Source organism: Zalophus californianus, chromosome 10 (assembly GCF_009762305.2).
Source record: "Zalophus californianus isolate mZalCal1 chromosome 10, mZalCal1.pri.v2, whole genome shotgun sequence".
Classification (NCBI taxonomy): Eukaryota; Metazoa; Chordata; class Mammalia; order Carnivora; family Otariidae; genus Zalophus; species Zalophus californianus.
The window spans coordinates 107,461,671-107,533,759 of record NC_045604.1 but is presented as its reverse complement, the minus strand read 5'-3'; the positions used below and the strand labels follow the sequence as shown (position 1 = coordinate 107,533,759).

The following is a 72,089-nucleotide window of genomic DNA, read 5'->3' as shown; positions in this document are numbered from 1 at the left end:
TGTGAACATCTCATCACCCTGAATATAATTCTAGTGTTTAAGATAAATCTTTTCAAAAGCATTCATCTCTCATCTCTTCAACAAGACTGAATGCTCCCATAGGGGAAGGGGTATCCAACAACCTATAGCTTATAATTGTCACAGCAGAATGAGCATACCAGGATTTCGGTAACCAGCCCATCAAAATTTCCTATGTACCCCTGGTTGAGAACCCTGAATATGTAGGTCTCGTGATTTTTATGTTTCACTGACTTGTTTTCAACTTGTATGGTGGAGCCAGGTTCAGTAAGAAGAACAAGGACAACATAAATCCTTATACATACCTGCCTTTTGGAACTGGACCCCGAAGCTGCCTTGGGATGAGGTTTGCAATCATGAACATGAAACTTGCCCTGGTCAGAGTCCTGCAGAACTTCTCCTTCAAACCTTGTGAAGAAACACAGGTCAGAGAGAGAACTTTCTGCAAAAAGAATGTTTTATTGTTTTATTTTTAAACTAAGATATGGAAGAAGGGTGTGTGTGTGTGTGTGTGTGTGTGTGTGTGTGTGTGTGTGTGTGTGTGTGCATGGGCTCATTTATCCTTAGTGATTTGTTCTATCAGCCAGAGAATCTATCTGGAGTCATCTGTGACCTTGAAAGTTACTTCAGCTCTTGAGTGCCACATCTGTGGTTTATGACCCCCCAATCATAAGGGTCATGTAGTCAGTACAGTTCATGTGACATCATTATGCACAGACCTATGATCTTGAACACTATTTTAAATTTCTTTCAAGTCCACTGAAAGGAAGGGAACATATTGTGCATAGTCATGACGTGCAGTAATAACCATGACGTGACTTTTGAAGGATCCTCTTCTCCACCATAACTTACAGATACTCTGGTGACCGAGGTTCTCAAACCCTCATTGTACATGGGAATCAGTGGGTTTGTTAAAAATCCAGATGCCCAGGTCATCTCAGAAACTCTAATGTAATACTCCCAGAGTGTGGCTTTAAAAGTGCCCCCATGATTCTCAAGGGCAAGCAAGGTTGAGAATCAGTGGTGTGAAGCATGTCTGCCTGATGGGAAGGACTCCCAGGGTCCAGGCCATCCTGGCTACTTGGCTCCACCTTCTGCAAGCCTGGCTCCAGTCAGGCTGTGCTCCCATCCCATCCCAATCTGTCATCATGAATGGGTGTTTCCATGGCAGAGGTGACAGGATGTTTAGCAGTGTGGATGTCCACACAATAAAATGTGTAATGAACACTCAGTATTCAATGTATGAAAATTAACAAAATAAAATAAAATTTAAAAAGAAAGAAAATTAACTCTGGCACTTTTCAAAATTGTTTGACATAATGGCTAAGAATCTGTTTTAAATTTTAAACACTCATCCTTTTTCCTTAAAATTAAAATAAAAAAAATACCAGCCAATATGAGTGTGTCGCCAGTCTGGTACAGAGTAAGTATTCAATAGATATTCTGTTGCAAGCGTGATGGATGAATGCTTCCATGCTCCAGTCTTGACTGTATACAGAGTTATTTTATTTTATTTTTTAAAGATTTTATTTATTTATTTGACAGAGAGAGACACAGCGAGAGAGGGAACACAATCAGGGAACACAAGCAGGGGGAGTGGGAGAGGGAGAAGCAGGCTTCCTGCTGAGCAGGGAGCACGATGTGGGGCTCGATCCCAGGACCCTGGGATCATGACTTGAGCCGAAGGCAGACACTTAACAACTGAGCCACCCAGGCGCCCCCAGAGTAATTTTAAAGAATCAGAGATAGATGAATCTAAAAATAGTATTTATATGTTAGTAATGCATTATTGTCCTTCATGTATCTTGCTTGCTTTGCTTCTGTTGTTGGCAGGGTTTCATTTGTTGGTTCTCGTATGCTTAACTGTTGCAGATCCCTCTGAAATTAAATTCACAACGGTTACTTCGACCAGAAAAACCCATTGTTCTCAAGGTTGAGCCAAGAGATGGGAGTGTGAGTGGAGCCTGACTTTCTCTAAAGACTTACCCTTTGTTCTTCAAGAAGCTGTATCCCAGATTACCAGAGACCTCAATTTCCTTTGTGACTAAAACCCAGAAATGAAGATGGCCTACATGTACTGCCCGTGACGGATGACTAGGGATTCCGTACATTCTTTTAGCTTTTGTGGTGTCTGTGTGGAGCATTATATATTGTGGAGAGTAAAGGAGGTGATACTAATTGCCAGAGATGTAGACTCAGCCTGTCTCATTCACACAGACTACTCTCAGTTAGTACCAACTACTTCCCTGAGCACTGATCAAGAATAAAACTTTCTCAACAATTTTATCAACAAACGTTAATGAAAACAAGAATTAGTGTCATGACTGTGGTAGTGGCATTTATATCACATGTCTTATTTTGAATATTCTACATTAAATATCACACTGAGCCAGTCAATCAACACCTCTTTACAAAAGTATTAACTGATGGTTTCGAGCACATTAAGGGGGAATCCGTAGAACTGATGAGTGAGAGCCAGTGACTGAATGTTTTGACCATCACAGTTGCTGGGTGGATGGAGCTTGTTCAGAATTCTGATGTGATACGTTAAGATGGGTGAGAGTTAATCCGCTGTGACTTTGCCCATGGCTCAGAAAGTATATTCATAGTTTAATTCTACAGGTTTTGGAGCACATGTTTTTATAACTCGATCGAGGCACTTAGTATTATATGATTCGTTTTCACCTCATCTCCCCTGATATTCTGGCAGGCAGGGAACATACTTTCTTTCTGTGTTCCAGTCTCAGCTCCCAACTGGCCCAACACAGTGAACATGGAATCAGAGATGGTTGGTTGGCCAGTTGATTGGACAGAAAGGATAAAAGCATTTGTCCATTTCAGCTGGTATCAGAAGCTGCACAGGATTCTTCCTTTTCCTTCCCTCCCCTCTCCACCCCTTCTTTCTCTTCTCCTCTCTTCTCTTCCTTTGCCTTCCTTCCTGGATAATTCAGTCCTAAAGCCATAGATGGGGCACAGCCAGGTGGGCAGCCCCACACTGAGGGTCAGGGGCAGAGAAGGGAGTCACAGTGACTCCAAGTTAGAGACTGAGTAGAGTGGAGAGGGTGTCCACATGGAAGAGCAGCCTGGCATGGGTGTGGGAGCCCACGCTAGGTGAGAAGGGGGCCCACACAGAGAGGTGGTCTGGTGACAGCCCCCAGAGCCCAACTACAGTATGGAGAACCCAAGTAGCATGGTGGGGGCATACATGAGTGTTAAGGGATGGAGTGAGGGTTAGTTACATGAAGGGGGATTGATCAAATAAGTAAATATATTAAAGCTACATGGTTTCAGGAGTTTCTCAATGTTGGAAAAGTGTCAGGCTTTCCTATGGATACATGATAGATTGGTAGAGAGAGATAGAAATGTGTGTTTGTGTAAAAACACATATTCCCTACCTCTCTCCACAGACAGTTCTTAGAAACATGACATTGGGAGTAAAATGAACATACCTTGTGCCCATTTTTGGCTTATAAATGTCATTTTTGACTGAAAGGAACTAGGGCTTTGCAGAGAAATGGCTGATTGAAGGCTGGGAGAGCACGTGATGAGCCTGGAGCATCTTGTGCTACAGAGTGATGGGGACACGTCCACAGGACACAGAGCTACTGTGAGGGGTTTCACCCACCCATCAGGCACGATTTGGGATCACGGTCACTAACGCTAGGAAGAGATTATAACCCATTGAATAAAACTAGAAAATCGGGTACATACATGTGGAAATAAATACAGGGATAGATCACAATTGAAGAGGACAGTCACAGAGTTTTAAAGTACTACAGCTGAGACAGCCATGAGTTACTGAGTAAAGAGTAGCTCACAGAGCAGAGACCTGGCAGACCAGTGAGCCTCATCAGGAACAGGAGGAAGTGATGGAGCATCACCTGATAGGATGTGGTGAAAGGAACCCAGCGTCACCTCGGGGATATTCTTGCTGAGGAGGCAAACCTGAAAAGAAATCCCAAGAATTGTCAGACAAACCAAAATAAAATACTACCTACTCCTAATCTGTAATTGTGTGTAATCTACTACAAAGTCAGGGTCCTGAAATGATAAAAAAGAAAAAAGCCAGGATTGGAGTCTCTTGCCCCCCCATCTCCACCACACAGTAAACAATGCCTAATTACCTCGATCAAATATCCCAGGAAGATGACCATTTAAAGGTCATCTGAAATTTCCTGTTGGCACTAATGAATCATCTGCAGGATAGAAACGCTGCAAGTCCATCCCCCAGAATGAAGGTGTCCTGGCCTGAAGCAATGCTTTCTGTTCCCTCTGTGCCCTTCCTGCCCTAACCTCCTCCCTAGAAAACCCTGCATTTTGTACACCTCCTGGGAGCATCTGTCTACTTGGCAGGTGAGATGGTGCCGATTTATGAATCGCTTAATAAAACCAATTAGATGTTCAACTTGAGTTGCTGGAATTTTGTTTTTTAACAAAAGCCAGAGACAAACTAAGGAAGTGGTCCAACTGAAATAAAGAGACAAAGGAGGGGTGACATATAACCTCAATGTGTGAGCGGGGTCCTTCTACTATAAAGGACATTGTGGGGACAGTTTGGGGAATTGCGGACTCTGATTGTTACTTGAAGTAATGTGTCAGCGTCCACTTCCTGACTTTGCGGGAGAGTGTCTTTGTAGGAATTATAGGGGATTATGAAAAGCAGCAGGTCAGCATTTACTGTGGGATGTGTCAGTAACATAGTTCTTGGAAGAGACCTTTCTAGAAGGCTGTGATTGTTTTCGGGAGAAGTGGGTCACAAAAGCAGCTTGAGCCTACACAGATCTCCCCGACCCTTGCCTTAGTCTGACTTGTATTGTTTAATACAACGAGGCAGCACCACACAGTGATTGAGAGATGGGGTGCTCTGAAGCTGGAGCTCCTGTGGTTTGAATCCCAGCTCAGTCTAAGGCTGAGTCTAGTTCAATCAGTGGCTTTGGGTAAATGAGGAAAACGTGTCCCCTTTGCATAGCTGGACCCACAGAACTTGGGCCACATTTCAGCACCTGTATGCCCCGTAGCTGAATGCCACTGTGCACAAATTAGCTTGGGCTTTGTCGTTGTCTCAGGTCAGGTCCGTAAAAGTAGAGCCTGAGGTGGGGGCTCTGGAGCAAATGGTCTACTGCAAGAGTGCTCTCAGGAGAAAGGATTGGGGGGAGCTGGGTAGGGCAAGAGGACAAGCTGAGCAAAGCTGCGGTGGGGGTAGCCCGATGTCATGGGGAACTCTGGAGCCAGAATTGTATTACAGAGTGGATATCACTGTGAGGCAGGGGCTGGCATTTTGTACCCCATCAGTGGGTCATAGACCGCCCTCCCAACCCCAGGAGGCACAAACTCCTAGGTGAAGTGGACTCAGTTTGGACAAGAGTGATTCTCCAGAGAGTGGGGCAGCTGTGAGCTCATAAGAGTGACTACTACCAGCAACTGGGGGATGAGTGAGTATGCTGCCCAGTGACAGGAGTCTGATACCTTCCTCCTCTACGTGGGACCTTGAGCTAGTTAACACTTCCCGCCTTGGTACTTAGTGCCTCAGGTTGTGTAAAATAGGGGCATAATGCCAGTGCCGATCTGACATGACAATGAAACCGGATGATGTATGTGTGAGGTGTTTAGGACACAGACCTCGGAGCACGCAGCGAGGATGGAATCAATGTCAGCTATTACTTTCATAGCTGTATTATCCTCTGTCCTCAGGAGGCCATGTTCGTTTGGACATTTGGGTTCCATCCCTGTCGAGTCCGGCTTCAGTCTGCCATTTGAGAAAGTAATTGCAGACATCTTTCACAAAGGTTTAACTGTGAAGATGTTAATGTCTCAGCTGATGTTGTCCAGGAATTTTCCAAAGAACAATATAAACATCCCCCTTCTAGAAGTGCCTTTGTCAGATGATAATCAATATGTGAACCTCACTGAGACAGAGTGGGGAGGTTTCAGCAGCGGGCGCCCTCACGCCCTACCAGCCAGACCAACAGGAATTGATGGACTTGACCTCCCAGGTACTTGACCTTGCTCTACCTTATTATCCAGCTGGAGGAAGAAGTCACCACAATCCACCACCTCTTCTCCCCAAGAAGAGCTCTGCCAATGAGAAGCCACCACACTTTCTCACTCCTGGGTTCTCCAATGGACTCCAGTTTGTAACAGCCTTCCCAGCTTCCCCTTCTCTCCTGAAAAACATACCTCCCCTTTGTTCTTCAGACTTGGCTATGGTTGCGGCAGCCTGTTTGTTCCGGATTGCAATTCTCATTTATTCCTGATTAACTCCCTTTCAGCTGGTAAAACAACTGGCAGTTTTTAGTTTTATGGTTCATAGTCATCACAACTAGGAGCGGGCCGTCTTGGGGGCAGGGATGCACTGCCGTAAAGGCTCCACTGTGTTCAGATGGGCTCTCTCCAGCCCTGTCTTAGAATTGTTTTTCTGGTGCCAGAGTTCTGCTCAGGGTGTCTGGTCCTGTCCAGGCTGTGCAGTGTCCAGGATGCATGGAAAGCTCGGATGAGAGCTGCTTAAATCTTTGGGGGTCAAAGATAGGCAGGACCAGAGAAATGTCAAGTCACAATTAGCTAATTCAGGGGCTTGTTTCCTCTCCCGTGACAGACTGTTTGAGTGTCTTCAACCCAGACATATGAAGAGAGCTTTCAGGATGACCCCAGCCCCAGCCTGTCTGCAACCACATGAGACTCCAAGCAAGGGCTGGCCATCTGAGTCCAGTCCATTTTTTCATGGGTAAAATAAAAGATTGCCCAATCCTTTTGGGTGGTCTGTCATGCCACATTAAATCATTATGATACCCCTCTTTCACTTCAGTGGAGTCAAAAGAGAGGTAACAATTGGGGTGAACTGGAGGAAGCCATCAGATTTCCGTTCCAGTGAATCAAGGAGGCAACAGTGGGGTTGTGGTGAGCTCAGAGAAAGGAGTGTTGGTGTCTAAGAATTTGGTGTCCAAGCAGGTGTCTTGGAGTCCCATGGATCAGGACAAAATGGAAGAAGGGAGAGGACTGATTTTATTGAAACCTGTCACATGCCAGACCTCCTTGACACCACGGGTTTGTGCCCCTAGCATGCTGTGGCTGTAGGGGTAGCCAACTTTGAAGAGCACCCCAGTGTCTCTCCTCCTGGTGTGTAGTCTCTGCCCCATGAACAGGGCTGGCCTGGGAAGCTAGGAGGATATTGTGGACATGTCGGTGTGTGACTCTGTGGCCGAGTCATAAGAGAAAATGATGTTTCCACCTTGCCCCTCTTGGTCACTTGACTGGGGGAAGTCAGCTGTTATGTTGTGAGGACAATTAAGTGGCCACGTGGCATGCACCTGAGACGTCCTGCTACAGTTGGTGCTGACCTGCCAGGTCCACGAGTGAGCTACCTGATGTACCTTCCAGCTCAGTCCAGGGTGCAGATTATGACAGCCCCAGGCAATAGCTTGGCCACAGCCTCATGAGAGTAAGGTGAGAGCCACTCAGCCGAGTCACTTCTGAATTGCTCAGCCACAGATTCTGAGATAATAAAATTATTGTTTTATGCCACTGTGTTCTAGGGTAATTTGTTACAGAGTAATACCTAATCCAGAGACAGAGGAGCTGGGCTATCTTGGATGCCACAGCAGGGAACTCAGGAGACTGTCCAGGGGTTGACTGTCAGCTGGGCTTGCCAGGCAGGGACGAGGTGGTGGTGGTGGTAGTGGTGGTGGTGTGTCTGTGTCCAGCAGTGTGTGTGTCTAGGTGTGTGTGTGTGTGTGGCTGTTTCTGTACAAGGGTGTGTGTGTTTAGATATGTGTTTGAATGTACAGGGGAGTGTATGTGTCTAGAAGTTGTGTGTGTTTGTGTGTACAGGATGTGTGTACATGGGGGCATGTGTGTCTGTGTGTACAGGGGTTTGGGTCCAAGGGAGTGTGTGTGGGGGGTATGTATACACATATGTAGAGAGGTGGGGTCCCAGCAACTGCTCTGTTGGGAGGCTGAATATTACTGCCACCACTAGGCTGTGCTGGTTGAGGGGTGGACTCTGCCTGGATCCAAAACCACCTGTGCCAGAAAGAGATGGGGGATCTAGTTATTCAACCCTAAGGGCCTCAGTTTCCCCAACTGTGATGCAGGGATGATAATAGTGGGCCTGTACATGCCGGTCACAGGAGGGCTAGAGAACACACAGCGGTGACCATACACTCTCAGCAAAGTTGGGGGGATGGTGAGGCTGGGACCCAGGGACCAGTGAGAAAGGCCCAGGTCAGCAGGGGCAATTCCCGGTCCTTATAGAGCCTTGAACACAGTCACAAACCATCAGGGACCCTCTGTAGAACCAGGGCAGAGAGCAGGTGTCACTTGTAAGGTCCAGGGCAGAGAGAGGGTCTGAGGCCCACTTTCCCAGCCCAGAAGTCACATCCCCAGACAGCCTGAGCTCATTCTGGGAGGAGCAGGGAAAGGGAAATGGTGGGTGAGGATCAGAAAGACTGAACTCAGGGAAGTTCATTACCTAAGCGAGACCAAGAAGTTGTTGTACGATAATAAGAAATCCTCGTCGTACAAAAAATGGAAAAACGTTCCATGCTCATGGATTGGAAGAACAAATATTGTGAAGATGACCATGCTACCTAGAGCAATCTACACAATTAAAGCAATCCCTATCAAAATACCTTCAACTTTTTTCAGTGAAATGGAACAAATAATCCTAAAATTTGTATGGAACCAGAAAAGACCCCGAATAGCCAGGGGAATGTTGAAAAAGCAAAGCAAAGCTGGTGGCATCACAATTCTGGACTTCAAGCTCTATTACAAAGCTATAATCATCAAGACAGTATGGTACTGGCACAAAAACAGACACATAGATCAATGGAACAGAACAGAGAGCCCAGAAATGGACCCTCAACTCTATAGTCAACTAATCTTCTACAAAGCAGGAAAGAATGTCCAATGGAAAAAAGACAGTCTCTTCAACAAATAGTGTTGGGAAAATTGACAGCCACATGCAGAAGAATGAAACTGGACCATTTCCTTACCACAAACAAAAATAGACTCCAAATGGGTGAAAGACCTAAATGTGAAACAGGAATCCATCAAAATCCTTGAGGAGAACACAGGCAGCAAGCTCTTCGACCTCAGCTGCAGCAACTTCTTCCTAGACACCTCATCAAAGGCAAGGGGAGCAAGGGCAATAATGAACTATTGGGACTTCATCAAGATAAAAAGCTTTTGCACAACAAAAGAAACAGTCCACAAAAGCAAAAGACAATCGACAGAATGGGAGAAGATATTTACAAATGACATGTCCGATAAAGGCCAAAATCTATAAAGAACTTATCAAACTCAACACCCCAAAGAACAAATAATCCAATCAAGAAATGGGCAGAAGACATGAGCAGACATTTTTCCAAACAAGACATCCAAATGGCCAACAGACACATGAAAAAGTGCTCAACATCGCTTGGCATCAGGGAAATGCAAAATGTCAATGAGATACCAGCTCACGCCAGTCAGAATGGCTAAAATTAACAAGTCAGGAAATGACAGATGTTGGCGGGGATGCGGAGAAAGGGGAACCCTCCTACGCTGTTGGTGGGAATGCAAGCTGGTGCAGCCACTCTGGAAAACAGTATGGAGGTTCCTCAAAAAGTTGAAAATAGAGCTACCGTATGACCCAGGAATTGCACTACTGGGTATTTACACCAAAGATACAAATGTAGGGATCCGAAGGGGTACGTGCACCCCGATGTTTATAGCAGCAATGTTCACAATAGCCAAACTATGGAAAGAGCCAAGATGTCCATCAACAGATGAATGGATAAAGAAGATGTGGTATATATATACAATAGAATATTATGCGGCCATCAGAAAAATGAAATCTTGCCATTTGCAGTGACGTGGATGGAACTAGAGGGTCTTCTGCTGAGCGAAATAAGTCAATCAGAGAAAGACAAGTATCATATGATCTCACTGATATGAGGAATTTGAGAAACAAGGCAGAGGATCATAGGGGAAGGGAGGAATAAATGAAACAAGATGAAACCAGAGAGGGAGACAAACCATAAGAGACTCTTAATCTCAGGAAACAAACTGAGGGTTGCTGGGGTGGTGGCGGTGGGAGGGATCGGGTGGCTGGGTGATGGACATTGGGGAGGGTAGCTGCCATGGTGAGCGCTGTGAATTGTGTAAGACTGTTGAATCACAGACCTGTACCTCTGAAACAAATAATATATTGTATGTCAAAGAAGAAGAAGAAAGAGAAGGAGGAGAAGGAGAAGGAGAAGGAAAGGGAGAAGAAGATAGTAGGAAGGGAAAAATGAAGGGGGGGAAATCGGAGGGGGAGAAAAACCATGAGAGACTGTGGACTCTGAGAAACAAACTGAGGGTTTTAGAAGGGAGGGGAGTGGGGTGATGGATTAGCTTGGTGATGGGTATTAAGCAGGGCACATATTGCATGGAGTACTGGGTGTTATATGTAAAGAAGGAATCATGGAACACTACATCAAAAACTAATGATGTAGGGGTGCCTGGGTGGCTCAGTTGTTGGGTGTCTGCCTTCGGCTCAGGTCATGATCCCAGGGTCCAGGGATCGAGCCCCATGTCCAGCTCCCTGCTCAGTGGGAAGCCTGCTTCTCCCTCTCCGACTCCCCCTGCTTGTGTTCCCTCTCTCACTGTCTCTCTCTCTCTCTGTCAAATAAATAAATAAAATCATAAAAGAAAACTAATGGTGTAATGTATGGTGACTAACATAATAAAATAAAATTAAAAAAAAAAAAGAAATCCTCGTCGTGTTCCTGATCATTTCCTCATTCAGGATGATATTTGCTGTGGGCTTTTCATAGTTGCTTTTGTATGAATTTGAAGTATCATCCTTTTTTTTAACCCTACACTCTGAAGAGTTTTAATCGGGAAAGAATGCAGTATTTTGTCAAATGCTTTTTCTGCATCATTTGAGAGGATCGTATGATTCTTGCCTCTTCTTTCGTTAATATGTTCTATCACATTGATTGATTTGCAAATGTTGAACCACCCTTGCATCCCAGGAGTCGTGATAGATAATCCTTTTATTTAATGTACTGTTGGATCCTCTTGGCTAGGATCTTGTTGACTAGTTTGGCATCCATATTCATCAGGGATATTGGTCTGGAATTCTCCTTTTTGTTGGGGTCTTTGCCTGGTGCGGAGATCAAGGTAGTGCTGGCTTCATAGAAGGAGTTTGGAAGTTTCCCTTCTGTTGCTGTTTTTTGAAACAGCTTCAGAAGAAAAGGTATTATTTCTTCTTTGAATGTTTGGTAGAATTCCCCTGGGAATCTGTCAGGCCCTGGACTCTTGTTTTTTGGGAGGTTTTTGATCACTTCTTCACTCTTGTTCCTGGTTATTGGTCTATTCAGATTGTCAATTACTTCTTGTTTCAGTCTTGGAAGTTTATAGGTTTCCAGGAAGGCATCCATTTCTTCCAGGTTGTTTAATTTATTGGCCTATAGTTCTTGATAATAATTTCAAATAATTGTTTCTATTTCCTTGGTGTTGGTTATGATCTCTCCCCTTTCACTCATAATTTTTATTAATTTGGGCCCTTTCTCTTTTCTTTTGCCTAAGTCTGCCCAGTGGTTTATCGATCTTATTAATTCTTTCAAAGAACCAGCTTCTAGTTTCATCGATCTGCTCTACTGTATTTCTTGTTTCTAATTCACTGATCTCTGCTCTAATCTTTATGATTTCTCTTCTCCTGCTTGGCTTAGGCTTTATTTGTCACTCTTTCTCCAGTTCTTTAAGGTGTAAAGTTAGCTTGTGTTTTCCAGATTTTTCTATTGTTTTGAGTGAGGCTTGGATGGCTATATATTTCCCCCTTAGGACCGCCTTTGCAGTATCCCATAGGTTTTGGACCAATGTGTTTTCATTCTCATTGGTTTCCATGAATTGGTTAAGTTCTTTAGTTTCCTGGTTGACCCAAACATTTTGAAGCAGGATGGTCTTCAGCTTCCAAGTGTTTGAATTCCTTCCAAATTTTTCTTGTGATTGAGTTCTACTTTCAAAGCATTGTGGTCTGAGAATATTCAGGGGATAATCTCAATCTTTTGGTATCCGCTGAGACCTGCTTTGTAGCCCAGTATGTGGCCTATTTTGGAGAAAGTTCCAGGTACGTTCGAGAAGAATGAGTATTCTGTTGTTTTAGGGTGGAATGTTCTGTATACATCTTCGAAGTCCATCTGGTCCAGTGTGTGATTCAAAGCTCTTGTTTCTTTGTTGATCTTCGGCTTAGATGATCTGTGTATTGCTGAGAGTAGAGTGTTCAGGTCTCCTACTATTAAAGTATTATTAACAATATGTCTCATTATTTTGGTTAACAGTTGGCTTATGTAGTTGTCTGCTCCCATGTTGGGGGCATCGATATTTACAATTGTTAGATCTTCTTGTTGGATAGACCCTTTAAGAATGATACAGTGTCCCTCTGTACCTCTTACTACAGTCTTTAGTTGAAAATCTAATTTGTCTGATGTGATAATTGCTACTCCAGCTTTCCGGTGGCGTGAAAAATGGTTCTCCATCCCCTCACTTTCAGTCTGGATGTATCTTTAGGTTCTCTTGAGTGTGAGTCTCTTGTAGACAGCATATGGATGGGTCATGTCTTCCTCTCCAATCTGCAACCCTGTGTCATTTCATGGGAGCATTTAGGCCATTCATATTGAGAGTGACTATTGAAACATATGATTTTCGTGCCACCATGTTGCCTGTGAAGTCCCTCTTTCTATAGATTTGTCTCTGTAAATTTCTGGTCTATATTACTCTTGGGGTCTTTCTTCTTTTATGGAATCTCCCTCAATATTTCTTGAATGGCCAGCTTGGTGGTCACATATATTTTCAGTTTGCCAGTCCTGGAAGCTCCTTTTCTCTCTGTCAATCCTGAATGACAGGCTTGCTGGATAAAGTATCCTTGGCTTCATGTTCTTCTCATTTAGTACCCTGAATATGTCTTGCCAGTCCTTTCTGGCTTGCCAGGTCTCTGTGGACAGGTCTGACATTATTCTGATGTTCCTCCCTCCATATGGAAATCTCTTCCCCCAGCTGCTCTCAGGATAGCTTCCTTGGTTCTAAGATTTGCAAGTTTTACTATGCTCTGCTGGGGCATTGGCCTATTCTCATTGATCTTGGGATGGGTTCTCTCTGCCTCTTGGACACGAATGCTTGTTTCCTTCCCCAGATTCGTGTAGTTCTCAGCTATGATTTGCTCCAATGTACCTTCCAGTCCTCTCTCTCTCTCTCCACCCCCTTAGGGATCCCAGTAATTCTGACACTGGAATGTTTCATGGCATCTTTCATCTCTCTTCGTCTGATCTCATGGGCTTTTAGCTGTTTATCCCAGGTCTCCTCAACTTCCTTCTTTTCTCACATCTTATCTTCTAGCTCACTAATTCATTCTTCGGCCTCATTTACCCTGGCTGTCAGGGTATCCAGTTTAGACTGCATCTCATTCATAGCAGAAGTCAGCTGAGGGCAGAGCTTGACCCAGGGCTCAATCCTATGACCCTGAGATCATGATTGAGCTGAAACCAAGAGTCAGACACGCAACTGACGTGCCACCCAGGTGCCCGCAAGAGGCCTTTCTGCAGTGATGCAAATGTTCTGTATCTGTGTTGTGCAATGTGGTTGCCTCCAGCCACATGAGACTATTGCACACTTGAAATGTAGCTGGTGTGGCTGAGGAATTGCATTTCTAATTTTATCTATTTTTAATAAATGTGTATTTAAATATAACTTGCCACATGTGTGTCCAGGGGCTGTCTATTGGACAGTGCAGTGTATTGGCTTTTCACTCTGGAGACTGTTGTTCTTTAGTCCTGGGAAATTTTTTTGTATTTTTTCTCTCAGTTTTAATTTTTTGTTTGTTTGTTTCTTTTTTTCTTTTCTTTACTTTTTTTTTTTTTTGAGAGAGAGCACACATGCGAGTGGTGGGGGAGGGCCAGAGGGAGGGAGAGAGAGAATCCCAAGCAGGGTCCATGCCCAGTGTGGAGCCTGATGCAGGGCTCAATCTCAAAACCCTGAGATCATGACCTGAGCCAAAATCACGTGTGACAGTTAACCAACCAAGTCACCCAGGCACCCCATGTGTCTCATTTTTTTCTATTCTTTCTTTGGAGACCCTGTTGGTCAAATGATGGACCTCCTGGAATTATTCTCTAGTTTTCTCCTTCCCATTGTTTTTTGTAGCAAATTACCAATATATATTGATATATATATATATATCAAGATATATATATATATATATAGAGAGAGAGAGAGAGAGAGAGAGAGAGAGAGGTTGTAAATGGTCAGAGACTTCATGTCTCTATTTATTTATTTATTGGTTTATTTATTTAGTTTTTTTAATTATGTTTAGTTAGCCAGCATACAGTACATCATAAGTTTTTGATGTAGTGTTCAGTGATTGATTAGTTGCATATAACACCCACTGCTCATCATAACACATGCCCTCCTTAATACCCATCACCCGGTTATCCCATTCCCCATCCGCCTCCCTTCTGTAACCCTCATTTTTTTTCCTGCAGTCCAGAGTCTCTCATGGTTTGTCTTCCTCTCTGATTTCTTCCCATTCAGTTTTCCCTCCCTTCCCCTGTGGTCCTCCATGCTATTGCTAATGTTCCACATATGAATGAAACCAAATGATAAATGTATTTCTCTGCTTCACTTATTTCACTTAGCATAATCACCTCTAGTTCCATCCACATCAAAGGAAATGATGGGTATTCGTCCTTTCTGATGGCCGAGTAATATTCCATTGTATATATGGACCACATTTTCTGTATCCATTCATCTGTTGAAGGTCATCTTGGTTTCTTTCACAGTTTGGCTATTGTGGACATTGCTGCTATGAACATTGGGGTGCATGTGCCCCTTCTTTTCAGTACATCTGTATCTTTGGGGTAAAGTTCTAGTAGTGGAATTTCTGTGCTGTACGGTAGCTCTATTTTTAACATCTTGAGGAACCTCCATATGTTTTCCAGAGTGGCTGTACCAACTTGCATTCCCAGCAAAAGTGTAAGAGGGTTTTTTCTTTAAAATTTTGATATTTTATCCCTTATTGTTTTAATATTGACTTTTAAAAGTATTATATTCAAATAAAGTATATCGTTTATATGATTACTGAGATTTTGACAATTTTGCCCTCAAGTGAAATGCTTCACTCTCCTTTCTTATCGCGGCTCTGCCTAGAAATCCTAACTGAATTTTATAAAAACACTGTATTGGTAAAGAGAGAATGAGCTCTCCTTACTCCTGTGGTTGGTTCTTTTGGGTTTTAGCAATTATTGACCCACAAGGTACTCTACTTGGGGAACTGTTTAGAGACAAACTCTGCCCACTAGGTGGAGGAGGACAAGTGGATTCTCATCCTATGGGTGGTTTAAGTCCTAGGGGAGTGGGAAGAAGTGAGGTGTCATGGTCCTGCTCCCTGCCATTTACACAGCTGGACAGACATGGCAGGCTCCAATTAGAATCCATGATGAAGTCTCTGATCATGTACAACCTTAGTGGCTCCTCATAGAGCAGGAGGGAGAAAGAGCCATTTAAGCATAATAAATAAGAAGAAAAAAAGCAGGCAGTCCACATCCAGCAAACTCCAAACCTTTACCTATGTTTGAACTAAAGCTTGAACTTATGTCTCCTCCTCTTGCTAAAAGAAACTACATTGCATCATTTGGGGTTACTCTATAACTCTTGTCCTCTCTCAGCCGCCAGTTGAACTCTTTATGACTTCATATTGAGCGAACCTTTCTAAAGGGCTTGTGAGGGTCAGGTATCTGGCTGGGCAAAGTCACCAGATATACCAAAACCATTACTTTAGAGTAGATTTTTTAAAAAGATTTTATTTGAGAGAGAGAGAGAGAGCACAAGTGGGATGAGGGCAGAGGGAGAAGCAGACTCCCTGCTGAGCAGAGAGCCTGATGCAGGGCTCCATCCCGGGACTCAATCCCGGGATTCTGGAATCATGACCTGAGCCAAAGGCAGAGGCTTAGCCGACTGAGCCACCCAAGCGCCCCTATAGCAGGTCTTGATTTATAGCTCCATGCTTGTGTGGTTATTTGTTTAGTGTGTCTCATCCCTTTAGAGTGTCAGGTTCATAACATAAGGATTTTGACTTCTTAATATTTAGTGCTTGGCCCATGGACTGAATGCAGCAATATAGAGCCCAACCAATATCGAATGACAATGGGAGAGGGGCCCAACTCTTCCTATGGCAGGAATGTCACTTACCTCCTCACTGCCACACCAACCACAGGGCCCAGCCACCAACACTTAGATACCCCCTGGTTACCCAGAATTAGCAAGATCAAATTTGGCCTTACTGAGAGGAATGGGAGCTTGACAGCTTAGGAACAGACACATAATCTGGCTTTCATTTTTGCACACTTGAGATTGTGACCTGTGCAATTTGAATGTGAGTCAAAAATCATTCCAGAACAACACTGGGTCTCCTACTGTGAGCGGTTCTCTTGGCCAGTAGAAAGAAATCAGGCCCAGCTTCTGAGAAGAGAAGAGGCGCCATGTGGGCTCACGATACAAAGGGATGAGACTATTAGACAGCCAGGGCTCCTTGCATCGCTGAGTTTCTGACAACCTGTCCACCTACACTGATATCTGAGCCTCAGGCTTCCCTGAATGGTATTTGAGATTCAGTTTTGACCAATAGCTAAGGAGACTGAGAAAGCAGATAAATCCTTCATTGTTGAGGAGGAAACAGTTACTTTTCCTTGGCTGTGCTATAATTATCTGTTAGTTTCCTCTATCTTCAACCGGAATGATGTGTGGGTCTTAGTTATATTTTTACCCCACATATTTAGAGCAGAGTATGGAAAGTACATGATGAGCATGTTAGTACAGGAAGGAGTAGATGAGAGCCATGGGGTGTTTGGGATGTCCTTCTGGCACACAGTGTCCCCCTTCACACCTTCTGTACAACTCTGAGGATGCGAGTCTCCTCGTGTCAGGTGTTCCTTCTGGGGAAGGATGGGGAGCAGAGCTCAAGCCTCCATTACTTCCCCTTGCAGACAAGGCCATCTGTATTGGTCTGGCGCTAGCTGCATTTTAGTCCCCAGCAATGACTAGCCTGTCGCTGTTAGTGTAGATTCCAACCAGATGGAGCAGACCCTCAGGTGAATAGGGCAGGTGGATGCTCATATTAGACTTAGTTATGAAATCGTCATAGCTGAGCATGCATTTTGGAGAAGGATGAAACCACATTAGTTCCCACAGAGGCCTGATTTCCAAGTAAAATAAGAAAAGCTTTGTGTTTAGGTGAGAGAATAAAATTGTCCAGATTATCAGATGACAGGAGTCTTCCTTGTTTGTGTGTATTCTGTGTACTTCTCTGCTGGGGAACATAGGGAGGCAATCGCATACAACAGTACCCTTACTATCATCTTTTTAAGAAATTTTTTATTGTTATGTTACTCACCATACATTACATCATTAGTTTTTGATGTAGTGTTCCCCTTTACTATCATCTTGACTAGCATCTGTCTTCCCTGCTGAGATGAGGTGGAGTCTTTGTTCTGGAAGACGAACGAAGAAGCTGCTGGGCAGATCGCCATGGAGTTAGGGACAGAATTTTAACCAGTTTGCTGTTGCAGCCTGGGTCTCACTATTTCCCACAGGGACCCTTGTCAGGGAAGGGCAAGCACTGAATGCTGGTGTTGCAGAGCACAGACTTTTCAGTCTCTCTTCATGTTTGCTTATTTACAATTTGTTCTTGTGATCAGTGGCTGTTGGAAACACAAGGCAGTCAGTGAGTATCAGTTTCTACATCTGTAAACAGGGATAATAGCATGACCCCGCTGAACGGTCACCAGTGAAGGCACCAAAAGGGGGCAGAAATATTTCAGAATTCCTGGTCTCTCTCTCCTACTTTCCCTGGGGGTAAAGTTTTTCCAGCTTCCTATGTCTGTCCATTGTTGCTATTCAAGATGGCAGCCACTTCTTTCTTAATTATCTATTTTTAAAAAATTTAAGAGAGAGAGCGCGCGTGCAAGAGTACAGGTAGGGGGAGCGGCAGGCAGAGGAAGAGAGAGAAGCAGACACCCTGCTGAGCAGGGAACCTGACATGGGGCTCAATCCCAGGACCCCAGGACCACGACCTGAGTCAAAGGCAGATGCTTCTCCAGCTGAGCCACCCAGGAGCCGCTAATTATCTATTTGCAGGGCTCCATCGTCCCATGGATTCCATAGGTATGCCATATAATCCAGTTTCTCAGGCCATGCGGGCACAATTTCACCGATACCAACTCAACTCCACCAACCTTTCTGGATGCCCCCTGAGCATATAGTGCTTTGTGGGGGACTAGGCTCCTAATGTTGATGAGTACACAGACGGCGCCCTTGAGAAGCTCTCTATCTAAGGCTAATAGGTGTCCAGGGCTGGAGGGTAGAAAGGGTCATCATAGAACTGGGGCTGGGGGGACAGAAGTTTCCCAGAGGATGAAGTGGTTATATGTGTTCAAGGAGATTGGTGAGGGAAGACTCTACCAGAGGGGATTCTGTCGGAGCTGGGTTTGAACGATGAGTAGGATCCTTGTAGGGGGCACAGGGACATTTTTAGGCAGAGGAAACTACATGGGTGAAGATGTGTAGATCTACACGTTCTTGTTTGAAGAGTTTCAAGTATTTAGGGGTGCAGGGAGCCACGCTGACAAGGATGGGTTAGAGATTTAAGGAGAGTGACTTTAATGAGTTTCGCTAACCTTTGAGATTACTGATAACACTGAGTTATTTATTGATTTCCCACAGAGTAGGAACTCATTGGAGGTCAAACTGGGAGTCTGCAGGATGCCTTGCCAGCACGCATGACTGGGGGGGCACCTGCGGGTGGAGCTCGGGGGGGCCCTGCTACTGGCTGTAGCTCTAGCCCCGCCCCTTTTTCGGTAGAGACATTCCAGCGTCACTGAATCACCACTGGTGGGAACGGAAGCTCCGCACACACAGGCCAGCAAAGACTAGCAACCCTGCTGAACGAAAGGAAAGAGAATTCATAGAGGAAAAGTGGCCATGGACCTGATCCCAAGCTTTTCCATGGAAACCTGGCTTCTCCTGGCTACCGGCCTCGTGTTCCTCTATCTGTGAGTAACTGTCCAGGCTCATTGCCTCTGGAACCCTGGACTTGGGTTGCTAATCAGCATCTACCCCGTTTTCCTCGCCTGTTTTGAGGATCAGAAAAGTTAACAAAGGGGAAGCTGCTCAAGTGTTGGGTGCTTCAAACATGCTAAGAACACATAAAGCGTTATTACTGACCTCATCAGATCTGCTGATCTGCTGAAGCCCCCACACCCCAACTCCAATTTCTGTAGCTAGGAGGTAGAGTGACATTATTTGCTCCTAGGGATGATCTTCTGATTGACTACCAGTTGGGACCTGGACTAACCCAGCAGAATTCAGCAGAGGCAGAGTAAAATCAACAGGCCCCGGTGCTCTGGGGTCCTCACCGCCTTCCAAGCTGTGGGGGATTCTGGAGGCAGAGGGAGTGCCTTGGGTCTTTGTCTCATTATCTTCACCTTCTCCTCTCTGTCCACTGCAAGAGATGTGTAGAAGGACTGCGCCTGTGTCACTCAGGTGGCTCCTACTCCCCTCTCTCCACCACCAGGCATCATGGACGCAGGGCACCTGGTGCACCCAGACTTCCAGGGGGGCTGCAGATGCCTCGCCTTCCTCTCCTGACTGGCCTCTTCCCTCTTTTCTGCCCTTCTCCTGGCCATTACCACCCTGCCCCCCATAATATACAGAACACTTTACCCCTAAATGAGCATCTTTAGAGCTGAGGAGACTTGGCAGATTTCTTAAAATTGTATTCATGTCACCTTTTCTTTCCAGTCTCTAGGAAGGTTAGCATCAGTATAGACATTTTTTTTAAGTTTTTTTTTTTTAAGATTTTGTTTATTTATTTGACACAGAGAGACACAGCGAGAGAGAGAGAACACAAGCAGGGGGAGTGGGAGGGGGAGAAGCAGGCTTTTCGTGCAGCAGGGAGTCTGATGCGGGGCTCGATCCCAGGACCCTGGGATCATGACCTGAGCCGAAGGCAGACGCCTAACGACCGAGCCACCCAGGCGCCCCAGTATGGAGATTTCTTTACCCATGATATGAAATCTTCCAGCAGCCACAAAGACAGAGCCCTGAAAGCCAATTTGGATTTTAAATGTGTTTTTGCCTTTATGTTACAGTACAATAGGAAGACTCAACCTGTCTAGCAGAGGAATTCTTGTCAGTGGTGGGATTTCTGGTATCACGGAACAGGTTGGGAAAGACTTAGTTTCACAATGTGGGTAGGGAAGGACCCTCCATGTCACATTTAACCTCTGTTTCAATTTCACTTTCTTGAAGTGTAGGAAATCATGAGGACAGGAGCATAAACATGGAGACCTCATTTTCATTTTCTGAGAAAAAGGTTAGGAATGCCAAGTATCGTGCAACACGTTTTCTGTGTGATGACATTTAAGATGAATTGATATGGTTTAATTTCATTCTATTTAATAATAGGTCTTCTACTGAGATAAAACTATTGCCAGCATGTTCTTTCTGAACGATACAACAGGGCTGTTGGTTCAGCTTTTGTGACTATAAAGGTACATAGATGACCTCAGCCTTCTAGAGTGATGTTGGCAATGTGAATTTGGTGTACCCATACACACTTTTATGTCACAGATTGTCTATTTTTTCAATACATGGGCCCCGCAGATTATTTTAACCTCTCAGCACAGGTGAGTAGTGGGACTGTGAGCCAGTACTGATGTGAGAGGCATCCAGGTAGGACTTGGGGATGGAGTGGGAGAATAGTCCTCCCTCAGAGCAGACCTCTGAGAGCTACTCCTTGATCCTTTTCCTACAGAAGGTTGTCATGGACTGCAGGGTTAGCATCTCATCTGCTAGAAGCCAGGGGACAGGGCCACCCTATAAGCCACACCGTGTGTAGTCTGTCTTGCAGTGGGGCTGTCACTGGATATTGTCACCACCAGGCAAACAACCCTGTAGACTTAGAAAACACTGGTGTAGCCAGGTGTCATTACGTGTAGACAGTGCCTTCTGTATGCCAGTGCAATGTAAAGGCAAGAAAAATGAGTGGCTTTATTTTAACCCCTTCATTTGTACCAAGTGCAACATGACTCTACCAAGAGGAGGGAAGCTGGAAAGAATCAGAAAAATTCACCCAGCCCACCCTCTGCCTTCTTATGGAGCCATGTGAGTTTAGACACTAGACCAGATCTTTCCTTGGGTCACATCTCTCAGTTGCTTGGCCTCACTTGGGAGTTCATGGAGCATGTCGAATGTTCAGAAACAGGAATTGATATGTTGTGCTGGTGATAGCAAGGATAGAATGGAGGTGGGACTAGGCCACCCCCGCTTCTGGCAGTAGGTACTCCTGCGTCCACTGTTCTGGAAAAAGGGTCCAAACACCCAGCTGGGCCAGGCTGAGGTACCTCTGCTGGTCCCTCAAACCCAGGTCCTTTTATGCAACTTTGGGGGATTATTTGATTACATAATATACAATTTGCTGGATTTGTACAGAATATCTGGAACCTGTACTATCTTAAAGGCTCACCTCCAGAGAAGAGGAGATAAGGTCTTAATCCCAATCTTGGAATATTTTATCATCACTCATTTTATGTTGCATAACATGTATTCTGCTGTTGACTGGAGGTATCTGGACTTTGGAAGGCCCCCTATCAGTTAGCTGAAAACACCTGCAGGGTTTGTTGAGCCGTTTCTACCTAGCATCCGTTCCCGCCATACTTTCCTAAATTGCCTCTATGGGGTTAGCCTTGTAGGCCTAGCAAGTTCATGGGTAAAATGGTTTCTGGCAGCTTCCTCCTTCAGCCTGTCTTCTTCCTCCACTCTGCGATCTGTCAGCAACACCTAAGTGGAAGGCTTGCAAGGATCCAGAACCCCAGTTGTGGGATTCCGCACATGACCCATGAAAGATGATTGTAGACAAGCCTGCCATAGGGAGCACCATCTGTAATGGATTTCTGAGACAGTTGTTGCACAGAGTTGGTAAACTAACTGCTTTGTGAGTGACCATCTTGAAAAAAAAAAAAAGAGTGTACCTGGCAGTGTGCTGAGCAGGTGAGTATCACAGGTTGAGGGACCAGATGCCATGAGGGGAAGAATGGTCTGGAAATGGATTGTTTCCTTACGGATTCTTTTATATGGTATCGTTTAGGGCACATATGGGTCAGCCCCCCTTCTCTGCAGCTCAGGAGAACCAGAGTACCTGACAACAGAGACTTGGGTGGAGCTGAAAGCATCTCACTTTTCAGTGAGGCCAGTGGAGCCTTGGACACAGTTTTCATTGTACAGAAATGAGAACACTGTTGTTGCTCAAGGTGTCTCAACGAACATAGATTTCAGAAGGACCAGATCTCACACCGAGATAGGTCCTACAAGGAAGGAAAACCACAAAAGTCTCTGAGCAAACTGCAGCACACTTTCATGGTAGGCTCTCACAAGCCCTCTATTATTGAGTGGATATACTTAAGCAAAATCTCATCATTGGAGCAGAAATTTTTTCTCTTTCTCCCTAGAGAAAGTTACGGAAGAGTCATTTACTAAATGGCATGAGTGGATTTCCTGGAAGAGATCAGCATGACCCTTTTAGGAGCACTCGTGCGGAAACACTTATCAAGTCTTCACTTTAGGATTGGGACCGTGAAGATTTCGGCTGCCCTTAGCTAATCATCATTACGTTTTGTGGGTCTCACAGTGGAGGTGGGGAAGGAGATGATGAAGGAATGTAATTATTGTCGTTGGAATTGCTCTTATTATTTCTGGCCTACATGTTACCTCCCTCCCTTCCCTGTCCCAGTTCTGTGTCAGTGACTGCCAGCCTCAGCACTTATTCCACCATCCCTGTGACCTGGCTTTCTCTTTCACTTTATAGATATGGGACCTCCACACATGGACTTTTTAAGAAGCTGGGAATTCCTGGGCCAACACCTTGGCCTTTTGTGGGAACTGCTCTGGCCTACCGTAAGGTGAGTGTTGCCTGAGCTCCCTCTTTCGCTTCTTATGATTGTCAATCCCAGCTTCGTTTCATTGTAGATATGCTCATCCTCAGGAAGAAGTACTTAGGAAGCTCAGACTTCCCAGAAGTGGTGTCACAGGCCCCACCCAGCACATGGCCAGTTCTACCCCGGGGCTCTAGTGTCTGCTGTCAGGAGCCTCAGGGTTTGCCTCAGTGGGCAGCCCCAGCTCTCTGGCTGCTTCAACCCAGGACTCGATGTTCTAGCTTGTGAGCATCGAGAAGAGGCTTTTGTTTCTGGCAGGTGCAGATTCACAGGAAGGCACCATTGTATTTGGTATTAGGAGAAGAGCATCAAGGGGGTCCACGCTAGTGGTCCATTAAGCTGTGTATGCTAGAGTCAGACTTTTCTGTTCATAGTACAAGCTCTGGGTAGCCTTTTGTTTTGCTGGATAGCTCTGGAACTTCAGTTTATTGGGCATTCCAAATTCACCTTTAGGGAATTTGCACATACTTGAATTCTCTCAAAAATTGCCAGCCCCCTGCCTTTATTTCCAAGCTCTAACTCACCCTTTGCTAATGGTGACATCTCTTGGGTTTTGAGAGGTTGACCCAGAGCTCTCTGCTTTACTTCCCTACCTTCATTGTAGGCACCTTCTGGGTGAGTTGAGCAGGGAGGGAGTTTTGCTGAGGGGAGATGGTGCTTTCTATTGACTTCAGGTTTTCATCTTTGATCAAGTTGTGTTTATATGTATATTGTTCTTCACATAAGGTACAACTGCCCATGCAAAATCACTAGAAAAGAGATGCTTTGACAAACATTATTAAGAAGTTAATGTGCTGAGTGGAATGTATTAGCAGACACACAGACTGATGTGTGGCTCATCCAGCTCTGGTGGCTTGTCTGAGGCCCCCCTGGGCCAGAAGGTTAGGAGCTCACATCAGAAGGCCAGCAGGCAGAGTCTCACGTGCAGGCTGCTCTCTGCTGTGGAGTCCCTTTCCCCCAGACCTGAGGCTTGTTTCTCAGATCGCACTTCTCCCTGCTGAGACTCTCGGTGCCCAGTTACCACCTGAGAACTTCCCGGACTTTTTCTCTCCAGAAAAGCAATAATTTCCTTTCCTCTTTTCCCGGATCAACTCCTTAGTACCGGCACCCCAAGATCCACATTTCTGGGACCCTGTTCTGCACAGTTAGTACATCAAAGTCACAGCTAAAACTTAGGGACAGGAAGTTTTGTTGTTCTTTTCTTAAGTGAAAACTCATATCAAGTATTTTAATTTGTTCTGCCCTTTGTGGAGTGGTGGCATGGTCCCTTCTTCCTGTGTTTGCTGGATGACTGGAAGGCGAGTCCACCTTGTCATTCCTTCACTCATCTCTCACTTACTCACTCAACAAACATGTCTTAGACTTCTGTAAATCTGCTAGACTAAAAGAGGTCACTGGTGTCTTAATTTCCTAAATCCCCTGGAATTCTAGTAGGCCTCCTGAGATCAATGAACAGGATGCTGACTGGGGGTTCATAGGGCGCAGGCCACACTGACTTTCCCTTAGCTCCAGTTTTCCCAAGGGCCCTGAGGTAATAATTCAGAGGACTCTGAGATTTAGAGACAACACAGGCACAAGCCAAACAGGCCAGAATTTCAGAGGTTCTGTAGTCCTCACAGACAGGGTAAGTTGTTCAGTATCTGCAATACTTGGAGAGGATTCAAGAGGGACTTGAATTTCTCCATTGCAATATCCTCTTGCTTTCTCTCCTTTCCAGTAAGACACCTGTGCATAAGAGCTTCCCTCTGAGTGCCAGTGAGATAGTAAGCTGCATTTCATGTGATCTGAGTCCTTCTCGTCCCTGTAGGAGATGGGGCTCAGGAGATTTAGATTAGTAATATGTTTTGTTTCTTCTTGCAGGGTTTTTCTGGTTTTGATGAGAAATGTTTTAGAAAGTATGGAAGATTTTGGGGGTGAGTGTTCTGGAAACTTCCACTGGATAGACTTATTATGATGAAGCCCCTGTGGTGTGAACAGTCTCAGCCAAGAGCCCCTTGGGATGAAGCCTGCTGTAGTAAAGCTTCTGGAACCTCTGCCTCCTGGGATCACATGTGTCACCAGGTGTGCAGGTCTAAGTGTGAATCAGGCCTGGAGAGGTATAGTGTGGTGCTGGGCTGCTCACAGCAGGGAGCAGGTACCTCTCCATACCTCTTTCTTTTCTCGGGTCATGTCTTCAGAAACCATCGTCTCTGAATGGCATTGGCCATAAACAACATGATGGCATAGAAAGAACCCAGATGTCTGGATCACCACTGGTTCAGCTCCACTGCCCCTTCCCACATTCAGTACTGCTCAGCTGTGGATGGAGCCAGTCTTACATGGTGGGCCCCAGTTCTGTCCTTAGTACATGGTTCTCATGCTTGGCTGTGGGTAAGAATCACCTGGGAGAGCTTGTTCAAAATGCAGATTCTTGGTTTCCATCCCCCGGAATGCTGAATGTGGAGCATATGGGGTGGGTCCCAAGAATCTGAATTTAACTGGTAGTGGAAGCAATATTAGGGCTGTGTGAGATCATGAATATAAAGGGTTAGTGCAGAGGATTATAGGGGAGGGGAGGGCAAACTGAATGGGAAGAAATCAGAGATGGAGCCCAACCATGAGACTCTTGACTCCGGGAAACAAACTGAGGGTTGTGGAAAGGGAGGTGGGTGGGGGGATGGGGTAACTGGATGATGGGCATTAAGGAGGGCACGTGATGTGATGAGTACTGGGTTTATATGCAACTAATGAATCATTGAACACTACATCAAAAACTAACGATGTACTATATGTTGGCTAATTGAATTTAAAGAAAAAAAAGCTAAGGTAAAAGACATCCTTAAGAAAAGGGTTACCCTAAAGCACTGTCCCTTGTCTACCCACATGTTTTTGAAGAAACATGATGGGACAAGGGGAATCCTCCAATAAATACAATCAGGCTGCTGGGAGAGCAGACAGACCTAAGTGCTACCTCAGTAATTTCTATCACCGCTTCAACACTGAGTATACTTGACCCCCACTAAAACCTTCTGAGTTTTAGAATACTTTTTGGAGATGGGTAGTATTTAGTGTAGTGGTCCCATCCATTTTTTGATGTGATCATTAAACCATTTGAATTTCCCCTATGACATCAAAGGAAGAATAAGGTCATTAGCCATCAGGGAATTCAAATCAAAACCACACTGAGATACCACCTCACACCAGTTAGAATGGCAAAGATGGACAAGGCAAGAAACAACAAACTTTGGAGAGGTTGTGGAGAAAGGGAAACCCTCTCACACTGTTGGTTGGGATGTAAGTTGGTACAGCCACTTTGGAAAACAGTGTGGAGGTTCCTCCAAAAATTAAAAATAGAGCTACCCTATGACCCGGCAATTGCACTACTGGGTATTTACCCCAAAGACACAGATGTAGTGGAAAGAAGGGCCATATGCACCCCCATGTTCATAGCAGCAATGTCCACAAAAGCCAAAGTGTGGAAAGAGCCGAGATGCCCTTCAACAGATGAATGGATAAAGAAGATGTGGGCCATATATACAATGGAATATTACTCAGCCATCAGAAAGGATGAATACCCAACTTTTGCATCAACATGGATGGGACTGAGGAGATTATGCTAAGTGAAATAAGTCAAGCAGAGAAAGTCACTTATCATATGGTTTCACTTATTTGTGGAACGTAAGGAACAGCATGGAGGACATTAGGAGAAAGAAGGGAAAAATGAAAGGGGGAAATCGGAGGGAGAGATGAACCATGAAAGACTATGGACTCCAGGAAACAAATTGAGGGTTTTAGAGGGGAGGGGGGTGGGGGGATGGGTTAGCCGGGTGACGGGTATTTAGGAGGGCACATATTGCATGGAGCACTGGGTGTTGTACGCAAACAGTGAATCATGGAGCACTACATCAAAACCTAATGATGTACTGTATGGTGACTAACATAACATAATAAAAAAAAGAAAAAAAAGAAAGAATAGGGGACTTGTGGAAAATCTTTCATTTTTTTCTAGTAAATGCAAATGATGTATAGTGGAAACAAAATAAATTTTATTTATTTATGGTCTAATTAAGCTTAAAGTAAACCTCTTGCTGGGGACAGATTCCCATTAAAGGCCACAGGGGCAGTCAAGTCAGGCTGGAGAGGGATGGATCACATATAAAGAGTCAGCTTTGTGTGAGACATGTGCAAAAGTGGGCTTGCCACGTTGCTTAGGGATGTCACATGAAGCCCAAGGAGCTCACACCTGGGACCCACATAAAGAATAAATATAAGTAATAAAAAGGAAATACCTCTAGAATGAGTTATATGTATTTTTCTGTCTTTCTTTTTTTCTCTTTTCTTTTGTTTCAAAATTTTCTGACTTAATGCTATCAAGGACCTCTCTCGATATTAAAAATAATATTTCCTTTCACATGTAACTGGGAAGCAATTTTATTAAATAAAGAAATAATTCATAATTTTGCCATCACTTTTTGAGTATTCCAAGTCTTTTCATTTGCAGACACATGTTACATATATGTGATCAGTGTATGCACAATTTTCATCTAATATTCTCTCCTATGCCTTTCATGTGTTTGATATATCTTCAAAATTATAATTTTTAGTGACTGGGTAGACAGACTCTCCATTATTTTTTTTGTTCCTAGATAATTTACTTGCCTTCAGTTATTTACCACCCTAACTTCTTTTTTGTTAATATAGATAAATTATTTGAACTGTTTGCCCTACTTCTAAAATATTTGAAGCATTTTAAACATACAAAAAATTACGGAGAATGGTCCAAGAAATACCCATGTACACACCTAGACTTAAGAGATGTTCTAATGTTTTTTCTAACCATGATCTCAGAGAATAGATTAGGTACCATCCGGATAAAAGTCTAGACTTCCAGGCGTGGCTGCAACTGCAGAAACTGTCATGTTAAGTGTAATCAGGTCTCTTTTCCCCACACAGGTTTTATGATGGGCGACAGCCTGTGTTGGCTATCATGGATCCGGACATGATCAAAACGGTACTCGTGAAAGAATGTTACTCTGTCTTCACAAACCGGCGGGTAGGCATGGATTTATTTTACGTTTCCATAGTTACTTATAAAACTTTTATTTGGAAATAAGAATAGATTCACAGGAAGTTGTCACTGAAGGTCCCATGTCATGTAACCTTCAAGCCGTTTCCTCTAAGGCTATATCTTGCTCAACTATAGTACAGTGTCCAAGCCGAGTTTGACATTGGTTCTAGTCACAGAACTTAAACAGATTTGAGCAGTTTTATATGCACTCGTGTGCGTGTGCCTGTGTGTGTGTGTGTGTGTGTGTGTTGTTCCCCGAACATTTATCTTACATGTAGATTTGTGTATCCGCCACCCCAATGACGTTACAAGGTTGTTCCATCACCAAAGAGTCTCCCTCTTACTACTCTTTTATAGGCACAGTGTGTAGCTTGTCTCTTCATTATCTCAGGGTTTTCAGCAGAGCACACAATTTTGGGTTTTTCTTTTTAATTTTGACAAGGCCAGTGTATCCTTTTATCCATTTATGGGTTGTGACTTCGGCATCAAGTTTGAAAAATCTTCACCTAGCCCTAAGGCCCTAGGATTTTCTCCAAGTATTTACTTTTTTTGTTTTACCTTTAACTATATAGTTTTATGTTTTATATTTATAATGTAAATCCTATATGGTTTTATGTTTCGCATTTAAGTCTGTGATCCATTTTGTGTCAATTTTTAGTGTTAATTGTGAGGTGTGAAGTGTAGGTCAAAGATCCTTGTTTTTGGCCTATGGATGTCTAATTGCTCCAGCACCCTTTGTGAAAAGGCTATACTTCCTCCATTGAATTGCTTTTGTAGCAGTATCAAAATTGAGTTGGCTTATATGTGTGATGTCTATTTCTCATTCTCTGTTCCGTTCATTGATCTCTGTATCTCTCCCTCCACCAATGCCAGGCTCTCTTGATTACTGTGGCCATATAGTAAGTCTCAGCATCATGAGCAGTGATTCCTCCCATTTTTTGATGTTGTTGTTGTTGTTGAAATTGTTTTAGGTATTCTAGCTCCTTTGCCTTTCCATACAAATTAAGAATTAGCTTATCTATGTTTATGTAATATTTGCTGGGCTTTTGTAATACATGACTTAAACCTATCCATCAATATGTGGAAAATCTGTATCTTTCCTAAGTCAGGTCTTTCAATCTATGAATGCAATGTGTGTTTATTTAGGTTTTCTTTGATTCTTTTCACCAACATTTAGTTCTCAGCACAGGAAGGCCATATAGGTTTGTTAAATATACATTTAAAGTATTTCACTTTCTTTGTGTGATTATAATTGTTACTGTGTTTTTACTGTGCTTTGACATATTCTTGTTATTATATAGAAACAGGGTTGATTTTTCTGTTGATCTTGTTTCCTACAACCTAGCTTAGCTCGTTTATTAGAATCAGAGGTGTTCTTTTTTATATTCCTTAAGATTTTCTACATTAACAATTATGTCACCTGAACTAGAAATAGGGACACTCTTATTTTTATTTTTCCAATCTTATGTCTCTATTTCTTTGTTTTGTCTTATTCCATTAGCTATGATTTCTAGTAAGATGTTAAATAAGAGTGGTGAGGGTACACATTTAGTCTTGTTCCTGATGTTAAGGGCAAGCATTCAGTCTTTTACCATTTAAATATTTATATATATATATATAAATATCTATTTATAGTGAACACTGTATATATTTAACTGTGATGTTTTGATTTGTGTATACATTGTGAAGTGATTATGACAAATGAATTAACATATCTGTCACCACCCAGAGTTTCTTTGTGTATGTGTGTATTTTTTTTTTTAGATATTTATTTATTTATTTGACAGAGAGAGCAAGAGAGGGAACACAAGCAGGGGGAGTGGGAGAGGGAGAAGCAGGCTCCCTGCTGAGCAGGGAGCCCGATGCAGGGCTTGATTCTAGGACCCTGGGATCATGACCTGAGCCAAACTCAGAGCTTAATGACTGAGCCACCCAGGCAGCCCGATGTGTGTGTGTATTAAAACATGTAAAATCTACTTTTAAATTTCAAATATATAGTACATTATTAATAATTATAATCACCAGATGCACCTGGGTGGCTCAGTCGTTAAGCGTCTGCCTTCAGCTCAGGTCATGATCCCAGGGTCCTGGGATCGAGCCCCGCATCGGGCTCCCTGCTCGGCGGGAAGCCTGCTTCTCCCTCTCCCACTCCCCCTGCTTGTGTTCCCTCTCTCGCTGTGTCTCTCTCTGTCAAATAAATAAATAAAATCTTTAAAAAAATAATTATACTCACCATGCAGTATATTCAGTCTCCAGAACTTTTTCATCTCATTCCCCAAATTTTGTACCATTTGATTTCTATCTGCCATTTGCCTCTAATAACTACCATTCTAGGATTTGTTACTGAGCTTGACTTTATTTTTCTAGATTCCACTTATAATTGAGATCGTGCAAATCCTGTCCTTCTGTGTCTGGTTTAGTCCCTTTAGAGTGTTGTCCATGTTGTCCAGGTTCATCCATGCTTAAAATGGCAAGATTTCCTTCCTTTTTAAGGCTTAGTAATATTCATTTTCTCTATCCTTTCATCTTTCCCTTTACATTTGAAGTAATTATTGATAAGGATTTCCTATTGTCATTTTGTTAGTCCAGGTGTTTCATAAGTCAACTTTTCCTCCTTCTCATCTTTCTTTGTGATTTCATGGGTTGGTTTTTTGTTTTTTGTTTTTCACAGTGATATGCTTTGATTTTTTTTCTCTTTATCTTTTCTGTATCTACTCTATGTTTTTGCTTTGCAGTTACCAGGAGGCTTACATAACATATCTCCTAGATATAGCAGTCTGCTTTAAGCTGATAAGAACTTAACTTTGTTTACATCCAAACTCAATGCTTTTATTCCTTCTCCACCAATTTTATGTTTTTGATGTCACAATTTACATATTTCTATATTGTATATTTAACAAATTATTTTAGCTGTAGTTTTTAAAATTATTTGTGTTTTAAGCTTTCACTAGACTTATAAGTAATTTGTACATCACCAGTTTACAATATCACTGTGTCTGAATGTATACATTTATATTTACCAGTGAGATTTATACTTTCATGTGATTTCATGTTCCTAGTAAGTGCCCTTTTTGTTTTTCAGCTTGAAGGACCCCCTTTAGTATTTCTTGTAAGGCAGGCTTAGTGGTAATGAATTCTGTCTGCTTTTGTTTGTCTGGAAACGTCTTTATTTCCCTCTCATTTCTGAAAGCCTTGTTTTTCTCGGTAAGGTATTCTTAGTTGGTATTTTTTTCAGCACTTCAAATAAATCACTGGGGCACCTGGGTGGCTCGGTGGTTGGGCATCTGCCTTCAGCTTGGGTCATGATCCCAGGGTCCTGGGATGAGCCCCACATCGGGCTCCCTGCTCGGCGGGAAGCCTGCTTCTCCCTCTCCCACTCCCCCTGGTTGTGTTTCCTCTCTCACTGTGTCTCTCTCTGCCAAATAAATAAATAAATAAATAAATAAATAAAATCTTTAAAAGAAATAAATCACCCACTGTCTTCTGCCTTTCACCATTTCTGCTGAGGAATCCACTGACAGCCCACGATGTTCCCTTGTATGTGATGAGCTCCTTTTCTCTTGTTGCTTTCAAGATGTTTTTCTTTGGGTTTAATTTTTGAGTTTTATTATAATGTCTCTTGGAGAAGTCTTTTCGGATTCAGTGTTATTGGGGACTTTAAGCTTCATGTCCCAAGATGTCCATACATTTCCCTAGGTTTGAGAAGTTTTCAGCCATTGTTTCTTTCAGTAAACATTCTGTCCACTTCTCTCCTCACCTACTGGGACTCCCATAATATGAATATTGTTTCAGTTGTTGGTGTCCTATAAGTCCTGTAGGTTTTCTTCCCAATTCTTTTCATTTTTGTACCTCACTCTGACTGGATAATTTAAAATAATCAGGAGGGCATGATTGGTTCAGGCAGTTGGGGGCCACAACTTCAGCCACTGCATGATCCTTGGCAGCAAGAGCAGTGGAGGGTTCTTTGTGGCTGCAGTGGCTGTTGGGGTCTTCAGCAGCACCACCAGATCCAGTGCCAGGAGGCTGGGGAAGGAGAATGGTGGCAAGAGCTGGTGCTACGCACACACTCATCAGTAGGGGCTGAAAGCAGGCTCATGCCCAAAACAGAGCTAGTGCCAGTGGTGGGGACTGTCCGACTGTGGGCACACAGGGAGCCTTGAGTGTCTGGGCTGTCTGTGTGCACTCACGTGGCTTCCGGGCTAGCCAGTAGTGCATGCACAGCAGTGGGGGTTCGTGAGTGGAGTTCAGGCCGGCCATGTGAAGGTGTACAGCTTCAGGGTTTAGCTGTGGTCTCATGTAGCACTGCAGTCCAGTGACAGGAGTCAGTCCTGGCCTCAGGCACCTGAAAGCTGCTGGAGCCTGGGCTGATGTTGTACGTATGCTGAGTTACAGAGGCCAAACTGGCTGGTGGTGTAGATTCTGGGGCTCACAGTGTTGGTGGTGGCACTGGCTGAGGCAACTCCAGTGAGTACAGATGGGACACAGCAGGACTGAGGCAGCTGGAGTCTGCAATTGTGAAAACCTGTGAGACTATCAGCAGCAAAATCTTAGAGGGTGCACAGTGCTGTACTGGCTGTTGGTTCCTCAGCAGCAAAGGCTGCTAGGGTCTTCTGCAGAGCAGGACACAGAGAAACATGGTCACTCCTGCCACTTGACTGATACTGGTAGTCCTGCCCTTCTTTGTTCCTAGCTGTGTCTAGATGTCAGCCATGCCAGTCTCTGGGAGGTTTGAAACCAGAACAGGTCATTTGTGCCGTGTTCTGAAGGACTAGGGCTAATAGTTGCTCATCCTTCTGCTGTTCCCCAGGAAGGGGAACTGTCTCAGTCACGGAGTGTCCTCTTGGTGCTGAGCAGTGCTGGCCTGGGTCATGGGTAATGCGGACAAAATGAAGTTATTTTCCTTACTTTTTTTTGTGCAGATATTCTCTGGAGTTTTCTCCACTGTGTTGCTGAAGCTTCTTCAATGGACTCCTAAGCTCTTGGGCCTGTTTTTCTTTGTGGATAGCTGTCTAATTGTTCTTTGTGGGGTGACAGAGGCTGGAGTGTCCTGTTCCATCATCTTAGTGACATAATATCAGTCTTTCCTCACTGAGGTGATGTTAACTGTAGGGTATTTAGATGCTCATTATTAAGTGGAGGAACTTTCCTTCTCTTCCTAGTTTGTGAGTTTTTATCATGAAATGGTGTTGGAAGTATCCATTTTATTTTTTATTTTGAGGAGGGCACGTGCTGTGGTGAGCACTGGGTGTTATAGTTAACTAATGAATCACTGAACACTGCATCAAGGACTAATTATGTACTCTACAGTGACTAACTGAACATAATAAAAAAAGTAAAAAGCTATATGGGAAAAAATAAAAATAAAACACACATATGACAAAAAATTTTTTTTAATTTAAATTAAATTTAATTAACATGTTCTGTATTATTAGTGTCACAGGTAGAATTCAGTGATTCATCAGTTACATACAACACCCAGTGCTCATTACTTCATTACTAAATGCCCATCATCCAGTTACCCCATTCCTTTAGCCACCTCCCTGGCAGCAACTTTCAGTTTGTTCCCTACAGTTAAGTGTGTCTTGTGGTTTGCCTCCCTCTCTGTTGTCATCTTATTTTATTTTTCCTTCCCTTCTCCTATGTTCATCTGTTTTGTTTCTTAAATTCCACATAGGAGTGAAATCATATGATAATTGGCTTTCTCTGGTTAACTTATTTCGCTTAGCATGATACCCTCTAGTTCCATCCATGTTGTTGCAAATGGCAAGATATCATTCTTTTTAATGGCTAAGTAATATTCCATTATATATATATATATATATATATATACCATGTCTTAGGTTATCTGTTCATCTGTCAATGGACATCTGGGCTCTTTCCATATTTTAGCAATTGTGGACATTGCTGCTATAATCACTGGGGTGTATGTGCCCCTTAAAATCACTATGTTTGTATCCTTCTGATAAAATACCTAGTAGTCCAATTGCTGGGTTGTAGGGTAGCCCTATTTTTAAGTTTTTGAGGAACCTCCATACTGTTTTCCAGAGTGGCTGCACCAGTTTGCATTTCCACCAAGAGTGTATGAGGGTTCCCTTTCTCTGCATCGTGGCCAACATCTGTTTTTCCCTGAGTTGTTAACTTTAGCCACGGAGATATCCATTTTAAAACAAAATATAGTTTTGGAAAATGGAAGAAATATTCAAACTGGTTGGCTTGCTAGGCCAGTCCAAAGATGATATATTGAAGAGAGAATTGTTTCTCTTTTTCCTTATGTCCCTTTGGGGAAAATACAGGGACAAGAGACTTCCATGTTACTGTATCATTTCTTCACAAGAGCAACTAGATTCCTCATCTTTTTAGTGTTAACTACAATTTTTTAAAAAAAATCTCCGTATCAAGACATCCATTTCTCATGCTGTGGATATATGTAAAGGCAGAACTGGTCTGAGGCAACATACAGTTTTCCAGCCTATCTGGCTGCCTTCTACCAATCCAATTCTACTCTGCACAGCTTAGGAGAATGCCCTAGGTGTTAATCCTCTGTATTCCCCTGGAGGAGTAGTTTCCCTGCCAAATTTTCCCATACCACATTTATGTTGAAAAGAGATGGAATATAAAGGCTGGAAAACACATCAGGTGGCTGGATGTGTCCTCAGCCTTGCCAGAGGCTAGGCATTTGGGATAAGTATCTATTAATCACCTACCGTAGGGCCTACTCCTAAGTTGATAATCACTAAATATTTGTTGAATAATTTCTGCCTGTTTAACAAAGTTTCCACAACCTTTGAGACCTCCAAAACTTATGTAAGGCAAATTGTGTTTTTCTTTGATTCTAGCCTCTTGGTCCGGTGGGATTTATGAAAAGTGCAATCTCTATATCTGAGGATGAAGAATGGAAGAGAATGCGAACATTGCTGTCTCCAGCCTTCACTAGCGGAAAGCTCAAGGAGGTAAGAAAAGAGTGATCTTCAATGAGAAAGTTAAGGAATGCATCTGGGGGCAGGTAGGAAATAAAATCACAGTCCGTCTCTAAAGGGTAGGCTGCTGATTTTGGGCTTCGTAAAAATGGTCTTTTCATGTCCTACAAGAGACATGATAAGATTTGTTATTACAACTCACTGCTCCATGCTTGTGAAAGCCATGTCATCCTAGGACTTGATTCTCAGATTTAACTTCAGGTGGTGTTGTATTTTGTGTGTAGATGTTCTCCATCATTGGCCAGTACGGAGATGTGCTGGTGAGGAACCTGAGGAAGGAGGCAGAGAAAGGCAAGCCCATCAACTTGAAAGAGTAAGTAGGAGTGCCGCTGCTGGGTTTCTGACCCTGTCACAACACTTTCCAGCTGCTGCCACAGAGCCAAATTCCCACTCTTGAGTTACTCAGTGAACAAGCTGAGGTAGTTGTATGATGTTACAACCCCAATGGGCCAGCCAAGAAGAGGTAACTCACCTAAAAAGGCAGAGCAGCCAGGAGAGAAAGGGTCTTCTTTTGTGTACATGAGGGAGGATTAATTCATCTGCTTAGTTGTCACCTTGGATATTCTGGAAGACAGAAATACATTATTTGAAAAGAAGACACATAACTGTACCAAATCTTTGAATGTAGAGAGTATGGAATGATGGGAGGGGAAGGCACTTGGTACATACTGGTGTGGGGGGGAGGAACATTAACATGTGGAACTTGGAACAACTTAACCCCCTTCCTGATTTGTTGAGGATATTAGCAAAACACTAAATATTAATTCTTATGACCAACTGTTCTTTCAATCTCAAAAGAGAGAAGGCCCTGCTCATGGGATGGGTAAGGTGACCATTTTTTTTTTTTTTCCCTACCTGGAATATATTTTAATTATGTAGGATGAACAGATGTACATTGGGACTGTCCTAGGAAACTAGTGGCATATGATCACTTAGCTATGGCATCCCCTAAGTCAATTCTGGTGTAATTTAATATCTTTTTTTACACTAGGAACAGTCTTGTTCTTATATTTTATGGAAATGAGTGAGTCCAAAGGATAATCTCAGATTGACGGAGATGAGACAGAGTGGGTCTTTCAGGAGCCTTAGCAGGGATGTAGAGAAGAAGGGATGGTGTTCTTGGCAGCACAGAACAGGGTGTTGGTGTTTTATCATGTGCTGAAGAGGAATCAGCTCTAAGCATAGATCCTGTGGTGAGAGGAGATCCCAATCAATTTCACCTACTTGGCCCTGAGGAAGGGTTAATTATTCCACCATTTGTCCTTCTCAGACACAGTGCTAATCCACCTTCTACTGCCCATACTCAAAACACGCTACTGTAATATGTCCAGCTCTTGGTCTCTAACCCTCCATGACTGAGCTCCTTGTGCTCAGAGGTGTGTCTAACATGTTGCAGTGTCCCCATGACCCCTAGCGCAAGGCCAGCTGCATCAGTGGCACCTCCTGAGCACCTCGTGAATGAGTGTGATGGCATATAGACTCTTCGGATGATGTAGCAGGTGGTTCTGAAAGTGTGGCTCTTGTCTTGCCTGGTCATTGAAATCTATATGTACTTCCTGTGTCATGTGTTTGATAAGAACAGTAAAAAGGTATCGCTTTTAATTATCTACATCTTTCTTTCTCTACTAAGCATCTTCGGGGCCTACAGCATGGATGTGATTACCAGCACATCGTTTGGAGTGAACATTGATTCCCTCAACAACCCACAGGATCCCTTTGTGGAAAATACTAAGAAGCTCTTAAAATTTGATTTCCTTAATCCATTTCTCTTCTCATTATGTACGTACAGTACTAGCTTTCTCTTTTTCCTTCCTTCCTTCTTCCCTCACTTCTTCCCTTCCTACCTTTCTACAACAATTTTACTGAGATATAACTTCATATAACATATATGTCCCCCTTTTTTAAATTTATTTTTTATTATGTTATGTTAGTCACCATACAGTACATCATTAGTTTTTGAGGTAGTGTTCCATGATTCATTGTTTGTGTATAACACCAGTGCTCCATGCAATACATGCCCTCCTTAATACTCATCATGTGAAATAAGTCAAGCAGAGAAAGTCAATTATCATATGGTTTCACTTATTTGTGGAACATAAAGAATAGCACGGAGGGCATTAGGAGAAGGAAGGGAAAAATGAAGAGGGGGAAATCAGAGGGGGAGACAAACCACGACAGACTATGTCCTCCTTTTAAAATGTACAATTCAATTTTTACAGTCTGACTGTTCATTGTCCAAGGAATGGATAATGAAAATGTGGTATGTATATACCATGGAATCTTATTCGGCCATAAAAATGGAAGGAAATTCTGTATTTGGACAACATGGATGGATCCTGAGGGCATTATTAAATGAAATGAGTGAGACAGGGAAAGACAAATATTGTTTGACTTCAATTACACGTGGAATAAAAAAACAATACAAGAAACAAAGTCATACAAAAAGGAGATCGGATGTGGTTATCAGAGGCAGGGATTGGGGGATGGGACTTGAATGAAGGTGAGCAAAGGTACGTACTTTTAGTTATAAGATAGAGGAGTACTGGACTGGTAAATACAACATGATGACTATAGTTAACACCACTGTATGATGTATTTGTAAATTGTCATCATAGTGGCAGAAAATTTTGTTTTTATAACTGTACGAGATGATGCATGTTAACTAATCTTATTGTGGTAATCATTTTTATATATGTATGTCAAGTATATGCAGTACACCTTATCTTATATAATACTGTATGTCTCTTATAACTCAAGGAAACTGAAAACTCTGCTTGGTGCATTCAAAGATATGTGTAACTTTTACTGCACTCAATTGTTGGAATATTGTTGTCAACACAGAAATCCTGTACTTCTTTAGTATCACTACCTACTTTCCTTAGACCTAAGCAACCACTAATCTGCTTTCTGTCTGATAGATTTGCCTCTTCTGGACTCTTCATACAGATAGAATCATATAACATGTGATCTTTGTGGCTGCCTTCCTTCCTTAGCGTAACGTTTTCAAGGTTCATCCATGTTGCATCATGCATCAGAACTTTCTTTTTATGGCAGAACAATATTCCACTGTATGGACTTATTGCATTTTGTTTATCCTTCCATCTTTTGAGGGACATTTGGGTTGTTTCCAACTCTTGGCTATTGTGAATAGTACTGCTATCCACATTCATGCACAAGTTTTTGTTTGAATACCTGTTTTTAATTCTTCTGGGTGTGTATTCTGAGATGGAATTGTGAAGTAACTTTGCTGTTTGTACAATGCTTTGCATTGTAACTTGCTATGTTGCTAAGGTATAGTGTGTTTAATTTAATAAGGAACTGCCCAACTGTTTTCCACAATAATGACATCATTTTACATTCCCACCAGTTAAACATGAGGGTTCTGGTTTCTGCTTATCCTTGCCAACAGTTGGTCTACATTTGTCTATCTTTTTGATGATGGCCATCTTAATGAGTGTGAAGGGTATCCCATTGTGGTTTTGTTTTGCATTTGCAATGACTAGTGAGGTTGAGCAACTTTTTATATGCTTGTCGCCTATTTCATAACTTCTTTTTTAAATTTAATTTTTTATTTAAATTCAATTATCCAAGGTATAGTGCATCATTTGTTTTTGATATAATATTCAGTGATTCATTAGTTGAGTATATCACCCAATTCTAATCATATGAGGTGCCCTCTTTAATGCCCATCACCCAGTTACCCCATCCCCCCACCCACATTCCTTTCCACAACCCTCAGTTTGTTTCTTGAAGTGAAGAGTCTCATATGGTTTGTCTCCTTCTCTGAATTCTTTCCATTCAGTTCCCCCCCACCCCTGTTGTTCTCTGTACTATTTCTTACGTTCCACATTCGAGTGAAACCGTATGATAATTGTGTTTCTCTGATTGACTTATTTCACTTAGCATAATACCCTCCAGTTCCATCCATGTCAATGTAAATGGTAGATATTCATCCTTTCTGATGGCTGAGTAATAGTCCATTGGATATATGAACCACATCTTCTTTATCCATTCATCTGTTGAAGGTCATCTTGGCTCCTTCCACAGTTTGGCTATTGTGGACATTGCTGCTTTGAACATTGGGGTGCATAACTTCTTTAGCTAAATATGTATTCAAATTCTTGCCCATTTCTGGTTCAGCTGTTTCTCTGTTTTTGAGTTCAAAGAGTTGTCTGCATCTTCTAGATAAAAGACCCTTAAGATATATGATTTGAAAATTTTTTCTCTCATTCTATAGGTGTCTTTTCACTTTCTTCATAGTGTTCTTTGTAGCACAAAATTTTAAATTTTGACGATGTACGATTTATGTATTTTTCCATTTTTATCTGTGATTTTAGTGTCATATTTAAGAATGTATTCTAATTTCTGAGGTCATGTGACTTGTCCCAGTAACATTTATTCAAAAGACTATTTTTATTCCATTGAATGGTATTGGAAACCTTCTCAAAATTCAGTTGACCATAAACACATGGGTATAATTTTGAGCTCCAAATTCAATTCCATTGATCTATATGTCTCTCCTTATGCCTGGACCACACTGTCTTGATCATTATAGCTTTGTGGTAATTTTTGAAACTGGAAGTTAGAGTTCTACAATTGTATTCTTTTTTTTCCCCCCCAAGATTGTTTTGGTCATTCTGGGTCCCTTCCATTCCATATGAATTTTATTTTATTTTATTTTATTTATTTTTTTAAAGATTTTATTGATTTATTTGACAGACAAGATCAGGCGCGTTCAGGGTGGTATGGCCGTAGACAGAGAGACACAGTGAGAGAGGGAACACAAGCAGGGGTCGTGGGAGAGGGAAGAAGACTTCCCGCTGAGCAGGGAGCCCGATGCGGGGCTCCATCCCAGCACCCTGGGATCAGGACCTGAGCCGAAGGCAGATGCTTAACGACTGAGCCACCCAGGCGCCCCTCCATATGAATTTTAATTTCAGTGTGTCAATTTCTACACAGAAGGCAGCTAGGATTCCTATAGGGAGTACATTCATCTGTAGATCAGTTTGAGGAGTATCGCCATCTTGACAATATTAAGTTCTAATCCATGATCATTGGATGTTTTTCCATTTACATAAATCTTTAATTTATTTCAACAATATTTGTGGTTTTCAGAGTATAAGCACTTCCTTTGTTAAAGCTATTCCTAAGTATTCTGTTCTTCTTGATGTTACTGTAAAGGAGTTATATTCCTAATTTCACTTTTGGATTTTTTTTATCACAGTGTATGAAATATAATTGATTTTATTGAGACTCTAGTCCAAAAATAAAAGGCTAAGAGATCCAGGAATGCAATCTTGTTCCTTTGGTCACTCTAAAGATGTGGCAGGAGACACTGATCTGGCTGTTCTAGGGGTGGCCCATATGTGTGACTTGCTCCGACTCAGCCACTTCAAGTAAAGGTCATAAAGGGAATAACTCCTGATACGAATGAATCCTGGTATCTTTTAATCCTCAGGTTGGTAGACCACATTAGAATTGCCCCAGGGAAATTTTTCATTTTCACTGATATTTCCATTGCTTTTTTTCCCTTATAGTACTGTTTCCATTCCTTGCCCCAGTTTTTGAAATGCTAAATATCTGGCTATTTCCAAAACGTGTTACTGATTTTTTCACAAAATCTGTACAAAGGATGAAGGAAAGTCGCCTCAAAGATAAACAAAAGGTAAATCTGGTGGTGGTTCCATGTGCATGTTCACTTTTGATCTGTTATTGAACTGTATACATCTGATGTACACAGTTCTAAGTAGGTTTTTATGGTAGGTAGAGAACTATAGGGTTTAGAGCAGGAGACTTCTAACATTTTAGAGAGAATGAAGAAGGTGGAGGTCAGGGAAGGAGATAAGAAGATGAGTCAGAGAGACAATGTTTAAAATTAAAGAATAAGCTTGCCAACGAGTATGTCACTGCATAATCTTCAATGAGAGAAAAACTACCACTTCCTTTCAATAAATTGTCAAAACTTAAAAATTACTGCGTAAAATATTTTTCCTGGTAGTATGATTTTGCCAGATCTTACAGTGACAAAGAATCCCTTCATTCTAAGCCTCTTTTCTTACATGTTCTCCAGTGGAAATTCCCCTCAGGTACCTGGTTATGTTAAACTTGAGGCTATCATAATGTGGAGTGGGCAGGTGTCTTCTTTGGACACTGAGGCTGCAAGCTGGCTGAGTAGGCTTTGCCTTCCTGAGACCTGGCGGCCAGCACTAGGTCGTGTGTGGGACAAGGAGACAGGGCTGGTACCGCAGGATGTCTATGAAGATTGTGCAGAGTTCTGGGAGGATGGGGCACTGGAAGATGCTGACATGGAAGCTGCCCGTGGACTCTGCAGAGGCCAGGGAATTGGTCTATATGACCATTCATTAAGAATTAAGGCTGGAAAAACAAAAGGACTGAAGTCAGGGACTTTCTCCTGAGCTAGTAGGTATGACAGGAGAAGGAGCAGGCAACCCTTGGGCCAGGAAGCTGTGTTCAAAAGCCAGAGAAGCTGAGGATCAGAGAGAGCAAGAACCAAAAAGCAAAGAGACATAATGGCTGGATTCCTGTCAGGGAAATATCATGCTCTCCAAGATCTGTAGCTGGACATCTTTGTTCGCTGATGACTCTGGAAACACTAAACTTCTGGATGTGAAGGGGCCATATTCTCAGGAAAGAAGTTAGGTACTGCATCCCTGTTTTATTTCTGACTTCACAAGTGACTTTTTGTCATTGAAATGTCTCTTTCTGTTCCCAGCACCGAGTGGATTTTCTTCAGCTGATGATTAACTCCCAGAATTCCAAAGAAGTAAACACCCATAAAAGTAAGCAAGGAGAGCTTCAGATGGCTCTTGATGGGGTGGCTCAGAGACAGGGGGTGGTTCTGAGATATGGAGGAAGATTTTTAGCAGATGGAATATCAGAAAATCAAAGAAAGACACATGTTCAGATACAAATGGTAGCCAGAGAATTTTCCAGAAGAACACAGCCACAGTTTTTTCATGGCTTGACGGGCAATGATAGACAAAGCTGTCAGTGGTCTGCCACATGGGAGCTTGTTTCCAATGTCAGTCCTCCAGCCTAATTCAGACCCATTTAATCAGACCCTCAGCCTAGAAATTCACATCAAGGCTCATCACATCAGGAGGCACCTGGCCCCAGTATTGGCAACCTTCTTTTGGAACACTTAGTTAAACTTGTGTTCACTGGCTTAATCTACTCCCAAGTTTTTTTTTCCTTTTGTAATTAAGAAGTAACTAGTGCAGGATGCCTTTGCGACTGTGTACATATGGTGTTTGTCTTTAAACCATCACCTACTACTTTTACCATCCATGGATGGTATTTGATTAAAACTATTATTACTATGATGGTTGCAAAATGATGGCTTTCTACTTCTACCATTTCTTCTACATTTGGAGTGATAGTCCATTGTTGAGGTGGGCTTTCCATTCATCATCATTATTATATTTGTTTATTTATATATGTCAGTATGATCTTAATATAACTTAGTCTCTTACATCATTTTTTAAAATTTAGATTGTCAATTCTTTCAGATTTGTCCTTTAGAAGCCCTTTTAAGTGGGCTCCTGTGTCCTTTTTCTTTTCTTTCTTCTTCTTTATGGGTTCTATAGACTTTATTTCTTTAAAAATTTTTAAAAGATTTTATTTCTTTATTTGACACAGAGAGACACGTGAGAGAGGGAACACAAGCAAGGGGAGTGCGAGAGGGAGAAGCAGGCTTCCCACTGAACAGGGAATCTGATGCGGGGCTCAATCCCAGGACCCTGGGATCATGACCTGAGCTGAAGGCAGACGCTTAACGACTGAGCCACCCAGGCACCCCTAGACTTTATTTTTTTATAGCAGTTTTATGTTAGCTGCAAAATTGAGTGAAAGACACAGAGACTTATCCCATATTCCTTCTGCCCCACCTACATACAGCATCTCCCACTATCAAAATCCCTCACGATGTGGTAATTGTTTTACATTCAATGCCCCTACAATGACAGATTATTACCACTCCAAATCAATAGTTTACATTACAGTTCACCCTTGGTGTTGTACATGCTATGGGTTTAGACATACGTAGAATTATGTGTATCCACCATTACAGCACATAGAGGATTCTGTATCCTTTGCCCATTCATTTTCTGAGCATTTCCTTGCATTCTGGTATGAGACATTCCAGGTTTCTCTTCTGTTTCCCCTGGTGAGCCCTGGAATCATCCACTTCTCCGAGAAACTCTGTTTCCTTTTAGTGAGAAATGGTGTTTAGAAAACAAAATCTGGGATGTAGGAGTGCTCGTTGCTACAAGGGTTTCTTTGTTTCTATTTCCTCTCAGTGGGCCAAACAAAGAACATCAAATATATTTACACAGGACTGATGAAGACAAATATTTCTATATCCATAACCAGTGATGTAATTATGGTCTCTGCATCTGAAAGAAAAAGGGAGTCTTGATTTATAGTTGTTTCTATGACCAAAATATTCTCATTGTGGTCAATTTCAAGCTCTCTATGGTTTGACAACCATCTCACAAAATTCTTGAATATATAACAGTTGATTCTAGAGAAAAACAATGGGCTTACTCTATCACACCACTAGTATATAATATATATATAACATATATATATATATATATTATATACGACTGTGTCTCCTTTTATTCTATGTAACCATCTCTCTATCGTTCTAGTTCTACTACTTTCTGTGATGAAGGAAATATTCTATCTATGCTTGGCTCTGTACAGAACCACTACAAACATGTGGTTATTGGGCACTTGACATGTGGCTAGTGTCACTGAAGATCTGAATCTTATATTCTATTTAATATAACTAAGTAAAAGAAACATAAATAGCCACATCTGGCAAGTGGCTACCTTATTGGACAGCACAGCTCTAAAGTTTGATTATCATGGGGTTCATGGTAATCGAGAGCAAGAATTTGATAGTTGAATTGATCCACAGCAGCCTCACAGAAAGTATGACTGGGAAATCAGAACTCTATAGACCTTTCTTACACTTTTTAATTGTCTTTAGTTGTGAATTATGTGTTTGTGGCAGAGGCCATGTTCATTTCAGTGCTCTACGTATCCAAATGTCCTGATACAGTTCTGATCAAAGAGATTAGAGCATGACCACGCTGTGTTTCTGCCAGGAGAAAATCAGAGGTGCCAACTTATATTCAGAGTGGGGCCGTGCACTAAGGAAGGTGACCGATTCAGGCCATGATTGAATAGGCATTGCTAATTCCATTCACTGCATTCAGTTTGTCTGTATTTCTTGCCAGCCAGTACCCTGCTATTGACACATTCTTTCTTCTGCTCCTTTAATGGCATGGATTATCCTAGGTCTATCCCCACTCTTCTCACGTTGTCTGTGTCATAGTTTCTGTACATATTGGAGATCATCCACTTGAGAAGTTGTGTGCCAGGTCTTCTATTAGCTGAGACCTCAGAAAGGTATAATCTGTGCTTCTCAAGGTAGGTTGTTCACACAAATCACCACATCTCATGAAAGGTCAGATTTTGATTCGATATTTTAAGGTGAAGTTTGAGATTCTGCATTTCTAATAAGCTCCCAGATGCTGCGGATCCCACACTTTGAGCAGCAAGAGTTCATCTGTAGCCCAATTGTGTTCTCTTAAGTTCCTGCAGATATTTTTAGATGAAAGAGCATTCATTCTTCCTGATAATTGAGCCTTAGCATTGCAAACTCTCTAAAGAAATTTAAGTTCTGTTTTAGCTGGGGAGGATTTAAATTTTCCTGAGGGAGAATGCTATCCCATGTGACTTAGGACGGAAGTCATTGTCAGATTCTCCAAAGGACATACAGAAAACTCTATGTGCATTAGACAGAAATGCTAGCTCCTGAAATTACCTCTCTGTGTTGGTGGGGGTGGTGGCATAAGCAGGAGCAGATGGCCAAGAATAGTATAGACCATGGCAATAACCAGAGCAAGACAACTTCTTGCTTTTCTGTCTCTGTAGGTAGACATCAGAGTGCAAACCACTGTGAGTTTGATTCTGAACTGCTTTTACATTTTCCCCCAAGGGAATTGGGAGTTTCCAATAAATTTCTCATCATCTAAACTGTGATGTTTTCTATTCACCTGCTCTAGCTAAAATGTCTTTGCTTCTTTTAGCTCTCTCTGATCTGGAGCTTGTGGCCCAATCTATTATCTTTATTTTTGCTGGCTACGAGACCACTAGCACTTCTCTTTCCTTCCTTGTGTATGAACTGGCCACTCACCCTGATGTCCAGCAGAAACTGCAGGAGGAGATTGATGCGACTTTCCCCAATAAGGTGAGCGGTACCTACCTGAAGAGGGAGCCAGGATAGGCTTGGTTATGTCTCAGTAACAGATTAGCCCTCAAACCAAGTGGGTTTTCGTTAAAAGGTTTACTTGTAACTCACATTAGCATGTCCAACATGGGGATGAGCCTCTGCTTCATATAGTTATTCGGTGATACTGGGGAAAGAGGCTCTACTTTCTTATACCTGCATTATCTGGAACTTGGGACTAATTGTTGGCTGGGGAACAAGGAACTAGAGTGTCGCTCACTTGCTTTTCAAATGTTTGGCCCCGAACTGACATACATCTCACCAGTTCACAGCCGATTTGCAAAATAGTTTCCCCTAAGTTCCCATGGGCTGGGAACTATGGGGGTCTTCATGGTTATTGGGTGGGCAGTGAGTGTCTCTGCCACATACCCTATGAAATGGCAACCCTATTATCTCCATGTAACAACTCAGGAAACTGAGCCACAGAGAGACATCATAACGTTTTAAATTATCATATAACTAGTGGTGAAGAAGCCAAGCTAGGAGCCAGGGTGCCTGGATCCTGATCGACCTCTAACCTCTACAATGTTGGCTCTTGAATATAACACCAGGGCTCCTGGGTGGCTCTGTCAGTTAAGGGTCTTCCTTTGGATTGGATCATGATCCCAGGGTCCTGGGATCGAGTCCCACATAGGGCTCCCTGCTTAGGGGGGAGTCTGCACCCCCCGCACCCGACCCCTGCTTGTGATTTCTCTCTCTCTCTCTCTCTGTCTCTCTCTCTCTCCCTCTCTCAAATAAATAAAAAATATGTATATGACACGAAATGATAGGCACATATTGACCACACTGTTTACCAATCCCTGCCCAACCTGGAGTTCCCTACTTATGAATTGACCTGGCCTCTGGGTCTGGAGTGGCTTATTTGGCAAACAGTGAAACCCTGAAGCAACAACAAGGAGACCCTTCCAGCAACAGAGGGTGGACTGAGAGTAGGGTTCTGATCCTCCATAGAACGTTCCATAGAACCGAAATTGTGTGTCCACATTTGGTAGCATCCAATCCTGCCCTTCTCTTGCCCTATTTGGGTTGAAAGGAAGTAGGGTCTCCCCCAGTTATTTATACTTTTTATATAATAGAGTTTTTCTCTCTAAATACTGTAAATGTAATTGAAAGGTAGGGAGTAGGATATTTCCACTAGAAGAGTTTATGTGAAAGAGGGGATATTTTCTGTTGCACATTCTGCTTCCATGGTGCTGGTGTGTGACTCCTGTTTTGAAAGGGAAGAGTGACTTCACCATGTTTCACTTAAGACTAAGCGTCATAGGGAAGGAAAAATAAAATAAGATAAAAACAGAGAGGGAGGGAAACCATAAAAGACTCTTAAGTGTAGGAAACAAACTGAGGGTTGCTGGAGAGGAGGGGAGGGGAAGGGGGGGATGGGGTAACTGGGTGATGGGCATCAAGGAGGGCACCGGATGTAATGAGCACTGGGTGTTATATGCCACTAATGAATCACTAAATTCTACCCCTGAAATTCATAATACACTATATGTTAACTAAATTGAATTTTTAAAAAAATTTTAAAAAGATTACAGTTCACAATCTATTAGTCCCTTTAGTTCACATGAGGAAGAAAAACCATACCTGGTATTGGGAAGGATTTCAGGCCCTGTTTAGGGGATTGTCCCTGCGATCTCCCCTGGTCATTACTATTGCACACATGTCAGTGGGCCATTGAGCAGGTCGAAAGACATGGTAGTCATTAAAATGTTCATAAACGCCCTTTACCAAAACAAATGATTCTTAGGTGTTCCTAACTCTTCGGTAGTAGTGTATAGAGTGAGTTAAATATTGATTCCAAATCTCAGTGTATCAAAATCTGTTTCTTTCCTTCCAGGCATTGCCCACTTATGATGCCCTTCTACAGATGGAGTATCTCGACATGGTGTTGAATGAGACTCTCAGATTATACACAATCGGTGGTAGACTTGAGAGGGTCTGTAAGAAAGATGTGGAAATCAGTGGTGTGTTCATTCCCAAAGGGACAGTGGTGATGGTGCCGGTCTTTACTCTTCACCGAGACCTGGATCTCTGGCCAGAACCCGAGGAGTTCCGTCCTGAAAGGTACAGGGAGCCCTGGAAAGGGGAACCCACCCTCATATTGAAGGATATTCTGATATTTCCTTAGTATAGATGACAAACATGTGGTTGTACAATTATTTGTTTGTACATCTTTTTATTTTTAGATGTATTTTTCTTATTACAAAATGATCATTGTTGTCAAAATTTTGCAAACTGTAGTTGAGAAAAAAGAAAATTAATGTCAGCACCAGTCACATACATCATTATTGATCGCGTGATATATGTCCTTGTGGATATTTTTCTACGCATACATAGATTACTAAAAGTTAGGATGGCATTGTATATTTTTTGAACTACTTACTTAATGTAACAGTAAGCTATAAAAACATACTGTATTTGTGTTTGTGATTATATGCGTATACCATAATATACTTAACCATTCTCTCATTTAAGAAAATGGGGCTTTTTTTTCCTTGAAGTTTTTCTGCTCTCTCTAGCTCTCTGAATTTACTCCTCACATTCTCACATTGCATTTTTGTAACTCTGGACCGCAGATTCTGATAGCTGTAGTGTGAGAGCAGAGGCCGTTGAGCTGAGTTCACATTGCCGGCAGGAGGAACAGCCTCCTGAGGACAGAGGTGCGCAAAGGTCCTGTGCTGTGTGTGGCTGCAGTCCTGTGTCAGCTCCCACCTCTCTCAGTATCAGGGGTTCATCCAAAGCAAGCTCATCTGCTCTCTAGCCGTCTGAGACATCCTCCTTGGAGGGGTCTTGAGCTTTCCGTTCTGATCATTCAGAGCAGAGTGTGGCTTTGGGTGCAGCTTGAATTCTGCTAAAGTCCTCGCTTTCCTGTTTATTGTATTGGTGAGCAAAATTTGGATGAACTTTTTAGGGATCTAGACGTTTAGCCCCTGCCCCTAACTCCCTGCTGGCCGAGCCCTTCTCCTGTTGCATGGTGTCCCTAGTGCTAGTAATGCATCTGCACATAGTACTTGCTGAAAGAACTCAAGAATGACCAAGTCCTCTGTTTTCTAGACCAGGGGACCTGATGGTGCCCATAAGCTCAGGAGTGCCCTCTCCTATAGCCTCTCAAGTGGAAACCACAGAGCACCCCTTGTACCTGTCTGTGATTCATTCCGCCATGAGAGGAAGTGCTTACCTAAGTGTGTCAGGGACTGTGCCAGGCAGTATGAAATCCATGTATTAAAAATGCCTATTATGGATAATTTTATTGAAGATTTTATTTATTTGAGAGAGAGAAACAGAGAGAGAGAGAGAGACACGGGGAGAGGGGTAGAAAGAGCACAAGTGGGGGGAGGGGCAGAGGACCAGAGAGAAGCAGACTCCCGGCTGAGCGGGGAGCTCAATGTGGGGCTTGATCCCAAGACCCTAAGATCATGACCTGAGCCAAAGGCAGACCCTTAACCAACTAAACCACCCAGGTGCCCCTACTGTGGAGAATTTTTGACATACGCACAAGCATATTCTATAGAGACAAGTCTATGAAATACTTTTAATGAATCTCTATGTGCCCATCACCTGCCCAACAACCACGAACCCATATCAGCTGCCCCATCCACACACCATTATAATTCCTTATCTGTTTTCCATATTACTTTAAGGCATATCATCTGTAAACGTTTCAGCATCTTCTCCATAAGATAATATTTTATTTTATTTTATTTTATTTTTTTGAAGATTTTATTTATTTGACAGAGAGAGACACAGTGAGAGAGGGAACACAAGCAGGGGGAGTAGCAGAGGGAGAGGGAGAAGCAGGCTTCCCGCTGAGCGGGGAGCCTGATGCCGGGCTCGATCCCAGGACCCTGGGATCATGACCTGAGCCGAAGGCAGACACTTAATGACTGAGCCACCCAGGTGCCCCCATAATATAACGAGTTTTAAATAATACCTCACCACAATGCCATTATCAATTTCCCCAAAAACACATGTTTCCTTGATATAAATATGGAGGAATGAATTTTGAATAAAGTGTAAGTCTAACCTTCAAGGATTTTATAGCTTTGTGGAACAGATAGACAAAAACTCAGTAAGTATAGTGATTATTCATATCCGTGAGTATGATTATAGTGGAGGAGCATCACGTGCCTATGTAAATCATCTGAAAATCTGATCTGTTTAATTTGTTGGGGGTGGTCCTAGCAGGGAGGGTAGGGAAGTATAGGGGGAAAATAACAATGTAAATCATGGGAGGCATTTCTCCTGCCTCCTTTTTCCATGGATAGATGACCAGTGTCAATCAGTGTAGGCAGAATGCTACCTTTCCTTCAATCAGGCTCACTTCTTGCTTGCCTGTCAGAGTGTGAACATCTCACCACCCTAAATATAATTCTAGTGTTTAAGATAAATCTTTTCAACAGCATTCATCTCTCATCTCTTCAGCAAGACTGAATGCTCCCATAGGGGAAGGGGTATCCAACGACGTGTAGCTTATAATTGTCACAGCAGATAAGCATAGCAGGACTTCAGTAACCAGCCCATCAAAGTTTCCTATGTACCCCTGGTTGAGAACCCTGAATATGTAGCTCTTGTGGTTTTTATGTTTCACTAACTTGTTTCCAACTTGTAATGTGGAACCAGGTTCAGTAAGAAGAACAAGGACAACATAAATCCTTATACATACCTGCCTTTTGGAACTGGACCCCGAAACTGTCTTGGGATGAGGTTTGCGATCATGAACATGAAACTTGCCCTGGTCAGAGTCCTGCAGAACTTCTCCTTCAAACCTTGTGAAGAAACACAGGTCAGAGAGAGAACTTTCTGCAAAAAGAATGTTTTATTGTTTGTTTTTTTTTCTTTGAAACTAAGAGATATGGAATAGGTGTCGTGTGTGTGTGGTGTGTGGGGGGGGCTCATTTATCTTTAGTACTTTGTTCTATCAGCCAGAGAATCTATTTAGAGCCATCTGTGACCTTGAAGGGAAGTTCAGCTCTTGAGTGCCACATCTGTGGTTTATGACCCCCCAATCATAAGGGTCATATAGTCAGTGCAGTTTATGTGACATCATTATGCACAGACCTATGATCTTGAGCAGTATTTTAAATTTCTTTCAAGTCCACTGAAAGGAAGGGAACATGTTGTGCATAGTCATGACGTGCAGTGATAACCATGACGTGACTTTTGAAGGATCCTCTTCTCCACCATAACTTACAAACACTCTAGTGACCGAGGTTCTCAAACCCTCATTGTACATGGGAATCAGTGGGTTTGTAAAAATCCGATGCCCAGGTCATCTCAGAAACTCTAATGTAATTCTCCCAGAGTGTGGCTTTTAAAAGTGCCCCCATGATTCTCAAGGGCAAGCAAGGTTGAGAATCAGTGGTGTGAAGCATGTCTGCCTGATGGGAGGGACTCCCAGGGTCCAGGCCATCCTGGCTACTTGGCTCCACCTTCTGCAAGCCTGGCTCCAGTCAGGCTGTGCTCCCATCCCATCCCAATCTGTCATCATGAATGGGTGTTTCCATGGCAGAGGTGACAAGATGTTTAGCAGTGTGGATGTCCACACAATAAAATGTGTCATAAACACTCAAGTTTCCACATATGAAAATTAACTCTGGCACTTTTTGGAATTGTTTGCCACAATGGCTAAGAACCTGTTTTAAATTTTAAACACTCATCCTTTTTTCTTAAAATTAAAAAAAAAACAACAACAACAAACAAACACCAGCCAATATGAGTGTGTCTCCAGCCTGGTACAGAGTAAGTATTCAATAGATGTTCTGTTGAAAGAGTGATGGATGAATGCTTCCATGCTCCGTTTTGACAGCTTACAGAGTAATTTTAAAGAATCAGAGATAGATGAATCTAAAAATAGTATTTATATGTTTGTAATGCATTATTGTCCTTCATGTATCTTGCCTGCTTTGCTTCTGTTGTTGGCAGGGTTTCATTTGTTGGTTCTCGTATGCTTAACTGTTGCAGATCCCCCTGAAATTAAATACTCAAGGGTTAATTAAACCAGAAAAACCCATTGTTCTCAAGATTGAGCCAAGAGATGGGAGTGTGAGTGGAGCCTGACTTTCTCTAAAGACTTCCCCTTTGTTCTTCAAGAAGCTGTATCCCAGATTACCAGAGACTTCAATTTTCTTTGTGAGTAAAACCCAGAAATGAAGATGGCCTTCATGTACTGCCCATGACGGATGACTAGGGATTCCGTACATTCATTTAGCTTTTTTGCTGTCTGTGTGGAGCATTATATATTGTGGAGAGTAAAGGAGGTGATACTAATTGCCAGAGATGTAGACTCAGCCTGCCTTGTTCACATACACTACCCCCAGTTAGTACCAACTACTCCCCTGAGCACAGATCAAGAATAAAACTTTCTCAACAATTTTATCAACAAACTTTAATGAAAACAAGAATTCGTGTCATGACTGTGGTAGTGACATTTATATCACATGTCTTATTTTGAATATTTTACGTTAAACAATACACTGAGCCAGTCAATCAACATCTCTTTACAAAAGTACTAACTGATGGTTTCGTGCACATTGACGGGGAATCCGTAGAACTGATGAGTGAGAGCCAATGACTGAGTATTTTGACCATATAGTTACTGAGTGGGTGGAGCTTGTTCAGAACTCCAATGTGATATGCAAAGATAGGTGGGAGTTGGGGCACCTGGGTGGCTCAGTCAGTTAAGCGTCTGCCTTCGGCTCAGGTCATGATCCCAAGGTCCTGGGATCGAGTCCCACATCAGACACTGTGCTCAGCAGGGAGTCTGCTTCTCCTTCTCCCTCTGTCACTCCTCCTGCTCATGCTCTCTCTCTCAAATAAATTAAAAAAAAAAAAGATAGGTGAAAGTTAATGCACTGTGACTTTGCCCATGGCTCAGAAAGTATGTTCATAGTTTAATTCTACAGGTTTTGGAACACATGTTTTTTATAACTCTCGATTGAGACACTTGTATTATATGATTTGTTTTCATCTCATCTGCCCTGCTGTTCTGGTAGGCAGGGAACATGCTTTCTCTTTGTGTTCCAGCCTCAGCTCCCAACTGTCCCGACACAATGAACATGGTTTCAGAGATAGTTGATTGGCCGGTTGACTGGACAGAAAGGCTAAAAGCATTTGTCATTTCAGCTGGTATCAGAAGCTGCACAGGATTCTTCCTTTTCCTCCCCTCCCCTCCCCACCCCTTCTTTCTCTTCTCCTCTCTTCCCTTCCTTTGCCCTCCTTCCTAGATAATTCAGTCCTAAAGACATAGGAGGGGCACAGCCAAGTGGGCAGCCCCACAGTGGGGGTCAGGGGTAGAGAAGGGAGTCACAGTGACTCCAGGTTAGAAACTGAGTAGGGTGAAGAGGGTGTCCACATGGAAGAGCAGCCTGGCATGGGTGTGGGAGCCCAAGCTTGGTGAGAAGGGGGCCCACACAGAGGGTTGGTCTGGCGGGAGCTCCTGGAGCCTGCCTACAATGTGAAGAACCCAAGTAGCATGGTGGGGGCATACATGAGTGTTAAGGGATGGAGTGAGGGTTAGTTACATGAAAGGGGATTGATCAAATAAGTAAATATATGAAAGCTACATGGTTTCAGGAGTTTCTCAATGTTGGAGAAGTGTCATGCTTTCCTATGGATACATGATAGATTGGTAGAGAGAGAGAGAAATGTGTGTGTGATGTCTTTGTGTAAAAACACATATCCCCTACCTCTATCCACAGACAGTTCTTAGAAACATGACATTGTAAGAGCAATGAGCATACGTTGTGCCCATTTTTGGCTTATAAATGTCATTTTTGACTGAAAGGAACTAGGGCTTTTCAGAGAAATGGCTGATTGAAGGCTGGGAGAGCACGTGATGAGCCTGGAGCATCTTGTGCTACAAAGTGATGGGGACACATCCACAGGACACAGAGCTACTGTGAGGGGTTTCACCCACCCATCAGGCACCATTTGGGCATCACGGTCACTAACGATAGGAAGAGATTATAACCCATTGACTAAAACTGGAAAATCGAGTACATACATGTGGAAATAAATACAGGGATAGATCACAATTGAAGAGGACAGTCACAGAGTTTTAAAGTACTACAGCTGAGACAGCCATGAGTTACTGAGTAAAGAGTAGCTCACAGAGCAGAGACCTGGCAGACCAGTGAGCCTCATCAGGAACAGGAGGAAGTGATGGAGCATCACCTGATAGGATGTGGTGAAAGGAACCCAGCGTCACCTCGGGGATATTCTTGCTGAGGAGGCAAACCTGAAAAGAAATCCCCAAAATTGTCAGACAAACCAAAATAAAGGACTATCTACTCCTAATCTCTAACTGGTGTGTAATCTTCCTCAAAGTCACAGTCCTGAAAAACAATAAAAAAGAAAAAAACAAGCCAGGATTGGAGTCACTTGTGCCCCCCCCAACCCCACCACACAGCAAACAATGCGTAATTACCTCAATTGAATATCCCAGGAATCATGGAATACTACATCAAACACTAATGATGTAATGTATGGTGATTAACATAACATAATAAAATAAATCATTATAAAAAATAGAAAAAACCCAAAATAAATCAAGCAAACAAAAAGTATTTATTGCCAGATCTAAGTTAAATACTGGAGAGAATTGTTCAGGTAGAAGAAAAACCTAGATGGAACGACTAAAATGATGAAAAGAGGAACTGTGTAGGTAAATCCAATGAATGTTGAGTGATTAAGACAGTTACAGTGCCTTTTGGGTGTTTATAATATATGTGTAAATAAATCTACAAAAAGAAAAAAGAAAAAAAAGTATCCCAAGAAGATGACCATTTAAAGGTAGTCTGAAATTTCCTGTTGGCACTAATGAGTCATCTGCAGGATAGAAACCCTGCAAGTCCATCCCCCAGAATGAAGGTGTCCTGGCCTGAAGCAATGCTTTCTTTTCCCTCTGTGCCCTTCTTGCCCCACCCTCCACTCTAGAAAACCCTGCATTTTGTACACCTCCTGGGAGCATCTGTCTACTGGGCAGGTGAGATGGTGCCGATTCATGAATCGCTTAATAAAACCAATGAGATGTTCAACTTGAGTTGCTGGAATTTTGTTTTTTAACAAAAGCCAGAGACAAACTAAAGAAGTGGTCCAGATTGAAGTAAAGAGACAAAGGAGGGGGGACATGTAACCTCAATGTGTGAGCGGGGTCCTTCTGCTATAAAGGACATTGTGGGGACAGTTTGGGGAATTGCGGACTCTGATTGTTACTTGGAGTAATGTGTCAGCGTCCACTTCCTGACTTTGTGGGAGAATGTCTTTGTAGGGATTACAGGGGATTATGAAAACTAGCAGGTCAGCATTTACTGTGGGATGTGTCAGTAACATAGTTCTTGGAAGAGACCCTTCTAGAAGGCTGTGATTGTTTTCGGGAGAAGTGGGTCACAAAAGCAGCTTGAGCCTACACAGATCTCCCCGATCCTTGCCTTAGTCTGACTTGTATTGTTTAATACAACGAGGCAGCACCACACAGTGATTGAGAGATGGGGTGCTCTGAAGCTGGAGCTCCTGTGGTTTGAATCCCAGCTTAGTCCAGGGCTGAGTCTAGATCAATCAGTGGCTTTGGGTAAATGAGGAAAAGGTGTCCCCTTTGCATAGCTGGACCCACAGAACTTGGGCCACATTTCAGCACCTGTATGCCCCGTAGCTGAATGCCACTGTGCACAAATTAGCTTGGGCTTTGTCGTTGTCTCAGGTCAGGTCCGTAAAAGTAGAGCCTGAGGTGGGGGCTCTGGAGCAAATGGTCTACTGCAAGAGTGCTCTCAGGAGAAAGGATTGGGGGGAGCTGGGTAGGGCAAGAGGACAAGCTGAGCAAAGCTGCGGTGGGGGTAGCCCGATGTCATGGGGAGCTCTGGAGCCAGAATTGTATTACAGAGTGGATATCACTGTGAGGCAGGGGCTGGCATTTTGTACCCCATCAGTGGGTCATAGACCGCCCTCCCAACCCCAGGAGGCACAAACTCCTAGGTGAAGTGGACTCAGTTTGGCCAAGAGTGATTCTCCAGAGTGTGGGGCAGCTGTGAGCTCATAAGAGTGACTACTGCCAGCAACTGGGGGATGAGTGAGTATGCTGCCCAGTGACAGGAGTCTGGTACCTTCCTCCTCTACGTGGGACCTTGAGCTAATTAGTTAACACTTCCCGCCTTGGTACTTAGTGCCTCAGGTTGTGTAAAATAGGGGCATAATGCCAGTGCCGATCTGACATGACAATGAAACCAGATGATGTATGTGTGAGGTGTTTAGGACACAGACCTCGGAGCACGCAGCGAGGATGGAATCAATGTCAGCTATTACTTTCATAGCTGTATTATCCTCTGTCCTCAGGAGGCCATGTTCGTTTGGACATTTGGGTTCCATCCCTGTCGAGTCCAGCTTCAGTCTGCCATTTGAGAAAGTAATTGCAGACATCTTTCACAAAGGTTTAACTGTGAAGATGTTAATGTCTCAGCTGATGTTGTCCATGAATTTTCCAAAGAACAATATAAACATCCCCCTTCTAGAAGTGCCTTTGTCAGATGATAATCAATATGTGAAGCTCACTGAGACAGAGTGGGGAGGTTTCAGCAGGGGGCACCCTCACGCCCTACCAGCCAGACCAACAGGAAGTGATGGACTTGACCTCCCAGGGACTTGACCTTGCTCTACCTTATTATCCAGCTGGAGGAAGAAGTCACCACAATCCACCACCTCTTCTCCCCAAGAAGAGCTCTGCCAATGAGAAGCCACCACACTTTCTCCCTCCTGGGTTCTCCAATGGACTCCAGTTTGTAACAGCCTTCCCAGCTTCCCCTTCTCTCCTGAAAAACATACCTCCCCTTTGTTCTTCAGACTTGGCTATGGTTGCGGCAGCCTGTTTGTTCCAGATTGCAATTCTCATTTATTCCTGATTAACTCCCTTTCGGCTGGTAAAACAACTGGCAGATTTTAGTTTTATGGTTCATAGTCATCACAACTAGGAGTGGGCCGTCTTGGGGGCAGGGATACACTGCCGTAAAAGCTCCACTGTGTTCAGATGGGCTCTCTCCAGCCCTGTCTTAGAATTGTTTTTCTGGTGCCAGAGTTCTGCTCAGGGTGTCTGGTCCTGTCCAGGCTGTGCAGTGTCCAGGATGCATGAAAAGCTCGGATGAGAGCTGCTTAAACCTTTGGGGGTCAAAGATAGGCAGGACCAGAGAAATGTCGAGTCACAATTAGCTAATTCAGGGGCTTGTTTCCTCTCCCGTGACAGACTGTTTGAGTGTCTCCAACCCAGACATATGAAGAGAGCTTTCAGGATGACCCCAGCCCCAGCCTGTCTGCAACCACATGAGACTCCAAGCAAGGGCTGGCCATCTGAGTCCAGTCCATTTTTTCATGGGTAAAATAGATTACCCAATCTTTTTGGGTGGTCTGTCATGCCACATTAAATCATTACGATACCCCTCTTTCACTTCAGTGGAGTCAAAAGAGAGGTAACAATTGGGGTGAACTGGAGGAAGCCATCAGATTTCAGTTGCAGTGAATCAAGGAGGCAACAGTGGGGTTGTGGGTGAGCTCAGAGAAAGGAGTGTTGGTGTCTAAGAATTTGGTGTCCAAGCAGGTGTCTTGGAGTCCCATGGATCAGGACAAAATGGAAGAAGGGAGAGGACTGATTTTATTGAAACCTGTCACATGCCGGACCTCCTTGACACCACGGGTTTGTGCCCCTAGCATGCTGTGGCTGTAGGGGTAGCCAACTTTGAAGAGCACCCCAGTGTCTCTCCTCCTGGTGTGTAGTCTCTGCCCCATGAACAGGGCTGGCCTGGGAAGCCAGGAGGATATTGTGGACATGTCGGTGTGTGACTCTGTGGCCGAGTCATAAGAGAAAAAGATGTTTCCACCTTGCCCCTCTTGGTCACTTGACTGGGGGAAGTCAGCTGTTATGTTGTGAGGACAGTTAAGTGGCCACGTGGCATGCACCTGAGACCGCCTGCTACAGTTGGTGCTGACCTGCCAGGTCCACGAGTGAGCTACCTGATGTACCTTCCAGCTCAGTCCAGCGTGCAGATTATGACAGCCCCAGGCAATAGCTTGGCCACAGCCTCATGAGAGTAAGGTGAGAGCCATTCAGCCGAGTCACTTCTGAATTGCTCAGCCACAGATTCTGAGATAATAAAATTATTGTTTTATGCCACTGTGTTCTAGGGTACTTTGTTACAGAGTAATAACTAATCCAGAGACAGAGGAGCTGGGCTATCTTGGATGCCACAGCAGGGAACTCAGGAGACTGTCCAGGGGTTGACTGTCAGCTGGGCTTGCCAGGCAGGGATGAGGTGGCGGTGGTGGTAGTGGTGGTGGTGTGTCTGTGTCCAGCAGTGTGTGTGTCTAGGTGTGTGTGTGTGTGTGGCTGTTTCTGTACAAGGGTGTGTGTGTTTAGATATGTGTTTGACGGGGGGCGGAGCAAGATGGCGGAGGAGTAGGAGACCTAGATTTCGTCTGGTCTCAGGAATTCAGCTGAATAGGGATCAAATCATTCTGAACACCTACGAACTCAACAGGAGATCGAACGGGAGAGTAGCAACAACTCTCTGAACAGAGAAGCGACCACTTACTGGAAGGTAGGGCGTGCGGAGAAGTGAATCCGAGGCGATATTCGGGAGGATAGACGGCGGGGGAGGGGCCTCCGTCGGCCGCTTCTGGCAAGTGATAGAGCCGCGGAGCACAAAATCGGACCTTTTAGAAGTTGGCTCGGCGGAGGGACGTCGCTGCTGTGGCTAAGCGGGGGGTGGAATCCTCCCCCGATAGTGTGGTCTCAGGACCCTTGGGGTCACAGAGAGACCGGGGTTTCCTGAGTGCGCCAGAGCTCCCAGGTATCAAAGCGGGGAAGCCGGCTGCAGAGATGGAGCCGAGGCGCGGGCTCTCAGCTCGGGGTTGCCATAAACTGTGATCTGCGGCCCAGTCGGGGCACGGCTCCCCCAGCAGGGACCCAACAAGCAGCAGATCCGGGGAGACTCCCCTTCCTTCCCGGGGAGGAGCGGTGCGGGAACGCACTGCAGGGATCTGCTGGGTTTGGAGACTCCGTGCGGGGTCGGGTGCCAGAAAGAGCAACGCTCGGTCACAGGCCGGGTGAGCACAGAGTACGGCCGGAGACCAGGGACACGGAAGTGACTGCTTTTCTCTGGGGGCACACTGAGGAGCGGGGCACCGAGTTCTCAGCTCCTCCGGGTGGAGATTGGGAGGCCACCATTTCTGCCCTGATCCTCCAAAGCTGTACCGAGAGCTTGCAGGGAACAAAAGCTCCTGAGAGCAAACCGGAGCAGCTTCCTTAGCCCGGACAGACAAGGGCGGGGCAATTCCGCCTCCGGCAAAGACATTTGGAAACCACAGCAACAGGCCCCTCCCCCAGAAGATCAGCACAAACAGCCAGCAAGCCAAGACCAAGTTGATCGATCAAGGAGAATGGGAGAACTCCGGCGCTAGGGGAATACTGCACATAGATTCATGGCTTTTTTTTTTTTTTACCATGATTCATTATTTCATCAAAGTTAATTTTTGTTGACTGTTTTTTTTATTTTTCTTTTTCCCTTTTTCAACCAACATCTTATCAATCCCTTTTTAAAAAAAAAAAAAAACATTTTCTATTTTTCATTTTTAAAGTCATATTTTATCCCTTCAGAGTAGTTACCCTTATTTTTGGCATATATATATAAGTTGTTCTCTCTTTAAAATTTTGAGGTACAGTTTCTTCTAACAGATCAAAATATACCCTAAATCACTAGTGTATGGCTTTGTTCTAGTCTCCTGCCTGATCACATTCTCTCCCTTTTTCCTTTTATTTTTCTTTTTTTTCTTAAATCTTCTTTCTTTTTTCAAACAACGTATCTTACCAAGTCCTTTTATAAAATCTTTTATAATTTTCATCTTTACAGTCATCTTCCATCCCTTCATTGTATCAACCCTTATTTTGTACATATATGTCTTTCTTCCTTTAAAATTTTAGGAGGCACTTTTTTCTAACAGACCAAAATACGCCCAAAAACTAGTGTGTGGCACTGATCTATGCACTAGCCTGATCATATTTGATCATATTCTGCTTTTTTTGTATTGGTTTGTTTTTGTTTTTATCTTTTTTTTTCTTTTTTTTTTCTTTTTCTCTTTCTTTTTTCTTTCTTTCCCTTTCTTTTCCCCTGCTTTCAGGTCTTTTCTGATTTGTATACAGTATATTTGCTGGGGACGTTGTAAACCTGTTAGCATTTTGTTCTCTGATTCATCTATTCTCCTCTGGACAAAATGACGAGACGAAAGAAATCACCTCAGCAAAAAGAACAAGAGGTAGTACCGTCAGCCAGGGACCTACTCAATACGGACATTAGTACGATGTCGGACCTAGAGTTCAGAATCATGACTTTAAAGATACTAGCTGGGCTTGAAAAAAGCGTGGAAGTTATTAGAGAAACCCTTTCTGGAGAAATAAAAGAACTAAAATCTAACCAAATCGAAATCAAAAAGGCTATTGATGAGGTGCAATCAAAAATGGGGGCACTAACTGCTAGGATAAATGAGGCAGAAGAGAGAATCAGCGATATAGAAGACCAAATGATGGAAAATAAAGAGGCTGAGAAAAAGAGAGAGAAACAACTACAGGATCACGAGGGCAGAATTCGAGAGATAAGTGATACGATAAGACGAAACAACATTAGAATAATTGGGATCCTAGAAGAAGAAGACAGAGAGAGAGGGGCAGAAGGTATATTGGAGCAAATTATAGCAGAGAACTTCCCTAATGTGAGGAAGGAAACAGGCATTAAAATCCAGGAGGCACAGAGAACCCCTCTCAAAATCAATAATAATAGGTCAACACCCCGACATCTAATAGTAAAACTTACGAGTCTCAGAGACAAAGAGAAAATCCTGAAAGCAGCTCGGGAGAAGAGATATGTAACCTACAATGGTAGAAACATTAGATTGGCAACAGACCTATCCACAGAGACCTGGCAGGCCAGAAAGGACTGGCAAGATATCTTCAGAGCACTAAACGAGAAAAATATGCAGCCAAGAATACTATATCCAGCTAGGCTATCACTGAAAATAGAAGGAGAGATAAAAAGCTTCCAGAACAAACAAAAACTAAAGGAATTTGCAAACACGAAACCAGCCCTCCAAGAAATATTGAGAGGGGTCCTCTAAGCAAAGAGAGAACCCAAAAGCAGCAAAGAGCAGAAACGAACACAGACAACAGACAGTTAACAGTCACCTTACAGGTAATACAATGGCACTAAATTCATACCTTTCAATAGTTACCCTGAATGTAAATGGGCTCAATGCCCCAATCAAAAGACACAGGCTATCAGATTGGATTAAAAAACAAGACCCATCTATATGCTGTCTGCAAGAGACTCATTTTAGACCCAAAGACACCCCCAGATTGAAAGTGAGGGGGTGGAAAACCATTTACCATGCTAATGGACACCAAAAGAAAGCTGGGGTGGCAATCCTTATATCAGACAAACTAGATTTTAAACCAAAGACATTTATAAGAGATGAGGAAGGACACTATATCCTACTTAAAGGGTCTATCCAACAAGAAGATCTAACAATTGTAAATATCTATGCCCCGAACATGGGAGCAGCCAATTATATAAGGCAATTAATAACAAAAGCAAAGAAATACATTGACAACAATACAATAACAGTGGGGGACTTTAACACCCCCCTGACTGAAATGGACAGATCATCTAAGCAAAAGATCAACAAGGAAATAAGACTTTAAATGACACACTGGACCAAATGGACTTCACAGACATATTCAGAACATTCCATCCCAAAGCAACGGAATACACATTCTTCTCTAGTGCCCATGGAACATTCTCCAGAATTGATCACATCCTAGGTCACAAATCAGGTCTCAATCGGTACCAAAACATTGGGATCATTCCCTGCATATTTTCAGACCACAATGCTTTGAAACTAGAACTCAACCACAAGAGGAAAGTCGGAAAGACCTCAAATACATGGAGGCTAAAGAGCATCCTACTAAAGAATGAATGGGTCAACCAAGAAATTAAAGAAGAATTAAAAAAATTCATGGAAACCAATGAAAATGAAAACACAACTGTTCAAAATCTTTGGGATACAGCAAAGGCAGTCCTGAGAGGAAAGTATATAGCAATACAAGCCTTTCTCAAGAAACAAGAAAGGTCTCAAATACACAACCTAACCCTACACGTAAAGGAGCTGGAGAAAGAACAGCAAATAAAGCCTAAACCCAGCAGGAGAAGAGAAATCATAAAGATCAGAGCAGAAATCAATGAACTAGAAACCAAAAGAACAGTAGAACAGATCAACGAAACTAGGAGCTGGTTCTTTGAAAGAATTAACAAGATTGATAAACCCCTGGCCAGACTGATCAAAAAGAAAAGAGAAATGACCCAAATCAACAAAATCATGAATGAAAGAGGAGAGATCACAACTAACACCAAAGAAATACAAACAATTATAAGAACATATTATGAGCGACTCTATGCCAGCAAATTAGATAACCTGGAAGAAATGGGTGCATTCCTAGAGATGTATCAACTACCAAAATTGAACCAGGAAGAAATAGAAAACCTGAACAGACCTATAACCACTAAGGAAATTGAAACAGTCATCAAAAACCTCCCAAGAAACAAAAGCCCAGGGCCAGATGGCTTCCCAGGGGAATTGTATCAGACATTTCAAGAAGAATTAATACCTATTCTCCTGAAACTGTTCCAAAAAATAGAAATGGAAGGGAAACTTCCAAACTCATTCTATGAGGCCAGCATTACCTTGATCCCAAAACCAGACAAAGACCCCATCAAAAAAGAGAATTACAGACCAATATCCTTGATGAACATAGATGCAAAAATTCTCACCAAAATACTAGCCAATAGGATCCAACAGTACATTAAAAGGATTATTCACCATGACCAAGTGGGATTTATTCCTGGGCTGCAAGGCTGGTTCAACATCCGCAAATCAATCAACGTGATACAATACATTAACAAAAGAAAGAACAAGAATCATATGATCCTCTCAATAGATGCAGAAAAAGCATTTGACAAAGTACAACATCCTTTCTTGATCAAAACTCTTCAGAGTATAGGGATAGAGGGTGCATACCTCAATATCATAAAAGCCATCTATGAAAAACCTACAGCGAATATCATTCTCAATGGGGAAAGGCTGAGAGCTTTTCCCCTAAGGTCAGGAACGCGGCAGGGATGTCCACTCTCACCACTGCTATTCAACATAGTATTAGAAGTCCTAGCCACAGCAATCAGACAACAAAAAGAAATCAAAGGCATCCAAATCGGCAAAGAGGAAGTCAAACTCTCACTCTTTGCAGATGATATGATTCTGTATGTGGAAAAGCCAAAAGACTCCACCCCAAAACTGCTAGAACTCATACAGGAATTCAGTCAAGTAGCAGGATATAAAATCAATGCACAGAAATCAGTGGCATTCCTATACACCAACAACAAGACAGAAGAGAGACAAATCAAGGAGTCTATCCATTTACAATTGCACCCAAAACCATTAGATACCTAGGAATAAATCTAACCAAAGAGGCAAAGGATCTGTACTCAGAAAACTATAAAATACTCATGAAAGAAATTGAAGAAGACACAAAGAAATGGAAAAACGTTCCATGCTCATGGATTGGGCGAATCAACATTGTGAAGATGTCAATGCTACCTAGAGCAATCTACACATTCAATGCAATCCCCATCAAAATACCATCCAGTTTTTTCAAAGAAATGGAACAAATAATCCTAAAATTTGTATGGAACCAGAAGAGACCCAGAATAGCCAGAGGAATACTGAAAAAGAAAAGCAAAGCTGGCGGCATCACAATTCCGGACTTCCAGCTCTATTACAAAGCTGTCATCATCAAGACAGTATGGTACTGGCACAAAAACAGACACATAGATCAATGGAACAGAATCGAGAGCCCAGAAATGGACCCTCAACTCTATGGTCAACTTATTTTTGACAAAGTAGGAAAGAATGTCCAATGGCAAAAAGACAGTCTCTTCAACAAATGGTGTTGGGAAAATTGGACAGCCACATGCAGAAGAATGAAACTGGACCATTTCCTTACACCACACACAAAAATAGACTCCAAATGGTTGAAAGACCTAAACGTGAGACAGGAGTCCATCAAAATCCTAAAGGAGAACACAGGTAGCAACCTTTTCGACCTTAGCCGCAGCAACTTCTTCCTAGAAACATCGCCAAAGGCACGGGAAGCCAGGGCAAAAATGAACTATTGGGATTTCATCAAGATAAAAAGCTTTTGCACAGCAAAAGAAACAGTCCACAAAACCAAAAGACAACCGACAGAATGGGAGAAAATATTTGCAAATGACATATCAGATAAAGGGCTAGTATCCAAAATCTATAAAGAACTTATCAAACTCAACACCCAAAGAACAAATAATCCAATCAAGAAATGGGCAGAAGACATGAACAGACATTTCTCCAAAGAAGACATCCAAATGGCCAACAGGCACATGAAAAAGTGCTCCACATCGCTTGGCATCAGGGAAATCCAAATCAAAACCTCAATGAGATACCACCTCACACCCGTCAGAATGGCTAAAATTAACAAGTCAGGGAACGACAGATGTTGGCGGGGATGTGGAGAAAGGGGAACCCTCCTACACTGTTGGTGGGAATGCAAGCTGGTGCAACCCCTCTGGAAAACAGTATGGAGGTTCCTCAAACAGTTGAAATTAGAGCTACCGTTCGATCCAGCAATTGCACTACTGGGTATTTACCACAAAGATACAAATGTAGGGACCCGAAGGGGTACGTGTACCCCAATGTTTATAGCAGCAATGTCCACAATAGCCAAACTGTGGAAAGAGCCAAGATGCCCATCGACAGATGAATGGATAAAGAAGAGGTGGTATATATACACAATGGAATATTATGCAGCCATCAAAAGGAATGAGATCTTGCCATTTGCAACAACGTGGATGGAACTGGAGGGTGTTATGCTGAGTGAAATAAGTCAATCAGAGAAAGACATGTATCACATGACCTCACTGATATGAGGAATTCTTAATCTCAGGAAACAAACTGAGTGTTACTGGAGTGGTTGGGGGTGGGAGGGATGGGGTGGCTGGGTGATAGACATTGGGGAGGGTATGTGCTACGGTGAGCGCTGTGAATTGTGCAAGACTGTTGAATCACAGATCTGTACTTCTGAAAGAAATAACGCAACATATTTTAAGAAAAAAGAAAAAGAAGACGATAATAGGAGAGGAAGAAAAGGGGAGTATGTCAGAGGGGGAGACGAACCAGGAGAGATGATGGACTCTGAAAAACAAACTGAGGGTTCTAGAGGGGAGGGGGGTAGGGGGATGGGTTAGCCTGGTGATGGGTATTGAGGAGGGCACGTTCTGCATGGAGCACTGGGTGTTATGAACAAACAATGAATCATGGAACACTGCACCAAAAACTAATGATGTAATATATGGTGATTAACATAACAATAAAAAATTAAAAAAGATAAAAAAATATATTCTAGATATGTGTTTGAATGTACAGGGGAGTGTATGTGTCTAGAAGTTGTGTGTGTTTGTGTGCACAGGATGTGTGTACATGGGGGCATGTGTGTCTGTGTGTACAGGGGTTTGGGTCCAAGGGAGTGTGGGGGGGGGGTATGTATACACATATGTAGAGAGGTGGGGTCCCAGCAACTGCTCTGTTGGGAGGCTGAATATTACTGCCACCACTAGGCTGTGCTGGTTGAGGGGTGGACTCTGCCTGGATCCAAAACCACCTGTGCCAGAAAGAGATGGGGGATCTAGTTATTCAACCCTAAGGGCCTCAGTTTCCCCAACTGTGATGCAGGGATGATAATAGTGGGCCTGTACATGCCGGTCACAGGAGGGCTAGAGAACACACAGCGGTGACCATACACTCTCAGCAAAGTTGGGGGGATGGTGAGGCTGGGACCCGGGGACCAGTGAGAAAGGCCCGGGTCAGCAGGGGCAATTCCCGGTCCTTATAGAGCCTTGAACACAGCCACAAACCATCAAGGACCCTCTGTAGAACCAGGGCAGAGAGCAGGTGTCACTTGTAAGGTCCAGGGCAGAGAGAGGGTCTGAGGCCCACTTTCCCAGCCCAGAAGTCACATCCCCAGACAGCCTGAGCTCATTCTGGGAGGAGCAGGGAAAGGGAAATGGTGGGTGAGGATCAGAAAGACTGAACTCAGAGAAGTTCATTACCTAAGCGAGACCAAGAAGTTGTTGTACGATAATAAGAAATCCTCGTCGTACAAAAAATGGAAAAACGTTCCATGCTCATGGATTGGAAGAACAAATATTGTGAAGATGACCATGCTACCTAGAGCAATCTACACAATTAAAGCAATCCCTATCAAAATACCTTCAACTTTTTTCAGTGAAATGGAACAAATAATCCTAAAATTTGTATGGAACCAGAAAAGACCCCGAATAGCCAGAGGAATGTTGAAAAAGCAAAGCAAAGCTGGTGGCATCACAATTCTGGACTTCAAGCTCTATTACAAAGCTATAATCATCAAGACAGTATGGTACTGGCACAAAAACAGACACATAGATCAATGGAACAGAACAGAGAGCCCAGAAATGGACCCTCAACTCTATGGTCAACTAATCTTCTACAAAGCAGGAAAGAATGTCCAATGGAAAAAAGACAGTCTCTTCAACAAATAGTGTTGGGAAAATTGACAGCCACATGCAGAAGAATGAAACTGGACCACTTCCTTACCACAAACAAAAATAGACTCCAAATGGGTGAAAGACCTAAATGTGAAACAGGAATCCATCAAGATCCTTGAGGAGAACACAGGCAGCAAGCTCTTCGACCTCAGCCGCAGCAACTTCTTCCTAGACACCTCATCAAAGGCAAGGGGAGCAAGGGCAAAAATGAACTATTGGGACTTCATCAAGATAAAAAGCTTTTGCACAGCAAAAGAAACAGTCCACAAAAGCAAAAGACAATCGACAGAATGGGAGAAGATATTTACAAATGACATATCCGATAAAGGCCAAAATCTATAAAGAACTTATCAAACTCAACACCCCAAAGAACAAATAATCCAATCAAGAAATGGGCAGAAGACATGAGCAGACATTTTTCCAAAGAAGACATCCAAATGGCCAACAGACACATGGAAAAGTGCTCAACATCGCTTGGCATCAGGGAAATCCAAAATGTCAATGAGATACCAGCTCACGCCAGTCAGAATGGCTAAAATTAACAAGTCAGGAAATGACAGATGTTGGCGGGGATGCGGAGAAAGGGGAACCCTCCTACACTGTTGGTGGGAATGCAAGCTGGTGCAGCCACTCTGGAAAACAGTATGGAGGTTCCTTAAAAAGTTGAAAATAGAGCTACCGTATGACCCAGCAATTGCACTACTGGGTATTTACACCAAAGATACAAATGTAGGGATCCGAAGGGGTATGTGCACCCCGATGTTTATAGCAGCAATGTTCACAATAGCCAAACTATGGAAAGAGCCAAGATGTCCATCAACAGATGAATGGATAAAGAAGATGTGGTATATATATACAATAGAATATTATGCAGCCATCAGAAAAATGAAATCTTGCCATTTGCAGTGACGTGGATGGAACTAGAGGGTCTTCTGCTGAGCGAAATAAGTCAATCAGAGAAAGACAAGTATCATATGATCTCACTGATATGAGGAATTTGAGAAACAAGGCAGAGGATCATAGGGGAAGGGAGGAATAAATGAAACAAGATGAAACCAGAGAGGGAGACAAACCATAAGAGACTCTTAATCTCAGGAAACAAACTGAGGGTTGCTGGGGTGGTGGCGGTGGGAGGGATCGGGTGGCTGGGTGATGGACATTGGGGAGGGTAGCTGCCATGGTGAGCGCTGTGAATTGTGTAAGACTGATGAATCACAGACCTGTACCTCTGAAACAAATAATATATTATATGTCAAAGAAGAAGAAGAAGGAGAAGGAGGAGAAGGAGGAGGAGAAGAAGAAGGAGAAGGAGAAGAAGATAGTAGGAAGGGAAAAATGAAGGGGGAAAATCGGAGGGGGAGAAAAACCATGAGAGACTGTGGACTCTGAGAAACAAACTGAGGGTTTTAGAAGGGAGGGGAGTGGGGGGATGGATTAGCTTGGTGATGGGTATTAAGCAGGGCACATATTGCATGGAGTACTGGGTGTTATATGTAAAGAAGGAATCATGGAACACTACATCAAAAACTAATGATGTAGGGGTGCCTGGGTGGCTCAGTTGTTGGGTGTCTGCCTTCGGCTCAGGTCATGATCCCAGGGTCCAGGGATCGAGCCCCATGTCCAGCTCCCTGCTCAGTGGGAAGCCTGCTTCTCCCTCTCCCACTCCCCCTGCTTGTGTTCCCTCTCTCACAGTCTCTCTCTCTCTGTCAAATAAATAAATAAAATCATAAAAAAAAACTAATGGTGTAATGTATGGTGACTAACATAATAAAATAAAATTAAAAAAAGAAAAGAAATCCTCGTCGTGTTCCTGATCATTTCCCCATTCAGAATGATATTTGCTGTGGGCTTTTCATAGTTGGTTTTGTATGAATTTGAAGTATCATCCTTTTATCCCTACACTCTGAAGAGTTTTAATCGGGAAAGAATGCAGTATTTTGTCAAATGCTTTTTCTGCATCATTTGAGAGGATCGTATGATTCTTGCCTCTTCTTTCGTTAATATGTTCTATCACATTGATTGATTTGCAAATGTTGAACCACCCTTGCATCCCAGGAGTCGTGATAGATAATCCTTTTATTTAATGTACTGTTGGATCCTCTTGGCTAGGATCTTGTTGACTAGTTTGGCATCCATATTCATCAGGGATATTGGTCTGGAATTCTCCTTTTTGTTGGGGTCTTTGCCTGGTGCGGAGATCAAGGTAGTGCTGGCTTCATAGAAGGAGTTTGGAAGTTTCCCTTCTGTTGCTGTTTTTTGAAACAGCTTCAGAAGAAAAGGTATTATTTCTTCTTTGAATGTTTGGTAGAATTCCCCTGGGAATCTGTCAGGCCCTGGACTCTTGTTTTTTGGGAGGTTTTTGATCACTTCTTCACTCTTGTTCCTGGTTATTGGTCTATTCAGATTGTCAATTACTTCTTGTTTCAGTCTTGGAAGTTTATAGGTTTCCAGGAAGGCATCCATTTCTTCCAGGTTGTTTAATTTATTGGCCTATAGTTCTTGATAATAATTTCAAATAATTGTTTCTATTTCCTTGGTGTTGGTTATGATCTCTCCCCTTTCACTCATAATTTTTATTAATTTGGGCCCTTTCTCTTTTCTTTTGCCTAAGTCTGCCCAGTGGTTTATCGATCTTATTAATTCTTTCAAAGAACCAGCTTCTAGTTTCATCGATCTGCTCTACTGTATTTCTTGTTTCTAATTCACTGATCTCTGCTCTAATCTTTATGATTTCTCTTCTCCTGCTTGGCTTAGGCTTTATTTGTCATTCTTTCTCCAGTTCTTTAAGGTGTAAAGTTAGCTTGTGTTTTCCAGATTTTTCTATTGTTTTGAGTGAGGCCTGGATGGCTATATATTTCCCCCTTAGGACCGCCTTTGCAGTATCCCATAGGTTTTGGACCAATGTGTTTTCATTCTCATTGGTTTCCATGAATTGTTTAAGTTCTTTAATTTCCTGGTTGACCCAAACATTTTGAAGCAGGATGGTCTTCAGCTTCCAAGTGTTTGAATTCCTTCCAAATTTTTCTTGTGATTGAGTTCTACTTTCAAAGCATTGTGGTCTGAGAATATTCAGGGGATAATCTCAATCTTTTGGTATCTGCTGAGACCTGCTTTGTAGCCCAGTATGTGGCCTATTCTGGAGAAAGTTCCAGGTACGTTCGAGAAGAATGAGTATTCTGTTGTTTTAGGGTGGAATGTTCTGTATACATCTACGAAGTCCATCTGGTCCAGTGTGTGATTCAAAGCTCTTGTTTCTTTGTTGATCTTCGGCTTAGATGATCTGTGTATTGCTGAGAGTAGAGTGTTCAGGTCTCCTACTATTAAAGTATTATTAACAATATGTCTCATTATTTTGGTTAACAGTTGGCTTATGTAGTTGTCTGCTCCCATGTTGGGGGCATCGATATTTACAATTGTTAGATCTTCTTGTTGGATAGACCCTTTAAGAATGATACAGTGTCCCTCTGTACCTCTTACTACAGTCTTTAGTTGAAAATCTAATTTGTCTGATGTGATAATTGCTACTCCAGCTTTCCGTTGGCGTGAAAAATGGTTCTCCATCCCCTCACTTTCAGTCTGGATGTATCTTTAGGTTCTCTTGAGTGTGAGTCTCTTGTAGACAGCATATGGATGGGTCATGTCTTCCTCTCCAATCTGCAACCCTGTGTCATTTCATGGGAGCATTTAGGCCATTCATATTGAGAGTGACTATTGAAAGATATCATTTTCGTGCCACCATGTTGCCTGTGAAGTCCCTCTTTCTATAGATTTGTCTCTGTAAATTTCTGGTCTATATTACTCTTGGGGTCTTTCTTCTTTTATAGAATCTCCCTCAATATTTCTTGCATGGCCAGCTTGGTGGTCACATATATTTTCAGTTTGCCAGTCCTGGAAGCTCCTTTTCTCTCTGTCAATCCTGAATGACAGGCTTGCTGGATAAAGTATCCTTGGCTTCATGTTCTTCTCATTTAGTACCCTGAATATGTCTTGCCAGTCCTTTCTGGCTTGCCAGGTCTCTGTGGACAGGTCTGACATTATTCTGATGTTCCTCCCTCCATATGGAAATCTCTTCCCCCAGCTGCTCTCAGGATAGCTTCCTTGGTTCTAAGATTTGCAAGTTTTACTATGCTATGCTAGGGCATTGGCCTATTCTCATTGATCTTGGGATGGGTTCTCTCTGCCTCTTGGACACGAATGCTTGTTTCCTTCCCCAGATTCGTGTAGTTCTCAGCTATGATTTGCTCCAATGTACCTTCCAGTCCTCTCTCTCTCTCTCCACCCCCTTAGGGATCCCAGTAATTCTGACACTGGAATGTTTCATGGCATCTTTCATCTCTCTTCGTCTGATCTCATGGGCTTTTAGCTGTTTATCCCAGGCCTCCTCAACTTCCTTCTTTTCTCACATCTTATCTTCTAGCTCACTAATTCATTCTTCGGCCTCATTTACCCTGGCTGTCAGGGTATCCAGTTTAGACTGCATCTCATTCATAGCAGAAGTCAGCTGAGGGCAGAGCTTGACCCAGGGCTCAATCCTATGACCCTGAGATCATGATTGAGCTGAAACCAAGAGTCAGACACGCAACTGACGTGCCACCCAGGTGCCCGCAAGAGGCCTTTCTGCAGTGATGCAAATGTTCTGTATCTGTGTTGTGCAATGTGGTTGCCTCCAGCCACATGAGACTATTGCACACTTGAAATGTGGCTGGTGTGGCTGAGGAATTGCATTTCTAATTTTATCTATTTTTAATAAATGTGTATTTAAATATAACTTGCCACATGTGTGTCCAGGGGCTGTCTATTGGACAGTACAGTGTATTGGCTTTTCACTCTGGAGACTGTTGTTCTTTAGTCCTGGGAAATTTTTTTGTATTTTTTCTCTCAGTTTTAATTTTTTGTTTGTTTGTTTCTTTTTTTCTTTTCTTTTCTTTTTTTTTTTTTGAGAGAGAGCACACATGTGAGTGGTGGGGGAGGGCCAGAGGGAGGGAGAGAGAGAATCCCAAGCAGGGTCCATGCCCAGTGTGGAGCCTGATGCAGGGCTCAATCTCAAAACCCTGAGATCATGACCTGAGCCAAAATCACGTGTGACAGTTAACCAACCAAGTCACCCAGGCACCCCATGTGTCTCATTTTTTTCTATTCTTTCTTTGGAGACCCTGTTGGTCAAATGATGGACCTCCTGGAATTATTCTCTAGTTTTCTCCTTCCCATTGTTTTTTGTAGCAAATTACCAATATATATTGATATATATATATATATATATATATATCAAGATATATATATGTATATATATATATATATATATATATATAGAGAGAGAGAGAGAGAGAGAGAGAGAGAGAGAGAGAGAGAGAGGTTGTAAATGGTCAGAGACTTCATGTCTCTATTTATGTATTTATTGGTTTATTTATTTAGTTTTTTTAATTATGTTTAGTTAGCCAGCATATAGTACATCATAAGTTTTTGATGTAGTGTTCAGTGATTGATTAGTTGCATATAACACCCACTGCTCATCATAACACATGCCCTCCTTAATACCCATCACCCGGTTATCCCATCCCCCATCCGCCTCCCTTCTGTAACCCTCATTTTTTTTCCTGCAGTCCTGAGTCTCTCATGGTTTGTCTTCCTCTCTGATTTCTTCCCATTCAGTTTTCCCTCCCTTCCCCTGTGGTCCTCCATGCTATTGCTAATGTTCCACATATGAGTGAAACCATATGATAAATATATTTCTCTGCTTCACTTATTTCACTTAGCATAATCACCTCTAGTTCCATCCACATCAAAGCAAATGATGGGTATTCATCCTTTCTGATGGCCGAGTAATATTCCATTGTATATATGGACCACATTTTCTGTATCCATTCATCTGTTGAAGGTCATCTTGGTTTCTTTCACAGTTTGGCTATTGTGGACACTGCTGCTATGAACATTGGGGTGCATGTGCCCCTTCTTTTCAGTACATCTGTATCTTTGGGGTAAAGTTCTAGTAGTGGAATTTCTGTGTTGTAGGGTAGCTCTATTTTTAACATCTTG

The 72,089-nt window shown here is 42.9% G+C and overlaps 1 protein-coding gene across 1 annotated transcript; it reads left to right on the top strand.

The window, feature by feature from the left end:
• The first annotated feature begins 18,890 nt into the window (after nucleotides 1-18,890).
• On the top strand, nucleotides 18,891-51,733 carry LOC113932025 (cytochrome P450 3A12). Its single transcript, XM_035722052.1, has 13 exons — nucleotides 18,891-19,079; nucleotides 22,892-22,985; nucleotides 24,879-24,931; nucleotides 27,951-28,050; nucleotides 34,902-35,015; nucleotides 35,267-35,355; nucleotides 36,673-36,821; nucleotides 40,580-40,707; nucleotides 41,776-41,842; nucleotides 45,164-45,324; nucleotides 47,201-47,427; nucleotides 49,984-50,146; nucleotides 51,325-51,733. The coding sequence occupies exons 1-13, from the start codon at nucleotides 19,009-19,011 to the stop codon at nucleotides 51,418-51,420; spliced, it is 1,512 nt and encodes a 503-aa protein (XP_035577945.1). The 5' UTR covers nucleotides 18,891-19,008; the 3' UTR covers nucleotides 51,421-51,733.
• Nucleotides 51,734-72,089: the final 20,356 nt, after the last annotated feature.

Bases quoted from the DNA above. Each gene is read 5' to 3' on its own strand.
- LOC113932025 (XM_035722052.1), top strand. From the start codon at position 19,009: ATGGACCTGATCCCAAGCTTTTCCATGGAAACCTGGCTTCTCCTGGCT. The intron at 41,843-45,163 runs GTAAGCAAGGAG...TGCTTCTTTTAG, and splicing joins AGAAGTAAACACCCATAAAA to CTCTCTCTGATCTGGAGCTT. The intron at 47,428-49,983 runs GTACAGGGAGCC...ATGTGGAACCAG, and splicing joins GAGGAGTTCCGTCCTGAAAG to GTTCAGTAAGAAGAACAAGG.